This window comes from Pan troglodytes, chromosome 14, assembly GCF_028858775.2.
Source record: "Pan troglodytes isolate AG18354 chromosome 14, NHGRI_mPanTro3-v2.0_pri, whole genome shotgun sequence".
NCBI classification, from domain to species: domain Eukaryota; kingdom Metazoa; phylum Chordata; class Mammalia; order Primates; family Hominidae; genus Pan; species Pan troglodytes.
In genome coordinates, this window is record NC_072412.2 from 5,370,104 (window position 1) to 5,442,192 (window position 72,089).

The 72,089-nt window shown below is 43.8% G+C and overlaps 1 protein-coding gene across 1 annotated transcript; it reads right to left on the minus strand.

Annotated features, from left to right (window-relative positions):
- Positions 1-6,170: 6,170 nt before the first annotated feature.
- On the minus strand, positions 6,171-36,625 carry LOC129137927 (putative ankyrin repeat domain-containing protein 20A12). Its single transcript, XM_063792649.1, has 8 exons — positions 36,614-36,625; positions 36,345-36,425; positions 29,053-29,427; positions 27,347-27,496; positions 16,117-16,398; positions 15,236-15,449; positions 13,672-13,892; positions 6,171-9,039 (listed from the first exon to the last, which is right to left on the minus strand). The coding sequence occupies exons 1-6, from the start codon at positions 36,623-36,625 to the stop codon at positions 15,387-15,389; spliced, it is 963 nt and encodes a 320-aa protein (XP_063648719.1). The 3' UTR covers positions 6,171-9,039; positions 13,672-13,892; positions 15,236-15,386.
- Positions 36,626-72,089: the final 35,464 nt, after the last annotated feature.

Below are 72,089 nucleotides of genomic sequence, written 5' to 3' on the forward strand. Positions count from 1 at the left end.
CCCCAAATTTCATGTCTTTCTCACATTGCAAAATGTAATGATGCCTTCCCTAGAGTCTCTCAAATCTTAACTCATTCCAGCATTTACTCAAATGCACAAAGCCCAGAGTCTTATCTGAGACAAGTCTACAGTCCCTCCTGCCCATGAGCCAGTGAATTATAAAGCAAGTTTACTACTTCCAAGGTACAATGATTGTACAGGCAGTGGGTGACTCATAGGATACATAAGTGTCCAAAACCCAGCAGGCCAGTCACTTAATGCTACAGCTCCAAAATCACCATTTTTGAATCCTTGTCCCATATCCATGGCACAGGGCTGTGAGGGCTGAGCTCCCAAGGCCTTTGGCAGATCTGCACTTGTGGCTTGGAAGGGTTCAGCCTCCGTGGCTGTCTCTCATGGACAGGGCTGTTGTTGTGTGCCCATAGCTTTTCCACACTGAGGGTGCAAGCTGTTTGTGGGTCTATGAATCTGGGGTTTAGAGAATGATGCCTCCCTGTGTGGGGGCTTCAACCCTGTAGGTCCCTTCTTTGCTCCTCTAGTACAGGTTCCCCATGAAGCTCTGCCTCTTGGAAAAGCTTCTTCCTGAACATCCAGGATTTTCTGTACATCTTCTGGAGTCTAGATGGGAGTTCCCAAGCCTCTAATCTCTTTCTCTGTGCACCTACTGGCTTAACACTATATGGAAACCATCAAGACTTTGAGTCACCTCTGAAGCAATGACCCAAGCTGTGCCTGTGCATCTTTCAGCCATGGCTGGTGCTGGAGCTGCACGGATGCCGGCAGCAGTGTCCTGCGGTTGAGCACAGCAGCAGGGCCATGGGACTGGCCTAGGAAACCATTCTTTTCTCCTAGGCCCCAGGGCCTGTGACAGCAAGGGCTGCTGCAGACATCTCTAAAATGCTTTCAAGGCCGGTTTCCCACTGTCTTGGCTTTTTGCACTGGGTTCCTTTTTATACAAATACCCTAAGCCTTGTTGAATTTTCCCCCTCAAAATCGGCTTTTCTTTTTGACCACTTAGCCAGGCTCCAAATTTTCCAAACTTTAGATCTCCACTTGAAGTTCCAACTTGAAGTCACTTCTTAGGTCACCCATAAGAACACAGGCTGTTCAATGCAGGCAGGACACCTCTTGTGCTATGCTGCCTAGATGTTCATTTCACCAGATACATCCTAAATCATCACCCCCAAGTTCATAGTTTCACAGATCTCCAGGGCAGGGTCCCCATGCAGCCAGCTTCTTTGCTAAGGCCAATCAAATGTAATCTTGGCTCCTGTTCATAGGAAATTCCTCATTTTCTTCTGAGAACTTTTAGGTCTGGACTTCAGTGTTTACACTTTTGTCAGCCTTCCTATCACAAGTATTTAACAATTCTCTATAGTGGTCCAATATTTTCCTCATCTTGCTGTCTTCTAAGCTTTCCCAACTCTTCTGACCTCTGTCTTTTACCCACTTCTGAACCTGGTTCTACATTGTCAGCTATCTTTATCACAGCCTGGCAATGTGGTAAAACAGAAAAGTCCATTTTCAGGGGGAAAGTTCATGAAGGCTTCAGATATTTGCATGAAAAGAAGCTGAGTGCTGGTTGCCAAGACAAAGGGGAAAGGGCCTTGAAGGCATTTCATGGCTCCACTTCATAGTACTAATTTTCTGCATGATCATAAAGAAAAGAGGTTTAATTGACTCACGGTCCAGCAGGCTGTAAAGGAAGCACAGCGGCTTCTGCTTCTGGGAGGATCAGATCAGGAAGCCTTCCAATCATACCAGAAGGCCAAGGGGCAATGAGATGTTTCAAATGGCAGGGGTAGAAGAAAGACTGAGAGAGGAAAGAGGTGCCACCCCCTGTTATATAACCAGATCTCATGAGAACACACTATCATGAAGACAGCATCAAGAAGATGTTGCCTAACCATTGGTGAAGGATCTGCCTCCCACCCCCACCTCCCACTGTTTCCAGGCAGAAGCCTGCTGCAGATGAAGCATTCTTGGGAAACCTCTACTAGGGCAGTGCAGAAGGAAAATATGGACTTGGAGCCCCCATGCAGGGGGCCACCACCCTCCAGACCCCAGATACATAGACCCACGAACAGCTTGCACCCTCCGTGTGGAAACGCTACAGGCACTCAACACTAGTCCAGTCCATGAGAGCAGCCATTGGGGCTCAAACCTGCAAAGCCACAGGTGCGCTTCCCTAGTAGGGATTTTCCATGAGACTCTGCCTCTGCAGCAGGCTACTACCCCTTCCTACTACCCACCACCCTCCCACCACCACCCTCCCACCACCGTACAGCCAGTCTACTCCCTCCCACCCTACCCACCCCTTTTTCCCTTCCACATCCACCCCCACCCATCCATGATTAAATCACTCCCTCCCACTCCCTGTCATAATCTAATCCCTCCAAACCCTTCCAATCTTTGTTTGCTACCCACTACTGAGCCTGCTTCTACTTTTTCAGAAATCTGTATAGCAGGTTGGCTATGTAGCAATAACAAAAATCCCATTTAAGAGGAAACATTCAAGAAGATTTCAGAAATTTGCATATAAAGAAGCCCTGTGCTAATAGCCAAAACAAAGGGAAAAAGGCCTTGAAGGCATTTCACAGCTCCTCTCTGCAGTTCTACTTTTCTGTATTATTGTAAATAAAAGAGGTGTAATTGACTCATGGTTCTGCAAGCTGTGAAGGAAGTATAGTGTCTTCTGTTTCTGGGAGGAATCAGGAAGCCTCCTGATTATATCAGAAAGCCAAGGGACAATGAGATGTCTCCTAAAGCAGGAGCAGGAGGATGAGATCTGTTAAACAACAAGATCTCATGGGAACTCACTCATTATCAGGAGGATAGCATCAAGGTGATGGTTCTTTATCATTCGTGAAGTATCTACCTGCACCATTTTATGACTAAATCTTTTTCTACCTAGATCTTGCCTGTAACATTACAAAATATAATTCCACATGAGTTTTGGTAGGGACATAGACAAAAACCGTATTATTCTGTCCTTGACCCGATGAATCTCATGTCCTTCTCACATTGCAAAATACAAACATGCCTTGCCAGCAGTCTCCCAAAGTCTTAACTCATTTCAGGATTAACTCAAAGTTACAAAGTCCAAAGTCTCATCTGGGTCAAGGCTACAGTCTCTTTTGCCTATGAGTCTCTGAAATAAAAAGCAGGCATTGTGTAAGCTTTCAATATCCAAAAGGAAGACATTTTCCAGAAAGCTTCTTATTTCTCTCTGAGACCTCCTCAGCCTGGCCTTCACTGTCCATGTTTCTGTCAGGATTTTTGTCACAACCATTGAACCAGACTCTAAGATGGTCCAAAAGTTTTCTCATCTGTCTTCTTTTGAGCCCTCAAACTCTTCCAACCTCCATCCATTACCTGGTTCCAAAGCTGCTTCCACATTTCCAGGTATCTTTATAGCAACGCTCCAGTCCTCATTTGCCATTTTCTGTATGATTTATTTTGAAAAAGAGGTTTAATTGGCTCATGGTTCTAAGCACAGTGCTTCTGCTTCTAGGCCTCAGAAATCTTTCAATAATCATGGAAGGCAAAGAAAGAATCAATTGTCTCACATGGCAAGGGGAAAACACGGAGAGTGGGGAGGTGATATAGAGATTTCAGTGACTACATCTCATGAGAAGTCACTCATTATTGTGAGGATGGTACAAGGGGATGGTGCTGAACCATTCATGAGAAATTTGCCTTCATAATTCAATCACCTTATACCAGGATCCACCTTCCACATTAGGAAATATAATTCAACATGAGATTCGGTGGGGACACATATTCAAATTGCATCATCAATCTTTGAATATAAAGACATCCACAGCAGGCTTTATCCAGCCAACTTCTTTGAGACTCTTTATAGAGTTTGAAGTCTAGAGCATGTACACTAAAATATTCATACTTCGAAAAGCAATAAAGTGGTATTATCATTTTCCAAACGTTACAGCAGTAGTTTAGGCATTCACAGTATGATTTAGTTCACGATTGCTACTGTTTCTATTCTATCACCATATTAACTGTTTCCTATACAATTCTGTATTCAGCTGGATTTCAGTTGAGCACAAAACCATCCTTGTACTAGCTCTTTGCTAGTGTTATTATTCTGCTGTAGAAAGTATCCTTGAACTGGAAACCGTCCACGATCGAGTATCGAGTCATTCAATACTATCAATTCCTGGGTGACTTTTTGAAAAAGTAGTATCTCTTGTTGCAAGAAATGCTGCATCTGTGAGTCCATGTCTCTCACTGGAATTGGATGGAAGTGGTGAATTTCAGCCAAAGTGGCCAAAGAAATCCTGTTCCTGTGATTCTGACGTCATCAGCCTCTGCACCTCTGTCTTCCCTTCTGCCACGTGTTGCCTGCTCTCCATGACTTTGGTAAGAGCTTCCTTGTGTATGTGGATGATGTCCAGGATGTTGGTCTGGTGTCCCTGAGACAGCACTAACAGGTCCATGGCTGGGTCCAGGTCCTTCCTGGACTGACCGGCAAAGAGCTCACTGACAGAGTGGAAGGCATCTATACTGAAGTGGATGGCCTGGTCCAGCTCCAAGGCCTGGCTGAGGCTGAAGGAGAACTGTCAGGCTTCTGATGCTCTTTCTCAAAGCCTGCCACCACTCATTGGCTGTGAAGTTGAGCTGAGTGCCCTGTTGTCCATCTTCTTGGTGAAGCACTTGAAGCCGTCAATCTTGCTCTCCCACTCCTAAAAGTTGAGTGTCACACTGGGGGTGGGCTCAGGGCCAGGAAGAATCTGGCACTCACCATCTCATCCTTCTCAGCCTTCCTCTTGCCCTGTCTCCAGGCTATCTCTTCAGTGCTGGTGGGGCACATCAGGAAGTGACAAAAAATGTGGCACTGCACCTGCATCCAGAAGCTGGCTATATGCTTCATCTACAAGATTGGGCCCTTTCTGCACTTGAACATAGATCCACTTCACCATAGATGCCTTCCACACTGTCAGTGAGCTCTTTGCCCATCAGCCCAGGCAGGATCTGGACCCAGTCATGGACCTGTTAGTGCTGTCTCAGGGACACCAGGCCAACATTCTGGACATCATCCACATACACAAGGAAGCTCTTACCAGAGTCCTACTCAAGATGGCCTGTGGTCTGCCTCTTGGCACCTGAGAAGCCCACAGTGCTGTAGAAGCCCCGATGCTTGGACTGGAGCCCCAAAGGTGGCACACACCCCAGTTCTGAGCCTGCTGCTCATTTCCTCTATGTGGCTCCATTTGCAGCACATTTGTTGCACTGAGGCCTGTGCATGCCAGGCAAAGCCAAGCTGGCTCAAAGAGCAACCAGCCACCTCTGCAAGGGTGTGCCAGGAGCCAGTGGACCAGCCACCAACGTCACTCCCTGCCAGTCAGGGTAAATCAGTTATTCTGCCCTGGAGGTGGATCCCCAGTGCCATCTGCTTTTCCTCAGGCCTCCACTCCATCAGCTATCAGGTGGTGGTCACTCAGACTGTGGGAAACTGGCCATCCCTGTTTCCTTGAGTGGGTGAGGTTGGTGACTGCTCCACCTGCTCCTGGCACAACCTTGCAGAGGTGGCTGGTTGCTCTTTGAGCCAGCTTGGCCTTGCCTGGCATGCACAGGCCCCAGGTACTGAGAAGCTGCTCCGAGTAAGTTTGTCTTGGGCCAAATTCTACCTCTGGCCAGGGCCACAGAAGGCCGAGTCCCCTGGGTGGTAATCCTGGCTGCTGCAGGGGGGCCCATTGTGCCCCTCCCCTCCCAGGGCTCAGGATGAGGTCCGACTGGGACAGGATGCTTTAGGTATGGGACTTGTGCCCCAGGAGGGGACCTCTGTCACACACGTTGGGTGAGAATATGTATGGCATGCTGCTGGCTGCCAGGGCTGTTGGGATGCACGTTCACCCTTCCCTTCAGGGACCTCAAAGTGACCAGCTTCCCCTTTATGAATGACTTCCCAAGGCCCAGGAGCCATTTAGGGCTGCAGAGCAGCTGGCTGCATGCTGCCCTGGCTTCTTCCATGTTGTGCTGGTCACTACCTACCAAGGGGGGTCAGATGCAGGCACAATGTAGGACGATTGTCTCTGGACCTGTGTCTTGGTTATCATGGAGCTAGACTGGGCCTGGTGACAGGGCCCTGATGGGGTTGCCCTCTGTGGTCACGGAGGTGAACAGAAAAGATGCAGAATGGAATTGCTGCGAGGATGAATGAGATGACTGTCAGCACATAACAGGCAGCTGGTGAGTGTTCAGCGATTACCCTCAGTAGCTGCCCAGAGGCCAAAACCACCCACCTGATAGTGACTTTTCCCAAGCCAGGAGGAAGAGAAAAGAGCAGGTCCCACTCACCTGAATCTGATCAGTGAGCTGTGTTGAGATGTGCCTCTCATCTAGAAAATGGTCCTTCACGCAGAGCTACTCACAGACACTGATGTGTGTCTCTAACTGCTCCACAACACAGAGGCAATGGGGACTCAGCAACAGTGACATTGTGGGGTGACACAACCCACCACCATGGGAGTCTGCCTCGATCAACAGGGCCCAGAGTCAGTGTCCTCTATCCCCTGAACTGACATGTGTGTATGCAATGTATTTGTGTATGCATGTGTGCCTGTGTGTGTGTGTGTGTGTGTGTATGTGTGTGTTTGTCTTGCTTCTCTGGACAGGCCTAGCTTCTCCACTCATGGGTGCACCCAGGTCCTCATCACTGTCACCTTAGAGCATTAGAGCCTCTATAGGTGCTCCCCAATCTCTGCCCACTCCACCCATGGTGGTCCTGGGGATGCAGACAGAGGAGGGGCACTGCATAATGCTGAGAGGGCTGGCACCCTCTCTAGGTGGAACACAGGTCATTTGTAAAGTTGTAGGTCTGCCAAGCAGTATTGGATTCAACACATCTTCTCACCTTCTCTTTCCAGCCACCCTCCAGGGTGCCCTGACTCACTTTCCCTGCAGATGGAGGCAAGGAGGCTCCACAGACAACCCCCCTGCCTGAGGTCACATAGTGGCCAGCAGGCTAGGTACTGACCAACTGCCCCTGACCAGGTTCCCAGTGATGAGTGATGAGGCCCCTAATGACCACTCCTCCATTGACCAGGTCCCACTGATCAAGTCCCCACTGACCATGTCTTCCTAACCAGGCCCACACTTAATAGGCCTCATGGGCCAGACCCCACTGACCAATTTTCCACTGACCTGGTCCCCATTGACAAGACCGGGTTCCCACTGACAAGACCACAATTTACCAGGTTGCTGCCCACCCGACCCCCCACTGAACAATTCTCCATGAACGAGTACCCAGCTGACCGAGCCCTCTCTGACCAGGCCCTCACTGACCAGGCTCCAAGCCACTAAGGCCCCACACTGACCAGGCCTGTGATATATTGTGTATGCCCCACCAACCAGTTTTTCATTGTTTATGTTCCAACAGATCCGACCCCACTAAAAAAGCCACCACTGACTAGGTCCCCCCACTGACTAGGCTTCCAATGACTAGGTCACCAGGTCCCCACTGATGAGGCCTTTACTGAGGAGGCCGCCACTAACCAGGCCCCTGCCGATCAGGTCCCAAATGACTAGGTCCTGATGACCAGGTCATCTCTGACCATGGTCCACTGACCAGGCCCCGGAGCAACGGGGTTCAAAGTCTCATTACAATGTCCCCCTCAGCTCATAGACCCTCCCTCCCTGCATGTGTGCCCAGAGGTCAGGCCCTGGGTTTTTTTTTGGGACATGGCCTTTCCTCCAAGATACAGGGAGAGACAGTTGGTCTCAGGCTCCAGGTTCCCAGCTCCACACTCACCCCAAAGGCCCTCTGGGCCCGTCTCAAAGGAGAAAGTGAGGTGGCCTGACACTGCCTGGACACACCATCTACCCTATTCCTGAGTGTCAGAGTGTGAAGAAGGGAGGGACATTTGGCAGATAAGGCACGCTGTGCTGTTGGGTCTCTCAGGGCCCTTCCCACAGAGCCCCGATCTAAAGACACAACACAGAGGCTACAGGAAGACTAATCCAGAACCTCTGAGACAGCCAGGGTCCACATGAGGACTCTCCCCAGACAGCCAGAAGGCCCTTTGCTAGTTTCTTGGTACCTCAGTGGATGTGGCAGTGGTTCTTCTGTTGGGGACCAGTGAGTACACACTGGGGAGGGCTCACCTGTGCTTCCTCAGTGGCTCCACCTCTGCTTCTAAAAAAAATTACTCATTCCAGAGCTGGCGCAGAGAAAATACAAGCTGAGCTTAGAACATCTTCTGCCAGAAAGTAAAAAAGTACCGACAGAGTAATGGAGACAAATCAAAGAGACATAAAGTCAGCTTGGAATGTCTACTACTGGCCTAATCTTGGGGAATTGGAGCATCAGAATCATGAGCTTTCCTTCTCCCTTATTTATTGGTTTTATTTCTCCATGTAGAACAAAGAAGAGAATAAGAAAATAATCATCTGGTAACCATCATAGTAATAATTGTTCAAACACAAGTCATCCATGAAATGCTAAATCTAGTGGGTTCTGAGGAGTAACCAGATATTTACAGAGCCTCAAAGTATCTCCATACAAAATACAGTTGAACTACAGAAAGAAAATTGTAACATTAGCATGGACAAAGCTGGCAGGTACTCCTTAACTCTCCTAAGTAATAAAAACTGTAAAATGCAAATAAGCCTTCGATGACCTTTACTAACCTTTACTAAAGTATCAATGATGACTTGGTTGTTTAAACAGCTGACATTTGGGCAATTTGAGTATGTCAAACTCAATAATACTGGTTTTCATTTGCAAGATCCACTTAAAACTTAAGGAGGCCAAAAAACATCATTTAAAATACCCTATAAATTATAATCATACATATGATACAAAAATATCCTACTTCAGTAAATATTGGAATGTTATATATTTTATGAGAAACAATTAAAATGTGTAAATAGCCCAGTAATAAAATTTTATAATCTTTTAAATCATCATACAATTTTTCCTTAAGACTTTATGGTTAAATATTCTCTTCATTAGATGTGGCTTACCCGTGGATTCTAGAGAAGAAAGTAGATGGGAGCAAGTGTCCAATACAGCAACAGCTGGAAAGAAAAATAAAGAATTTTGTTCTTTACCTAAAACACTTCAGTTAACTAAGTGTGAGTTTAAAAACTAAAGACTTGAGAACTTTATCAGAGTTAATAAGAATGAGAAATATGTATGTACATTTACAATACAAAATTACTATTTAATAATTTACACATGGCATTAATTCTAATTGTGTTTAAATATCAGAGCTTTTTCAGTCTTCATTCATGTAATCAACAGCCACATGCTAAGGTACTAGAACCAGCACTGGAATTACAAGATGAATATGGCATGGTCCACCTCTCAACAGTCATAAGCTATAACCTAAAAAACAGACAGGCAGGCAATGTCCATATAAAGTCATAGATATCATGACAGGTATACAGCAGGGCACTACTGGAACACAGAGAAGGGACATCTACCCACTTTTATGTCAATATCATGGGCTTTCTGGTGGAGGAGATAACATAGGTTGATACCTGAAGGACAAGGAAAAGCTTCCCAGATAGAGGAAAGAGGCAAAGGCAAAGAGCCTGAGGTGACGAAGAGCCCTGCAGAGTTCCACTCCATCCAGTTTGGTGCTAGAGCAAAGGGCAGAGTGCAGTAAGTGGTGAGAAACAAGGCTGAGTAACTTGACAAGAATTACATTGACATGGGTGTTTTTATTTCATGGTGAAAAATTTGGAACTTTTCCTGAGAACAAGTGTAAGCCAATGACACAGTAAATTAGAGGAGATTTAAAATGTCACCTGTCAAGTGACTGCTTATGAAGGGTTATTGCTCAGCTAAGTATTTCTGAATGAGTCTTAGGTCTGTTGGCCTTCAATCTCTACTGAAACCCTGAGAACTTGATGATGCATTTGTTTTCTGAGAATCGTTTCAGTGTGCTGGCTGACAGTTCCATGAGGATGGCAAAACTTAAGAAAGTGTAGAGCCAGTGAAAAAGAGATGCACAGACTTCTTGGGAACTGTTTAAGCTTTGGAACATGATGAATTTACGGTGCATAAGTACAGTCTTCTCTGTGAAAGTTTTTGTTTTCACATCTTTCATTAGATGTGTGTAAGAAAAAAATATTGATGTAGTATCTACTAACCCAAGAATGAAAAGGAATGCCATTTGCTATTTACACTTTATTTCTAAAATAAACCTAAATTTAATTAATAAATTTTGTCAACGTACTTCTCTTTGTTTCTCTAATTATTTATTCTACACAGTCCGGCCCCATCTAAAATAAGTAAAAATAATAATAATGTCTAAATTAAACAAGAAACATTATCATGAAAATCATGTATCACTTACAAAATGTGGCCTTTAGTATTTTTAGTGACTAGACATAACTTGAAGTTTGCTTAAATAGAAAAATAATCACATAAATAAAATAAAATTTCTACTCATTTTAAGTTTAGATAACAGAGGATGTATATGTGTAATGCTGTTTAGAGTAATCTGAAAAAAATGCAGTTAATATTGATCTATTGCATATACATGATTTTAGAAAGGTAGTGTTTTATTAGTACAAAGGTTAAACAATGGCCAGGCATGGTGGTTCATACCTGTAATCCCAGCACTTGGGGAGGCCAAAGCAAGCAGATCACAAGGTCAGGAGATCGTGACCATCCTGGCCAACATGGGGAAACCCCATCTCTACTAAAAATACAAAAATTAGCTGGGCGTGGTGATGTGCACCTGTAGTCCCAGCTACTTGGGATACTAAGGCAGGAGAATTGCTTGAAGCCAGGAGGTGGAGGTTGCAGTGAGCCAAGACTGCACCACTGCACTCCAGCCTGGTGACAGAGTGAGACCCTGTCTCACAAAAAAAAAAAAAAAAAAAAAAAAAGATTAAGTAATTAAAGCCGTCTTTTGCAATGAATGCATTTCTTTGAAATTCTTAGAAAACTCTGCCTTTATAAAAGTTTAATCCATTTTTTACTTCAATAAATTTTATCTTAAAAAGAAATTTCTGTTCTCTACTTATAGTAAACTTTTCTTTTTTTTTCTAGTTTGTATTCTAAATTAACGTGGTACCTCTGTAAGTTTCTTCCAAAGGCATATTGAGGGATACCGAGGTTTGCAGTACAATTAAACCCATCACACAGGTTGTGAGCATAGGACCCAAGAAGTAGTTTTTCAACCCTGGCCAACTCTGTCCCTCCCCGTTCTTATTTCCCAGTGTCTATTATTCCCACCTTTATGACAATGTGCACCCAATATGTAGCTCCCACATGAGTGAAAACATGAGATATTTGGTTTCTGTTTCTGCGTTGGTTTGCTTAGGATAGTGGATTCCAGCTGTATTCATGTTGCTGCAAATGACGTGATTTTGTTCTTTTCATGGCTGCATAGTATTCCATGGTATATATGGAATTTTCCAATCTACCTTGGATTTTCAATCTACCTTGGATGTACCTGGATTGACTCCACGTCTTTGCTATTGTGAATAGTGCTGCAATGAACATACATGTGTATACATCTTTTGTTACAATGATTTATTGTCCTTTTGGTATACCCCTAGTATAGTAATGGGGTTGCTGCATCCAACAGTCATTCTTAGTTCTTAATTTCCAAACTGCTCTCCATAGTAGCTGAATTAATTTACATTGCCACAAACGGTTTGTGTTCCCTTTTCTCCACAGCCTCCCCAACATCCTTTTTTAAGTTTTTATTTATTATTTGTTTTTAACAAAAGTCATTGTGACTGGTGTGAAATGGTATCTCATTGATGTTTTGTTTGGCATTTTTCTGATGATTAGCAATGGTAAGCATTTGTTAATGTTTGTTGGCCACTTACGTGTGTTATTTTGAGAACTGTCTGTTCATGTCCTTTGCCCATTTTTAATGGTCTTATATATTTTTCGCTTGTTGATTTGTTTAGGTCTCTTATGGATTCTGGATAATAGGCGTTTGCTATATCCATACTTTGTGAATATTTTCTTCCATTCTTTTAGGCTGTCTGTTTAATCCCGTGATAGTTTCTCATGCTGTGCAGAAGCTATTTAGCTAAATTAGATCACACTTGTCAATTTTTGTTATTCTTGCAATTGCTTTTGAGGACTTAGCCACAAATTAATTGACAAATATGATAGCCAGAAGAGTATTTCCTAGGTTTTCTTCCAGGATTTTTATAGTCATATGATGTACTCTTATGTAAGGAAAGCACAAACCTTTTTTTTGTTCTGTTTTGAGACAGAGTCTGCATCACCAAGGCTATAGTGCAGTGGTATCATCTTGGCTTACTGCAACCTCTGTCTCCTGGGTTCAAGTGATTCTCCTGCCTCAGCCTCCTGAGTATCTGAGATTACACCTGCCTGCCAACACGCCTTGCTAATTTTTGTAATTTTACTAGAGACAGGTTTCATCATGTTGGCCAGGCTGGTCTCAAACTCCTGACGTCAGGTGATTCACCTGCCTCGGCCTCCCCAAATTTTGGGATTACAAGTGTGAGCCACCATGCCTGGCCAAGCACAAAGCTTTTAACATAAAAATGGAAATGAATATTTTAGTCTTTTGTTTAATTCATAAAATGCAATTATTTTGGATTCTACTAAATAATAAACATCCATATGTGGCAAAGTGTTTGGATGCCAATCATTCAGTTGTGATTATGAGTGGGAAGAATTGAGATGGTGCAAATAAACTTTTTTAAATTTTTTTTAATTTTCAAGATGGAGTCTTGCCCTGTCACCCAGGCTGGAGTGCAGTGGTGCAATCTCAGCTCCTGCAACCTCCGTCTCCCAGGTTCGAGCAATTCTCTGCCTCAGCCTTCCTAGTAGCTGGGATTACAGGTGCCCACCACCACACCAGGCTAATATTTTTTTTTTGTACTTTTAGTAGAGATGGGGTTTCACCATCTTGGCCAGGCTGGTCTTGAACTCCTGACCTCGTGATACACCTGCCTCAGCCTCCCAAAGTGCTGGGATTACAGGCATGAGCCACCACACCTGGCTGGTGCAAATAAACTTTAAAAGTGGCATGGGCCGGGTGCGGTGGCTCATGCCTGTAATCCCAGCACTTTGAGAGGTTCAGGCAGGCAGATCGCAAGGTCAGGAGTTCAAGAAGAGCCTGGCCAATATGGTGACACCCTGTCTCTACTAAAAATGCAAACATTAGCTGGGTGTAATGGTGGGTGCTTGTAGTCTCAGCTACTCAGGAGGCTGAGGCAGGAGAATCACTTGAACCCGGGAGGTGGAGGTTGCAGTGAGTGGAGATGACACCAAGACACTCCAGCCTGGGTGACAGAGTGAGACACTGCCTCAAAAAAAAGAAAAAAAAATGTGGTATGAACCACAGCTAAACTACAATCAATTAGAGAGTAAGCCAAAGCATCTCAAAGTATATCATCAGTTATCAGGCAATAACATGCAATTTTTCTATAACCTAACTGAAATGCAGCTTTTAAAGACATTTCAAACGTGTCAATTTAGTCACATTTATTGAATAAAGTTAGCAAATGGATATCTCTTGAAAATGAGAGCTCCAGGGAATTAAAAAATGTAAAGTTCCCATTTCCTTTCTGTGTTAACACAGCTAATTATGATCTTTACTTCACATGCAAAAGTCAACAGAACAACTCAGTATTTCTCCAAATTATAAACAAGAATTACGCTAGAGAAATGAAACCCTAAAGAGAAACGGTCATATAACTAACCTCAGTCAAGTAGTTCTGGCAGTTATTTGATGTCTGAGGTTTGAAGTAGGAATTCTTACGGGCATTTGGGGAATATATTTTCTCTTGAGTCCTATACTAGTAAGATTTTCAACACAAGGTGACTCTCGACCTCGCCTTGTAGGAAGAGTGCTGAGAAAATATTTCACCTGCTCTTTCTCCATAAAGAGCTGATACTGATCATTGCTATTTTCTTATTCGATCTGTAAAGATAGCAAAGACAAATGCTTAATATTTCATTTTTCCTTAAATGATTCTTAATGACTTGCAGTTTTTAAAAACTTACCCTGAGAGTAAACCAAATTACCCACTAAATAGTGTTTTCACACAGAAGATGTGTGTAAGAGCATACCTGTTGTAAGGAATTATAATTTTAAAATCGTTCTAAAGAAGCACCATTGTTTCTAAGGTGATTTCTACTGAACAAGCAGTTCAAACAAAGTAGACAGGGAAGAGAAATGGCTATCAGTGATGTATGGCTCAACAGGTAAAACTTCCTGCCTTCTAAAATGGCTCTACTTGTAAGATTCTGAAGATTCCATTAGAAATACTTGTATTTAAAGGGTAATAGTGTGGGAAAATGAATATGTTGATTTGCTTGATTATAAGAACCACTTCACTAGAAATAATTATATCAAAACATCATGTTGTACTCCTTAATGTAGGTTAAGAAAACTAAAATGAAAGAAAAAAAAATCTAGGAATACTTGTGTTTAGTAAACCAGTTTTAGATTTCACTCTTGTACATTTCACCCATTATCTAGGACCAATTAAACATTTGGCACTGAGGAATAATTCAGAGCAACAACTCCTAGGGGAGAACTAGATTGTCTGGTTGGTGATCAAAAAGAACAAAAGCATCTCTGAAGGCAATTAGCCCCCAACACTGTGACCAAGGCCCTGGAGGTGGGGCATGTTCTTTCTGCCTTCCACACACCGCTTCAGGCTGAACAAGGTGTTATTTTTTAACCGCTTTGTGAATTACACTTCTTTAAATTCCTGTGATATTTATTCCCTATTTCACAAGGGTGCCTTTCTGCAACATCTTGAATATGTTACACAAATAGTCTTTCTTGAGGCACCCTCTGGTGATGATACTAAAGATCACAATCAAAAACAATTGTGCCCAGAGTAGCAGTACCACTTTGCATTTAGGTTGTGATCCACTGAAAAGTAAATTAAACACATTAATATTTCTATTTAGGGAAATTCTGACAAGTAATTTTATAACAAGATCACTTCATTAATTATAAAGCTTCAAAAATACTTAGTGAAAAAAACTAACAGATTAGGTTAATTACATGAGACTTTTCAGGAAAAAAAGCCATACAAAAGCAAAAAAAAAAAAAAAGAGAGGAGAGACAAAATCTATCTTTGACTAACATTTTAAAGGTAAAATTATTTACTAACATTATTTTTCAAAATTACATTGTCAAATTAGCATTCACTTCCTTCTAATCTCCTGAAACCATCTCACTAAAAATTATGCTTTTGAAACAAATTAATGAGCTTAATTCATTTTCTATGAGTGTATGTTTTGACTTACTTAGTTAATTTTTTTGACATGGAACTGTTAGCTTTCAATGCTGCTGCAAAGGCTTCCTTATATTCTTCTAACTCAGTTGTAACCTCTTCATAAGCAGTTTTCATTTTGTAGAATTTACATTCCACATCTTTAAGTGTGAGTTCCTTCTTATTTAGTGAAGCTGTATTATATCCTTGTTTAACTGCTCTAATTGTTTTTTATATTGTGCTTGTTCCTAAAACAGAGGAAAAGAATACACTTTTAAAACAATTATAACCTAATTATTATGTTTGTTGCCTTTCATTTTGAGTCAGTGATTCAAAGAGTATTTTTGAATATGTTAAAAAAGAGGATGAAGTTTAAAATATTTCAGCAATATCAAAACTAATAACTGAATTCAGAATTAAGTCTGATTTGTAAAAATTTGAAATCGTAATTATGCTAGTATTAATGTAATCTGGTCATATAAAAAGTAATAGAATCCATTCATAGTTTTAAAAAGTGATCAATGAACACTGTAGCTTAAGACCAATTCATAATTATCACATAATTTCTAAATCACAATTTTTTCCTATGCCAACTGGTCTTAATCATCAAATGACTCCATAATGAGAATCATTACTCTGAAAGATTGATTTTGTTATAATAATAATAATGGAAATTTAAATATTTAAAAGAAAAAACAGATATCTTTTTTTCTAGAACTCTACAAAGCAGATTGCTACAAGAGAGGCAGAGGAAACTATATATATATATATATATATATATATATATATATACACATATATATATACACATATATATATATACACATATATATATATATAATCTCCAAAATATAATTTGCAGTGAAATAAATGAAAGCACATTACAAGTAAACTTACCTGATTTAAACAACTTACCTGTAAATGGATTTCTTCTAATTTTTCTACTGCCTGCATTACCCTTTCATCTAGCTCTGATTTATATTCTTGTAGTTTACTAAGTTCTACCATACTGTTTTCCATATGTGTCTTAAGATTTAATATTTCTTCTTCCAACATCTTTTGATCCTCCTCAAGTTTTTCACATTCCTGTTGTACTTTTTTCATAGATAATAACTCCTGTTGAAAAACTTGATTCTCTTTAGCCAAATTGACACATTTTGAAGATACAGCTTCCTTCTCCGCCATAAGATCATCAAACTGCATGAATAAAATCGTATAGCTTGATAATGAAGTAGGCTGAGAATAATCTAATACAAAACCAATAGCAAATTTTGAAATGCATTTACTTGCAATAAAATGTTATCTGTAATGCAGCAGATTCTTCAAATGTGAACCCTTAAATTACTCAGAATTTTAAGAACAAAGTTAAAGCTACCATGAGTCATAAAAATATATTCTTTACTATCATCATCTTTGCGACAGAATTTTTGTACTTCATTTTACTTTTAGTTTTCTGATAATTCATTTTTGTTCCTCCTTAAATGGCACAAAGTTATCTCCTAGTAAAAAGTGTCTAACCCCCTTCCTTCATTATCATTCCCCACAGTATGTCAAAAAAAGTTTCAGAGATATCATATTGAGTTATTTAGGCCAAAGTCAATAAATGGGTCTAGGAATAAGACTTTGAAAATGATATTACACTCTATATTAGGCATGGTGGCTCATGCCTGTAATCCTAGCACTTTAAAAAGCTGTGGCAGAAAGATCACTTGAGGCCAGGAATTTGAGATCAGCCAGAGCAACATAGTGAGACCCCCATCTCTAGAAAAAAAAATTTTTTTTAATTACCCGGGCATGGTGGTTCATGCCTGTAGACCCAGCTAGTTGGGATACTGAGGTGAAAGGATGGATTGTACCCAGAGTTCAGGGCTGCAGTGAATTATTATCACTGCACTTCTGCCTGGATGACAGACAAAGACCCTATCTCAAAAAAAACCACAAAATAATGAAATCTATGATTAAGGACTCTGATGCTATAAGCCTTTCCTTAAACTGCAAATGTTTCATGCTAATTTGAATTGCATTTTAAGAAGTAATGATTCTTGGGGTAAAGACCATAGAATACGGCACCCAGAAATAAATCCACATATTTCCAGCCAACTGATTTTGGACGAACATGCCAAGAACATACGCTGGGGAAAGGACAGCCTCTTCAAATGAATGACACTGGGAAAACTAAATATCCATATGGAGAAGAATGATATTAGCTTCCTATGTAACACCATATAACAACATAAACTCAGAATCAATTGAAGACTGAAATATAAGGCCCAAAATTATCAAACTACTCTAAGTAAATATAGGGAAAATGCTTGACGACATTAGTCTGCACAAAGATTTTTATGGGTAAGACATCAGAAGCATAGGCAAACAACAAATCGTAGACAAAAGACACTACATTAAGCTAAAGAGCTTCTGTCCAGCAAACAACTGAGTGAAGAGAAAACCTGTAGAATAGGAGAAAATATTGTCAAGCTATTCACCTAATAAGGGACTAATATACAAAATATACAAAAAAACTCAAACAACTTCACAGTAAAAAAAATCTGAGTTTAAAATTGGGTAAAATATCTAACTATACTTTTTTTTAGAAAAAGAAATACAAATATCCAATAAATAAATTTTAAAATGCTCAGTATCACTAATCCTCAGGGAAATACAAATCAAATCTACAATGTGATATAATCTTGCTTCAATTTGAATAAATTGCTGTCATTGAAAAGACAAAAAAATAACAAATGCTGGTGAGGCTCCAGAGAACAGTAAACTCTTACATGCTGTTGGTGGGAAGTTAAATTAGTGCAGCCACAATAGAGAACAACAGGAGGTTTTCTCAAAAAAACTAATAATGGGACTGCCGAGGGATCCAGCAACCCCACTACCAGATATTCAGGCAATAGAAAAGAAAACAATAGATCAAAAGGATATCTGTCCTCATATGTTTACTGTAGCTCTATCCACAACAGCTTGTGTATGGAATCAACCAACATGTCCATCACCAAATGAATGGACGAAAAACTGTGGCACACAAACACAGTGGAATACTATTCACCGTATAAAGGAATTAAATCCTGTTATTCGTGGCCGCATGGATCAGTCTGACGGATGTTATGTTAAGTGCAGACACAGAAAGATAAATACTGCACATTCTTACTCATGTAAGGGAGCTAAAGGAAAATTGAAGGCTGGGCAATATGGCTGATGCCTGTAATTTCCTAGCTCTTTGTAAGACCAAGGCAAGAGAATCATTTGAGACCAAAAGTTCCAGAGCTCCCTGGGCAACATAGGGAGATATCTCTACAAAGTCAAAAATCAGACATGTGCAATGGTGCATGCCCATAATGCCAGCTGCTTAGGAGGCTGAGGTGTGAGGATCAGATGGGCCCAAGAGTTTGAAGCTGCAGTGAACTATGATCAAACCACTGTCTCCAGTCTGGGTGACTACAGTTGCCCAGAGCCCAGACTACACTAGCAAGACCCTGTCTCTTAACAAAAAAAAAGCTCACAGAAGTAGGGGAGGGGAGGCTGGTTAATGGATACAGAATTACAGTTAGATAAGAGGAGTGAGTTCTGGTGTTCTGTGGCATTTTAGGGTGAATATGGTTAACTATGACTTATTGTATATTTTTAAAAAGCCAGAAAATTTTGAATGTCCACAATTCAAAGAAATGAAAAATGGTTGAAGTAGTAAATGTGCTAGTTAGCTTGATCATTACACACTATAAACGTGTATAAAAATATCACTCTATAGCCCATAATTATGTATATATGTGTCAATTAAAACAAAAGAGAAGCTACATTCATCCCATTTAAAAAACAGAATATGGGCCAGCCTTACTGACTTCCTTCTAATGAGTAGAATGTAGTGAAAGGGATACCATGTGGCTTCCCTATCTCAGACTGTTTTCCCTTGGAACCCAGCCCCAATTGTGAGAGCCATCAGGCCACAAAGAGAGCCTGAAAGTGCCTGTGTCAGTGTTCATGCTGCCTGTCCCAACCAAGTTTACAGCCGATGGGCAGCATCAACCATCAAACAAGTGGGTGACCAAAGCTTCAGAGGATTCCATTTCCCCAACTGATCAGCTGTTCCTAGGGAAGCTGAAGGGAGCAGAGACAAGCTGTCCTGGCCAAGTTTTTCCCAAACCACAGGTTCATGAGCAAAATAAATGTTTTTCTTTCAAGCCACAAGACTCTGGGTAATTGTTAGGAAAATAAGTTTTAAAAAGAGACAACAGGAAACATAACTTATGCAGCAGAAAAGAGTCTCCTTTAAAGCAGGATCTAATAAATGTTGATATTTATTTATTGATGTCAAACATTATTGAGAAGCAGTAGATAACCAGGAGAGAGACATAAGCTGCTGAGGAGGAATTTTCCTAAAACTCCTTCAATTATGAACTCTGATAACAAGGCAAGGGTGTCTTCTTACAATTTCCCCTCAAGTTAGGAAGTAAGACTGGGAAGCAAGAAGATGTATGATTTGAAAAACACCTAGAAATACTGGGTGACATAGGCAAAATCAGACATTTACCTGATTTCAATTAACTAAAATTCTAAAAGAAGAAGTTTTGAGTATTTATTAATCAACCTAGTATTCAATTTTCATTTTCTTTTCTAAATGAGGAAATAAGGAGAATATTATGGAATGATTTTTATTCTTCACAGAAGTAAAATAAGCATAGTGTGTTTTTGAGTGTTAAGACACAAATGCAATTTCTCCTTTACCTTACTCCAAGCTTGTTTGTATGGAGAAGTTAAGACCATCCCATCTCTATGTTATGCCACAATGCTTCTCTATAGCACAAAACTTGGCTCTGAAATTTTGAAAGTCAAAATACTAATCTATTATGTGTCTCTGATAAATTGCCTGAACGTTATCTGATTTTGAAGTGCTGCACTCCTAAGACTTTTTCTTGGAATGAGTTAAACGTTTTATTCCAAGAATCCTCTACTGAGCTAGAAAGCAGAGCTGTGCATCTCTGTTTCAGTAAAGGGAGGTCAATACAGGGAACTGTGGTTTCTGAGAATGCAAGATCTGCACTAAGAAAAGGATTAGCCACAGTGCTACCCAAGAGAACCAGCTACCAAGAGGAAAGAGGGTCTGTAAACTGCAAGATGATGACTTCACTTGATTTCCACTGAGAAAAGCTGGTGGCTCAGACTTAAACTTCTCCTTCCTAGATGGTAAACATCTATGGAAGGTTCTATGAATTATAATGAGTTAGTAAAACATAATGCACTGAATATTAGACTATGTCAGCAGATCCTGTAACCAAAACTTACTGAAAATATAACTATAGTGGGAGGCAATGGAAAAGAGACTAAAGGCTTGAATGGAGAAAAAAAGAAATTAAGTGTGTCTTGTAAGCCTGGCGTCTGATCATGTCTTAGAGGAAGTAAGGTATAAGCTGGCCAGAGACTCCTTTGTGACACAAAAGGTGAAGTTACAGACATTCCACTAAATTTAATTTTTATTATGACATAAGACAACTGGTAATATGCAACATGATTGAAAAAAACTTCTCATTCAATTCGATTGGGCCTTGACATAAGAATAGACATAAACAAGCTAAGAATTGACAATCTAAAAATAAGCCTGCACTTTTACAGTCAATTGATTTTATACAAGCTTAACAAAAGAACAAAATGGGAAAAGAATAGTCTTTTCAACAAATGGTGCTGGGACAACTGGGTATCCATAAGCAAAAAATAAATAAAGTTCGATCAAATATCTTATTTAATAATTAACTCAAAATAAAATAGTTAACTGTAAAAGCTAAAACTATAAAACCCTCAGAAGAAAACACTGGCATAAATCTTCGTGACTGCATTTGCCAGTGTTTTCTTAGCTATGACTCCAAAGGAAAAATGGATTCAATGGACTTCAAAATTGAAAACTGCTGTGCCTCAGAAGACAGTATGAAGAAGTGAAAAGGTAAGACGCCAAGTAGAAGAAAGTATTTGAAAAGCGTGTATCTGATAAGGGACTTACATATATAGGAAATATAAATAACTCTTGCAATTAATAAATAACAAGATAAGCCAATTTTAAAAAATGGGCAAAGATTTTGAATAGATATATCTGCAAAGAAGATATAAAGATGGATAAGCACATTAATAGATGCTTAATGTAATTAGTCATTAGGAAAATGTAAATCAAAACCACATGTGGTATCACTTCACACCACAGGATAAAATCTTTGTTCAAGAAAAAAGAGTATTAGGAAAAATGTAAAGAAATTAAAACCTTTATCTAATGCTGCTGGGAATGTAAAGTGATGCAGCCACTTTGGAAAACAAACTGGCAGCTCCTTAAAGGGTTAAGCATGAAGTTACCATATGACACAGAAATTCCAGTCATAAGTATATGTTCCAGAAAAGTAAAAACATACGCATGCACAAAAACTCATACATAAATGTTTACAGCAGCATTATTAATAGGAGTCAAAAAGTGGAAAGAACCAGAACGTCTGTCACCTTTGGGTGGGAGAGAACCCAAAGGTCCATCACCTGGTGAATGGATAAATGAAATGTTTGATGTATACATACAGTGGAATATTACTCAGCAATAAGAAGAAATTAAGTACAGATACCGTATGAGGAGGAGACAGCAAAATGCCTAGGCAGATATGGAAGGGTCCCCGGAGAATCTCCAACCAGCCCCACAAGTGTTTACACCAGATATTATGTGCAGATAAGGGAACCTGGACTTGTCTTGCCTGGACATGCCCACAGCAGACCGGAGGCCCACATGCAGTGGGGGGATGGGGTGGAGTCACCAGGAATTCACGCCTTATGCAGAGGAGGAGCCTGGCCGCTTCAGCTCATGTGATCCTGGTATTCAATTGTGAGGTGGAAACCTCTTTGCAGGACCCCTCTGTTTGCTGAGAGCTGTCCTTTCACATAATAAATTCTGCCCTCCTCAATGTGTCTGCATGCTTAATTTTTCCTGGTCACGAGAGAAGAACCCAGATGTAGCTGAACTAAGGAGCAAAAACCCGGCATGAATACCTGCTACAGCACAGATGCAGCATGAAAAATTATGCTAAGTGAAATAAGCCAGTCCCAGCAGACCACTTGCTTTTTATTTCAGAGACTTATAGGCAAATGTATACAAAGAAGGTGGGTGGTTCCCTAGGGCTGACGGAGGATGAGAAAACTGGTGAAGATGGCTAAATGATGTGGGGTTTGTTTTTCGGGTGATGAAAATGTTCTAAAATTAATTGTAATAATGACGGCATAACTCTCTGAAAATACTAAAGTCAATGAATTCTATACTTTAAATGAGTGAATTGCATAGCGTGTTCATTATTTCTCAATAAAACTGTTACCCCCCCACCCCAAATTAATTTGGTACTAGAGATCTGGAGATAGGTACTACTTGGTTTCAAATCACTGGCCAGGGTTCAAGGTCTAAGAGAATCAACAACGTGTCCTTTTTATAGAAAAAGAGATTTATATTTTACAAGCTATCCTTTTCATTAGTATCAAGTCTGTAAAATTAAATGAAAAATCTTTCTTTCACTGCTTAAAGCACTGACAGATTTATATAGAGGAATAAGACCTTGTTTTCTTTGGCCCCAATTTCTATCTAAAGGGTCTGGGAAACACACCCTTCAAACTATCAAATCTCATCAGATGGGTTTTATTAACACTTATAATGTGGCTTCCTTTCTAATCTGATTCTGGTGCAGCATCACAGAGAGAAGAAGCTGAAGGAAATCAAAATATTTTACCCCCAAATATATTTTTTGACGTATTTTGAAATGGCTGCTGCAGGGCCAAGAGATTGAAATGGCCCTCATTAAGGTAGCCCAATCTCTCCCCTTCTAGGTCTTCCCAGATCTGGGGAAGATTAACTAAGAGCCTGAGGCATTTAAAGTTTGAAAAGATATATTTATCCTCTATTTTCTCAACATATTTTGGCAGAATTTGGATTTTTCCATTATCAATATTTTCCAAAATGCATGATTTTTAATACCAAAACTGATTTAAAATTACCATACGTTGGAATATAAATTATTCTATTATAAAGATACATGCATTTGCATGTTCACTGCAGCACTATTCACAATAGTAAAGACATGGAATCAACCCAGATAGACATTATCAGTGATAATGGGATAAAGAAAATGTGGTATATATACACCATGGAATACTATGGAGCCATAAAAATGAATGAGATCATGCTCTTTGCAGGGATATGGATGAACCCGAAGCTGATATCTTCAGCAAACTAATGCAGGAAGAAAAAACCAAACACTGCATCTTCTCACTTATAAGTGGGAGCTGAACGATAAGAACACATGGACTCGGGGAGGGGAACAACAAACACTGGGGCCTGTTGGGGTCAGGAGGGAGAGCATCAAGATCAATAACTAATGTACACAGGGCTTAATATCTAGGTGATGGATTGATAGGTGCAGCAAACCATCATGGAACACGTTTACCTATATAAGAAACTTGTTGGCCAGACTGGTCTTGAACTCCTGACCTCATGATCTTCCTGCCTTGGCCTCCCAAAGTGCTGGGATTACAGGTGTGGCCACCATGCATGGTGGCTATTTCTCTTTTTAAATTCTCTCAGGACTCCTAAAATCTCAAAACTTTGACCTAGATTCCCTAATCTACATTTCCAGCTCTGACCATTTTCTTGAGGTCTCTTCCTTCTAGTACACATGTTATACAAAATATTCTCAACCACATACTCATACATTGCTAATTGGTGCAGATTACTTTTGTAGATAGTGAATGTTGTCTATTTTATGTTGGTTCTCATTAATGTTACTTTGAGTATACTGTTATTTTCTAATCTCAAAGGGGGACTATCTCACTGTTATGATAGTAACCAGTATACTTTGTCCTTTTTTTCTTGCTTTCTTCTTTTTTGGACCAGTATACTTTGTCCCTTTTTTGCTTTTCTTTTTTTCTTTTTTTTGAGATGGAGTCACACTGTGTCATCCAGGCTGGAGTGCAGTGGCACCATCTCGGCTTACTGCAACTTCCACCTCCTGGGTTCAAGTGATTCTCCTGCCTCGGCCTCCCAAGTAGCTGGGACTACAGGTGCACACCACCACACCTGGCTAATTTTTGTATTTTCAGTAGAGACAGGGTTTCACCATGTTGGCCAGGCTGTTTTTGAACTGCTGACCTCAGGTAATCCACGCACCTCAGCCTCCCAAAGTGTTGGGATTACAGACGTGAGCCACGGCACCCAGCCCTCTTTTTCTTTTATGATGAAAACTTTCCCATGAGAATCATATTATCAATTGTTTGCCTTTGTTTTCTTTTAAAGAAATTCCTTTTCCATAGAGATATTGCATGATGAAAGTCTTCTTCTAAAGTTTCTTTTGGGGGACACTGAACTATGTCATTGGGAAGCTTCAGTAAGTAGAGATCTCCCTTCTTCTCACTCAAGATTCTTCATCTCAAAATGGTGTCCACCAAATGTCTTAATCCAGGTAGTCGCTTGTTTAGAAATTCATGAAATAAGAACCTTCTCGAGAAGTTGGAGGCTATTGATTGAGATGGTTTAACGCTGCCCCTTATTATATGTTTTACTCCCAAGGTAGACATCAAAGTGGCTAATAACTCTATGACTGATGTCTAACTCACTTCTATGGGAATCTATACAAAACGTTTTATTTATGAGACAGAGTCTCCCTCTGTTACCCAGCCTGGAGTGCAGTGGCTTGATCACTGTTCACTACAGCCTCAATATTCCAAGCTCAAACGACCCTCCTACCACGGCCTCCCAATGTAGCTGGGACTACAGGTGTGCACCACCATGCCTCAGATAAGTGTTTAATTTTTTTTTTTTTTTTGAGACAGGATCTCACTATATTGCTCTGGCTGGTCTCAAACTCATGGGCTCAAACGATCCTCCTGCTTCAGCCTTCCAAAACCAGGTGTTTAACTGGGGACTAACATGAAACACTTAGAAGACTACGTGGAACATAGTGAGCTACATAAAATATTTGCTATTAGCATAATAATTTTATTGTATATCTTAACAAAATTGTGTATTTTAGGCAGGTGGCATGCCAATGGAAGTACTCTCCTATAGCTGCACTGAATCATTCTTACCACTGAGAGTTGCAGCAAATGGGGGACATAATTTATAACTTACTTTTCTCTCTGTATGACTCATTAGGCAATGACTATGTATGTACTACAATGTAAACAGCACCTCCTGGATTGAATAGTACATAACTGACATGACCAGCAGAGACAGGCTAAAGACACTGAGCTGAAAACCCTGGACTCTATTGCTAAATCAAGGCTCCTGAATCCGTTCCCTCTGAGCAACTGTTGCTGTGGTGCTGCCTTCACAAGCACTCTGCTGAGCACTCAGATTGAGGTGCTCTGCTATCTGTCATCGGACAAGCTGCACCCAGAACTGTTCAGCTGACAAACTGGTAGCAGTCCAGAAATACAGTTCTGCTGCATAGTGAAAAAAGGCCAATTTAGATTCTTTTTCATAGAGAGAAAAACATAAATATGTGATTTAACAAGTCTCCTGTATTAAACTAATTGGTTTAGATTTGATATATAATTGCTAAAAACACACTTAGAATATAAACCTTACTGTGTCAAGGTCTCAAAGAAGAAATAATTGGTATGGTATAAAGTATTGAATTGTATGCTACAAACTTCTAAGCTAAAATATTTTCAATGTATGCAAGGATAGGTGGCATACATATTATATATTATTCCCCCATTAAGCAAATTTATAATGAGAGAAAATTATCTTTCATAAAAAAAAGCCATGTAAAATTAAGAACTAAGTTTTTCTGCACAGACTAGACAATGATTGCTAACACATAAGGTCAATGAGAGAACAGTCAGAGAAAGCTTCATGAAAACAATAAATTGTCTGCCACGTCTGAGTGAATGAGGCTAGATGAACAGAAACTGAGAAGGTAGAAAGAATAGCATGAGCAAGACAAGTGCTGAAATCTGCCCAATTAACTCTGAGGATAAAGTCCAATGGCAGAGAAATAAAAACCCGTGTCCACATAATAACCTGTAAGTGAATGTTCACAGCAGCATTTTTCATAAAAGCTAAAAAGTGGAAACTAACCTAAAGGTCCATCAACTGATGAAAGAATGGAAAATCAGTGTAGCCATGGAATAGAATATCATTTAACTATAAGAAGAAATAAACTACCAAGGTGTGCTAAAACATTATGCTAAGTGAATTCTGAAAACATTATGCTAAGTGAAAAAGCCAGTCACAATGGACTACGTATTGTATAACTCTATGTATATGAAATAAGCAGAACAGGCAAACATATGGAGACAAAAGTAGATAGATGGTGGTCGCCTACAACAGAGGTAGGTGGAGGGACATGGAGGAAGGCTGCAGTCATGCCTAGGAGATGTGGGGTTGCTTTTCAGGGTGATGAAAATGCTGTGAATATACTAATAGATACTGAGTTGTACATTTTAAATGGTCGAACTCTCTGAAATGTGAATGATATCTCAGTGAAACTGTTTTTAAAATCCAAAGGCAGGATCAAGATAATTTTCTCAACTCTCAATTTTTGATGTACATGTTATCTCAAATTTAAATATTTCCACACTTTTATAGTATATTTTAAATAAAAGATAAATAAAGAAAATGCCTAACTTTTCAAATAGTTTGTAAATTAACCTAAAACATGCACTTTTAAAAGAATAGTATAATGGCCTTTCTGTACAAGTTAACCTAGAATCTGTGAAATAAATAGACACAGATTCTGTGTCCACTCACAAAAGTGAAGAAATAAGACAATTTTCTGGAACATTCCATGAAACATTCTTCTCTGATTTAATCTGGCCTGCCTCATCAGAGCAATACAAAAATTACTTAAAAATACTGTTTTAACAGGACAAAAGTCAGTTTTCTATGAGGAATGATGTATAATTCTCAACTTTTCCAAGGGTACATATTGTAAGAGAAAAGGTATGCAATGGTTTTTCAAAATGGTAGAATGAAAGTCACTATATTAAAAAAAAGTACATTATAGAGATAGTAAAATGGAAATAATTCATTGTAATGAAAATAAAAAATCAAGCTTCTGCCATAATTAGTATCCTAAAACATGTTATGTAATTCAACTAGCTACAGAATAACAGTTGACATGCTAAGTTCCATACATACTTGACTTTCCACTTGAAATAATTTCTTCTTTGGGACCTGTGTCTCATCCAAATTAATGTGGTAATGTGATATACCTTCCAGTGGAGACTCTAACATAGTTAATTTTTTTAGGCTGTCAGCCGCTTCTTGTTGAAGTTGTCTCACAACCACCTGAGAAAATATTTTTGTTACTGATTTTATAAATTGCCTTATTATTAAATTATGTTAATAATATTTAACTCTAACATACCTACTTTGAAAATTATCACCACACATATCAATTCACCTTCTTTTAATCACATGTACACATTTGTATTTATTACTGAATTCAGTGAGGGATGCACAATATGTTCTCTTCCTGCCAAGTTGGTATTCTCTTACTTACATAACAGATTCATCCCACCATTCAATCATCTTAGAAGCTCAACTCAACCTCAAAGTTCCTGACATATTCAATCACCTGTTCAAATCCTTCCAGCAGATTCCTATCTCAGAATAAAAGTAAAATTCCAAAGACCTTTGAGGTCCTAGGTAAACAGGTCTCTACCTCCCTCTCTGACTTCAAAGCTCCTACAACTCCCTCCTGTAATTACTCCATTCCCACTGTACGTGAAGCCTGCCACCCCTCAGCCTGAAAATAGGGATCTAATTCCTTACTCATAAATCAAAGGCAGCTACAAGTATCTTTGTACTGAACAAAATTATATTCCAATGATAGTCATTGAGCCTTGAAATAAAAATTAGGAGCTAATTATTAATATAAATATTCAAAGTAAACTATAAATACCAGTGGGAAGACTAAACCAAATATAGTTTTGCTAAATAGTACCACATGTATCCTAAATTATGATTTTATAACAAGTAGGTGCCTTTAAAACATTACATAGTCATAAAAATATGTAATTTGACATGTTTTCAGATTTGTTAAATTAATATGATTAATAACAAAGATATACCAACTAAAATACATAAAAAGCTACTTAAAGCAAGGTATTACAAGACACAGCAATACACTTCAGTTCATCTGGGAAATCTAGAATTAAGTGTCAAAGAAAATCAATTAAATTTTAATTTGAAAATACTCATTTCAGGTGTAAACATTTCCATTTATACTTACATTATGGTCTTAACATGTGGCAACATAAAGTCATTAAAATTATTATTTCAGCAGTACAGAACTATCTACCTTAAAATATGACTCTGTGCCTAATAAAATTTCATAGGTGACACAATGTCTTTTCTCAAAGTAAATCATCTCTCACCTCTACCTTTTATTTCCTAGAAATGAGGCACGTTTCTAAGCTGGTATAGTAAACACGGTTTTCCTTCTTTTTTTTTATTAAAACAGATTTTTTGAAATATAATTTACATACTATAGAATGTATCTGTTTTAACTTAAAGTTAAAAGATTTTTTAGTCCATTTACTGAGTTGTGCAGCCATCTCTACAATCCAACTTTACAGCATTTCCATCACTGCAAGATCCCTCACGCCCATTAGCAGTCACTACCAGCTTCCAGCCCCAGCCCTTTGCAAACATTAGTCTACTTTTTTTCCCTATACGTTTATCTTTTCTGGATGCTTCATGTAAATGGAATTATACAGTATGGTAAACACACTTTTTATCCATTGATTTTTATATTCAACTAAGTTCAACATGTATTCAGAACCAAATGTTTAAATTTTCTTTCTAAAAGTTTGAAAATATTTATCTTCCTTGATACTTACTACTCTTTCTGCTTTCTCTCTCTCATATTGAAAGAGACTTTCTTTTAAATGATCACATTCATTCGTTACCTTCTTACTTTTCTCTTCTAGCATGAGGTCTTTCTTTCCACTCTCAATAAAGCCTCTTTGGATATTACTTACTATCTCTTTATGATCCTCTTTCTGATGAACATCATCTAGTTGCTGTTCAATGCACGGATTTTCATGTTGGAGTTGACATATCCACTCTTCTACACAGCTCCACTTTCCAGTGGAATTATTCACTTTAGCTTCTGCATTTTCATATGTCTCTTTCATTTCCTTTATTTGCTGCTGTGTTTGGCTTAGGTCGTTTGGAGAGTTTCTAAAGCCAATGACTTTTTTCTGAGAGTATCTCTTTTCTTACGGAACTTATCTTTTAAGGTATTGAATTTAATTTGCGTTTTAGAAAGTTGTTCAGTAAGAAACTCATTCTTAACTTCTTCTTCGGAAATATCAGAACTCATTTTTACTTGTACGGAAACATCTTGTGTTCACTCTAATGCAAGTTTTAGGTTTCTTTCTGTTTTCACACTTTCACTGTGTTTACTTATAGCAGCAGTCAGTCTAGACTGATGATTCAATTTCAGCTTCCAGTCTTTTGTTGCTTTCTTCTTCCTTCAACAGTTCAGAATTGAGCCTCGTATTCTCAGCTTTGAGATCATTAAGCTCTTGTTGATACCGGAATGCTGTTTTTGTTATCAATTCCTCATTGAGTTTTATATACTTTTCAAGGGCAGCATTTGTTTTTTAACAATTTTAATGTCCTTAAGATATTTATTTTCTTTTTCCAGGTTGTCATTTTTCATTGTGCATATTTCCTGTCTGAGTATAGCAATATCTGTCTTCAAAATGCAATTTTCATCCATCAGATCTTTCATTTCTTCGTGATTATGAAAATCCTAAATAAAACAAAAGAAAGTTTTAGCTAGTACTCAATAAAATAACATATCATGATTACCTCTGAAGTTAAAGAATAACCTGCACATCCATATACTAAAAAGGTTACTGTAAGTGGATATCCAACTGGAGGAAAAGTTGAAGCAAAACTTTGAACCTTATAGAGCATAAGTTCCAAAAAGTTCAGAAATTTATTTAAAGTCAATGAATTTATAAAAGTAAACACACACACACACACACACGCACACCAGAGAATTTTTAAGAATTTCAGAATTGGAAAAGCCTTTCCCTGAATTACGACAAACTCAAAAGCACAAATTAAAGCATTAACAAATTTGACTAAATTAAAATATATCAAAAAATTGCATTTACACTTTGATATCTAACCCATACACCACCCTATAGTAAGAACCTTACTTCACACGTATTTGGACAGATAAAATTTCCCAGAGTTACTACAGTTCTGTTTCACTGATAACATTCTATTTCAATTTGACTCTTTTAACACTTTTATAGTCAGTTGTAAGAATTACATTTACTAAATCATAAATCTAGACATTATACGAGTCACTCCTATATACATTCATTGATGAACTCATCTAGTTACCACAATTTTGAAAAAGAAATGTTAAAAATATAAGCAAGCTACAGGATTTTCCCCAGGACTTCTGACGCTACTTCTAGTTCTCTGACAGATCACAGTTACTTCTGTGGTGTAAATGTATCAATACGAAAGAAAACTTTTATTTCAAAACACCAATGGTAAATAAGATAAAATTTATAGAGCTCTTCTTAGAATATCATGAGATTATTTGTGATTGCAATAATTTGTTTCCTCTTTATAGTATTAGGTACAGTAATCAATATGAAATAGCAGGAAGTACAAGGAACAATTTTACTGGGAAAAAAATCTTTATCAATAGGTTATCACTAAGTATATATTATGGCATATTATTGTTTTCAAAAGCTCTTTGTAATAAAATAATATCCTATGTGGATGCCAAGATTTATAATAAATATTAATAATTGTACCTGTAAGTGTCATCATTCATTTTTTGAAAATGAGATAACATTTCTGGTTTGTTTTATACCAAAATATTATATATTACATCAAGAGGATATTATAAGTAACATTGATAAAATAATGTTTAAAATATAGAATTTTTACCAAAGATTGATTTATCTGATTTGGAGTATTTCTTGTAGTCTTCAGTTTCATCTCTAGTGATTGAACAGTTGGTTCAAGTTGTTTTGCTTCAACTTCTTTCTTATATTGTTTCTCTTTCCTTTCTAATTCTTCTCTATTTTTTTGTACAGCATATTAACATTTGTTTTTTCTTCACTTTCTTGTCTTAAGATGTATCTGCAGATAAAGACATTTATCTTAAAATTCATTTTGTTAAAAAACAAAGAGATCATCCTGTGATCTACCTCTGCAGATGCTCTTTATCATCCTAATAAAATTTCTATGTTCTGGATTATTTATCCTTTGTAGTTCTCAGATATTTAATTTCTCACTTCAACATCTTCAAACTAATGCATATACTTGAAAAGTAGTAAGGAAAGAATATTCTGCTAAAGTTTTTGTTACTAGTCACTCTAGTATGTATTATAAAAAAGGATACTGGAAATAATTCAGTATAGTTAGAAGTTCAAAATTACCTTTTCAAATCACACAGTCATAATTACTCCCCGATTAGAAAAGATCGTTTACAATCAACTAAATTTTTAAAGTTACTATTTATTGACAAGCGTATAAGTTCACTAGAAATAAATTTTCATCTCTATGAAATATTGTAGGTGTCTCTCCAAATGATTTACAGAGTAAGATGTCTCTCACACAAACTATATCTGCAGATGATTGTCATCTAAAACTAGGCTAAAGAGTCTAACATCTGTTACCCCACACTTTTTATAATTCTTTCTTAATACTTCCAATTCACCTTCTTATTACATATATTTTATATATTTATTAAGCTGTTGTTCATTATGTGTAATATATAATTAATGCCCTTAATAAGTATGTGTATGTTTACACAAGTTATGTTTTCCTGTGAAATCTAGTCCCAGAAGTGGAGTTGTTGAGTTAAAGGGATGTCAGGTTATTTGAAATTTTGATACACAGCACTAAGTTACCCTTCAGAAATAATTTACCAATTTCATATACCAACAGTGTATGAGAATGCCTTTTTCCTCACATTTTCAATGGTAGTAATTACTTTTTCAATATCAGCATGACTTTACAAAATATATCTTATTTTATGTTAATTTGCATTTTTCTGATTACCAGGCAGGGCTAAATATCCCTGGTAAAACGATAAAACTTGTTAATCATAAGGAACATTAGTCCAATTTTGAATTAGTTTATAGCACAATGACAATTATCTGCTGAGAAATGCTGCTATAGGTGGCCAGGCACGGTGGCTCACTCCTGTAAACCCAGCACTTTGGGAGGCCGAGGTGGGCAGAACACCTGAGGTCAGGAGTTCGAGACAAGCCTGGATAACATGGTGAAACCTCATTTCTACTAAAAATACAAAAAATTAGTTGGGCAGGGTGGCACATGTCTGTAATCTCAGCTACTAGGGAGGCTGAGTCAGGAGAATCACTTGAACCCAGTATGCATAGGTTGCAGTGAGGTGAGAACACACCATTGCACTCCGGCTTGGGCAACAAGAGAGAAACTCCATCTCAGAAAAAAAAAAAAAAACTAATAAAAAAACAAACAAAAACACATTGCTATAGGCTTACTTACCTATCATGCTCTTCCTTCAGTTTCTTGGGAAATTGCTGAGGATACGTTTTCCCAACCTTTCTCTTTTTGGTTAATCTGTCAGCAGCAGCAGAAGACGTACTATGACATACATTTTCTGATAGTTGTAGTTTTTCACTTTTGTTTGTATTATTTCCTTCTTTGACCTTTAATAAAAGTAATATGAATAATAATTATTATTTTATTCAATAAAAAAACTTTTTCCCTGATTTTTTCACTTGATTCAGGTTAACTATCACCATTTTAATGATAAAAGTATTTTGTGCTTACTTTAATTTTATCATTATACATAATAATTATAAGATACTTATCATTTTATCATTGAAATTTTTGTCAAGTCTGCTCATTTCTGTTTGAGTGAATGGAATAATTTTCCAAAATTTCAAAAAGGACTCTTCTCCATTTTGTGCTTTTATTCGCATCCACTCTTTGCTATCTGATATAAACGTTTATGCTATCTGACTGGCAGAAACAGAGAAATAAAAAGACACAGGCATGACATATATCTTCTGTCATTGCCACCTGGATTTTACATGAAATAGCCAGATTAAGAGGATGTGACCTTGTAGGCCTTCAGGAAGAGTAAAGAAGTTATCCCTTTTCTGCACTGAGCTATTCTTTTCCCCACTGCCTTTTATCTCTTTTTTTTTTTTTTTTTTTTGGATCCTGGGATATCAAAAAAGTGAAAGTTCTCCCTGAACTATGGGAACCAATGTTTGCCACAACACAAGAAGCAGAGTGAAACTGCTGAGTTTCTAGTGCAGAATTCTGGAAAACGAGATGCTTCCCAGATTTCACATTCAATTACCACAAACATTTATAGGTGGAAAACATACAGTACAGTTATCTACTTTAGCCCCATTATCTACTGAAAATGGGAGTCAAACCAACCAAGACATATGAAATGTTTCATCCAGAGCTCTTGAGGTGGCATTCCCCAGCATTTCACGGCACCAAATAGCGTGATACAATTCCATATTGCTGAATTACATAAATTACCAGATAAATTTATCAAATTAGTCAGATATATTAAAAGTCTAACTTGAGCAAAGCAATTTAACACCTCAGAGGGTGGGAAAAGGCCTCATCTGCTTTTACTTTGAAAGAAGAAAATCTCTAGATTTTTGTCTATCTTTAGAACACCATGTACAGAACTCAACTTTCTACTAAAGAGTCAAAGGCTAAATTTTTAGCCAAGAAATTATGCTTCTTTCTTATTACATGATAAAAATCATACATGCCAAAACTTAACATACTTTATTAAACAACATAATGTAAGGTCTGATTCAACAGAAATATTGGAGTGGTGATTTTTAAAAATATGTGGAAGTATATATTTGTTTTCAAAATATTGGAAATAACCATGATGGAACTATACATTCAAACAGTTTGAGCTAAGCAGATAAACTGGCGTGCATGAAAACACATTAAACAGACTCATTTGGCTGGGAATATTCATTGCAACTCTCAAGGCTAGACGTGTTTTTGTGGCTCATCTCAGTCATTGCTTCCCTCCCATTGTATTCCCATTCTATCATTAAATAAATGTAATTCATCCCTAAATGAATACAGAAAAAAGAATCTAGAATCTAAAGCTTATTTATTTAGCAATTTCTTTATGTTGATCTGGTTCAGAAGGTCACATGGTATATGGCTGAATTAGTTTCCCAGCTCATATGCCACTTGGAAGACTGAGAGTGAGACTTAGGTTGATTAATGAAGAAACATTATGAGAACATTCTCCAGAACCGTTGTTTAGATAGCAGGACTAATCTACTTTGACACATAATTACACATTTAGAAAACCCCGCTGTAACTGTACACATGAGATTTTCTTGAATAGAAAATTTGACTAAATCAAATAATTGATAAAGAGAAAAAAGAAGCAGCAAGTGAACCTCTGTCTTTTTGAAGTTGGACTTTCTCTTTCTCCAAAGCCAGGAACTCTACTTGTAACATGCCTACCTCATTCTTTTTACTATTATTATACTTTAAGTTCTGGTACATGTGCACAATGTGCAGGTTTGTTACATATGTATACATGTGCTATGTTAGTGACCTTGGAATATCTTGCTGTAAGTCTTCTAGCTATATTTTTGATGTTCTCTCACTATGTGGCAAAGAATAACCCGCATTTTATAATTCAAGATTCATGCTTTTGTAGTTATTAACACTGGGATTGTCATACAGCGGCCTCTGGAATAAGCACTGTGTTGGTTTTCTGTTTTTATAAGTATCTGTAGGAGCAGAAATACTGTGACTTTCTATCTGAATCATACGCTTCATTTCTTTGGGGTGGGTAAACCACAAATCAAAAAGACTTTCTGGATCTCTAGACTGAGACCAATGCCTAATGTCTAATTTCCAATTAGTGGTATTTGGGTTTATATATTTTTCCTTTTGCATGTCAAACTCTTAATCATCTTTCATTTCAATCATAATTACTGGGTTCCTTACTTTTTCAGTTTCTATATCATAACAAAAATTTTCATCATCTGTGTTAGAAACAAGCTGTGTGTCTGGTTTGTTATCATTTTTATAGTCTGATTTATTTTAATTTAAATGAAGCTTAGAAGATGACTAGTAAGTGTATTTCAGGGACCTGGAGTGTGAATGGAATAAAAAGACATTTGACATGGGCTTCCTCTGTTCAGGCGCTGCCTGGACTGCCACAGAGCTAGACCCTCCAGATACATTTTTCTCCTCACAATCAGGGACATGATTCATCAGACTAGAGGGCACTCCTTTTTTGCTCATCCCTCTTTAGAGTTACCATGTAGGAGCTCTTCCTCGGGGCAAGCAGTAATTTTGGAGTTTTCAGAACTTTTACCAATATTCAGCTTGAACTTGTTTGTAATGAATTTTAAAGAAAGTCATGAATATATAGATTGAGTCCCTTTATCACTGTTCTTACCCAGTTCTGGTTCTTGAGACTTTTTTGGGGGGGGGGCAGGTGCAAAATGGAAAACAAATTTGCTTATTTTGTTTCTCAGATGTCTTTTCTGTCAGAGTGTATGTTTTAAAATTAGCTTTAATCAAGTATAAACAAAGAAATATTAGAAAATAGTTAAAATTTAACTGTGAAACTTAATCTATGTGTTGCTACTCTTAAATTATGGGATTGTAACTAAAAAGTGAAAAATAATTTGCCTTGGCTTAACATAGGACAGAAACATGAACCAGCAAGCTGAACTCTCAGTGTCTGTTTGGACTAAACTTAATGCATTTGTGTAAAATCTACCAGAAATGAATTCAAAGATGATAGGTAGTATTATAAAAGCTTCCTCTCTTACAAAGACTTTACCTCAGCATACCAGAAAGAGTGAGCCCCTACAGTGCATGTTTATTTCTGAAGATTAACTAGAGCACTAGGCAAACACTAAATTATTAAGAGCTGAACTGAACACCAATAAGAAAGAGAAGCAAAATTTTAAATTCTAATTCAAATGATATACTATGATAGTGTTATGTATCTAGATAGAATTTCTGCTTATATCCACTTCTAATATATTTTAAGTTCCGGTAGTGATAGGGTTTGGATTTTTTAAATTTTAGTAATGTTTACTATGTATTTATGTTGAAATAAAGTTATTGTTCACACCCTGACACCAAAGGTCCCATTCTGCAAGGTAGGATTCTCGTAATAGGCAACTGCATTGACTTTTATGACCCCATTCACTCCCTGAACACAGACACAGAAGTCAACTGGTGACCACAAAACAGAATAAATCTTTAACCTCGGCACTGGTGACCAGAAATATAAAACTGCAACATTTGAAGCACTGGCAATGATGACTCCTTTAATACTACTTTAACTCAGTGGCCATTGTTGTTAAACTGTTCATAATTTCTATTCCTCAGTAATATGACCCAATACTTCATGTTACCTTGTGTATTATGAGTAAGGTTATATAAATAAAACAGCAAGATAATTCTGAAAATTTCTTGCCTCAATTCCAAGGGTAAAGACAGCTATGAGTTACTAGAGATACTAAGAATTACTAGAATAACTAATAGTTACTAGAGATAGTAAGAATATCTTAAGTTTCATAACTGGTTAAGATGTTTTAAAAATTAAATATAAAATTATGATCTATTGGATTCTAAAGGTATAGTCTGAAAGGTCATGTCATTTGGACTATGCTTTGTTAGTAAAGCAAAAAAAAAAAAACCCTAATATTAAACAAGAACTTAAATTTTCATATACCTGTGATTGCTTCTTTTCACTTCTTTCACACTTTTCTTGCTCTTCCTCTAAAGCCACTGGTAAGGTTTGTTCTGTTGACAAATTCATTGATTTAGTTCAAATGAACTAAGAAGAGTTAGATAAAGACTATAATCTTTATAAAAATAAATAGAGAATAACATTTCTTTGTATTTTATATTTTGAGAGTTTGAATGAAACAATGTTTACTGAAATATTTACTTCTGTAAGAAATACTTCTAATTATCCAAAACTTCAACAAACCACTTGGGGAGACACCAGATATCACCAGATTCAAGCCATGCAAAATCTCAGGGTCACTCACAAATTGTTCCACCCAACATAAGTCAACAAAACTGTTGGAAACAAAACAGAAATTTGAAATACAGTCAAAATATACAATGTAATGCTTTACTATACTTTGTAACACTATCTTTTTCACAAGACACTAATTGAGTTGGCAGTTACTAATAATTTGCAAAATTATTGTTCTTTATACCTCAATTAGTGTGCACCCCATTTTTTACATCACAAATGTTTTCCCCTGCTATTCTGAAAAATTTATTTTCATCTTTTAAGACTCAGAAAGTAGGCTGGGCATAATAGCTCACATCTGTAATCCCAGCACTTTGGAAGGCCAAAATGGGAGAATTGCTCAAGGCCAAGAGTTTAAGACCAGCCTGGGAGCCATAGGTAACCTTGACTCTACAAAAAATTAGACAGGTATGGTGATATGTTCCTGTTGTCCCCGCTACTCAAGAAGCTTAGATGAGAAGATCCCTCAAGCCCAGGAGTCTGAGGTTTCAGTGAGTCTCAATCATGCCATTGAACTCCAATCCTGGGTGATAGAGTAAGAACTTGCCTCCAAAAAGAGGGAAAAAAAAAGGCTCAGAATGCTATGTGAAATCTTCCTTGATTCTAGCTATCTTTCTCCACACACACAGGTGTCTGCTTTGTTGGGGTCCCTTAGTACCTTGTCAATTTTTCTAGTGTCACTTTACCACCTGACTTGCACATCATGTCTTTACATGTTGACCCCCTTTGCTGCTAGACGGTAGAGGACAATCTTTTGAATCATCTTTGTATAAACAGTCTTAATTTTGCTAAATAATTACTTATTGAGTTCCTGCTAAGTGTTAGGCACTGGGGAATAAGGAAGGAAAATAGAAGCTGTCAGGGATGGCTTTCCTAAAGATCATCCATGAGCTGAGACTTAGAGAGTGAGGTTAGCCAGATTAAGGGAGGCAGAGGGCAGGAAAGGGTGAGCACATGCCAGGCAGCAACAAGAGAGGAAGAGAAGCCTCCAAGAGAGTATGCATTTCTCTGCAGAAGAGGAATGGTGAGGGGGCCATTACCAGCAGCTCAGTAATTCCAGAGAAAAAGGCAGATGGGGAAAGGGATACAGATGGAGATTTGGGCAGAAATCAGTTTCCTTTTCTTTTCTTTTTTGGGACAAGGTTATACTCTGTCTCCCAAACTGGAGGGCAGTGGCATGATCTCAGCTCACTGCAACCCGGCCTCCCAGGTTCAAGTAATTCTCCTGCCTCAGCCTCCTGAGTAGCTGAGATTACAGGCGCGTGCCACTACCACCTGCTAATTTTTGTATTTTATTAGAGATGGGGTTTCACCTTGTTGGCCAGGCTGGTCTTGAACTTCTGACCTCAAATGATCCACTTGCCTCAGCCTCCCAAAGTGCTGGGATCACAGACATGAGCCACCGTGCCCAACCCAGAAGTCAGTTTCTGAAATCCTTATATAAACCTTTAAGATGCTTGGACATTAGGTATTCAGGAGTGGTTCACGGATCTATTTGCATTAGGGATAATTCACTCTAAATACTGCGAGGAGCATAAAATTCTGAGGCATATAAATCAATGAACAAAGATAAAATATAAGGCAATGTTGCAAAGATGATGCAGGCCTGAGGAGATGTTTTCAGAAATATTTAGGATATAGGTATCAGTGGCCATTATAAGAATGAATTTCTATTGAATAAATAAATGTATATATCTGGGTCCCTGGAGAAATATACTCTGCTCATTACTTTACAAATTTTATCAAATGAGAAGTAAAATAATATACATAAACTCTTTCAGTTACTTGTATTTACTTTACACTTTTTCTATTTCCGTTTTACTGTGCCAAGGAAATGCATTTGGGTTTTGTGGTGGTTGTTGTGGTTGTGGTTGTTTTTGTTTTTTGAGATGGAATTTCACTCTTCCTGCCCAGTCTGAAGTGCAGTGGTGTGATCTCAGCTCATGGCAACCTCTGCCTCCTGGGTTCAAGTGATTCTCCTGCCTCAGCCTCCCAAGTAGCTGGAATTACAGGCATGTGCCACCATGAACAGCTAATTTTGTGTTTTTAGTAGAGATGGGTTTCTCCATGTTGGTCAGGCTGGTCTCAAACTCCCAACCTCAGGTTATCTGCCTGCCTCAGCCTCCCAAAGTGCTGGGATTACAGGCACTAGCCACCGCACCCAGCAACATATGGGGATTTTGTTTTAAAAGTTCTGTTTCCTGGATCTACCAAGCTCATGAGAAAATAGAGCAAACAAGTCATTTGCATAGGTAAGAAACTTTGGATTTATAGCTTGTCCTCACTACTCTAGAAGATTATGCATTCCTTCCCGCCTGAGGACCCGCCTGGCCGTGACTCCCGCCCCTCTCCTCCTCCGAAGAGAGATCGGGGCCACCCCAGGGGTCGTCTGCAGCCACCGGGGATGGGGCTGGGGGTCGGTTCCTGCCCCGGTGCAACCGCCCCTGGGCAGACCGCCTGGCTCGGTCGCAGCCACGGCGACATCTAGCCCCGGTTCTGCGAGGCTGGGCGCGCCAGCCAGCTTGGGAGTCGCCCGGCGCCTGTAGCTGGGCGCCCAGGTGGTGGAGCATGCCCTGGGTGGCCTCTGGATCGCGGGTGCCCCTGGCCTGATAGCCTGCAGACCCTGCCCCGGCCCGGCTCCTCCTCTGTCAGAGCTCCAGATCTCTATCCAGGGGCCCTCTGCAGCCACCGGGGATGGGGCTGAGGGCCGGTTCCCGCCCCTGTGCAGCTGCTGCAGGACAGACCGCCTGGCTTGGCCACAGCCACAGGGACATTTGGCCCTGCTTCCGAGATGTGGGGAGTGTGGGTGGGCTCGGGAGTTGCCTGGAGGCTGCTGCCTGCACGCAGAAGGCGGCTGCAGCTCGGGTGCCCAGGCGGGCTGGAGGTGCATGGCCTGGTCGGCCTTGGGATCGCCAGCGCGCCCAGCCTGAGGGCCCCCAGGCCGTGCCTCCCGACCACTCCTCCACCTGAGGCAGATCGGAGCCGTTTGTATGGGCACTCGGCAGTCACCTCGTGTGGGGTTGAGCGGTGGGTTCTCAGTTCTCACTCCTGTGCAGCTGCTGCCGCAGGGCAGAATACCTGGCTTGGCTGCAGCCACTGGGACACGTGGCCCTGCTTCTGTGATGCTAGGAGCGCGAGCGGGCTCGGGGGTTGCCAGGCAGCTGCTGCCTGCACACAGAGGGCGATGGCAGCTTGGGCGCCCAGATGGCGGAGCATGGTTTGGGTGGCCTCTGGAATGCGTGTGCGCCAGGCCTGAGGGTCACCCTGGTGGGGCCACATACCCCGGTCTTCCTCTGCTGGAGCCTGGAGCAGCTGGAATGGCCACTATTCCGTCACAGGGGATAGAGTTAAGTTTTCTTATCCCACCCATGCACACAAAAAGGTGACTATTCTGTGAGGTAATAAACGTGTTAATTGACTTCATTCATGCCACTCTGCATCCACAAGTAAGGCTTTCATAACAATGACACAGAAAATAAATGTTGCTAAGGAGGTGGAGAAGTTGGAGCCCTCATGATCTGGCTGCTAGGAATAGAAAATGATGCCCTTGCTGCGGAAAACAATTTGGTTGTTCCTCACAGAATGAGCATTGGGTGAAAAATGAAATCAAGATGGAAATGTAAAAAATTTCTTTGAACTGGATGACACAACCTATCAAGACCTCTGGGATACAGCAAAGGCACTGCTAAGAGCAAAGTTTGTAGTCCTAAAAACCTACATCAAAAAGTCTGAAAGAGCACAAACAGACAATCTAAGTTCACATCTCAGGGAACTAGAGAAGCAGGAACAAGCCAGACCCAATCCCAGCAAACACAGGAAATAACAAAGATCAGAGCAGAACTAAATGAAATTGACACAACAACAACAACAACAAATACAAAACATAAATAAAACAAAAAGTTGGCTATTTGAAAAGATAAATAAAATTGATAGACCATTAGCAAGATTAACAAAGGAAAGAAGAGAGAAAATCCAAATAACCTCACTAAGAAATGAAACAGGGGATATTACAACTGACACCACTGAAATATTAAAGATTATTCAAGGGTACTATGAACTTCTTTTGGCACATAAACTACAAAACATGGAAGAGTTGGATAAATTCCTGGAAAAATACAACTCTCCTAGCTTAAATCAGGAAGAATTAGATACCCCAAGCAGACCAATAAAGCAAGCAGCAAGATTGAAATGGTAATTTTAAAATTACCAGCAAAAAAAAGCGGAGGGCCAGACAGATTCACAGCAGAATTCTACCAGACATTCAAAGAATGTCTTCTTTCATTCAAGGAAGAGATGATACCAATCTTTTCATACTATTCCACAAGACAGAGAAAGAAGAAACCCTTCCTTATTCATTCTATGAAGCCAGCATCACCCTAATACCAAAACCATGGAAGGACATAACCAAAAAAGAAAACTACAGACCAATATCCTTGATGAACGCAGATGCCAAAATCCTTAACAAAATACTATCTAACTGAATCCGACAACATATCAAAAAATAATCCACCATGATCAAGTGGGTTTTATACCAATGATATAGGAGTGGTTTCACAGATGCAAGTCAATAAGTGTGATACACCAAATAAACAGAATTAAAAAAATCTAATATGATTATATCAACAGGTGCAGAAAAAACATTTGACAAAATCTAGCATTGCTTTATGATTAAAGCTCTCAGCAAAATAGGCATACAAGGGACATATCTTAATGTAATAAAAGCCATCTATGACAAACCCACAGCCAACATAATACTGAATGGGGAAATGGTGAAAGCATTCCCTTTGAGAACTGGAACAAGACGAGGAGCCTACTCTCACCACTCCTCTTCAACATAGTACTGGAAATCCTAGCCAGAGCAATCAGACAAAAGAAGGAAATAGAGGAAATCCAAATCGGTAAAGAGGAAATCAAACTGTCACTTGTTGCTGATGATATAATCTTTTGCCTAGAAAACCCTACGGACTCCTCTAGAAACCTCCTAGAACTGATAAAAGAATTCAGCAAAGTTTCCAGATACAAGATTAATGGACACAAATCAGTAGCTCTTCCATACATCAACAGCTACCAAGCAGAGAATCACATCAAGAACTCAACCCCTTTTACAATAGCTGCGACAAACAACAACAACAAAAAAACAAAACTTAGGAATATACCTAGCAAAGGAATCAAAGGACCGCTACAATGAAAATTACAAAACACTACTGAAAGAAATCATAGATGGAGCCAAGCACGGTGGCACATGCCTATAATCCGAGCTACTCGGGAAGCTGAGGCAGGAGAATCGCTTGAACCCGGGAGGCAGAAGTTGTAGTGAGCCGAGGTCACACCATTGCACTCCCACCTCAGCGACAAGAGCAAAACTCCCTCTGGAAAAAAAAAAATAAGAAAGAAAAGAAGTCATAGATGACACAAACAAATGGAAATGCATCCCCATGCTCATGGATGGGTAGAACCAATATTGTGAAAATTAACATTCTGTTATAGGCAATCTACAAATTCAATGCAATCCCCATCTGAATGCCACCATCATTCTTCACAGAATTACAAAAACAATTCTAAAATTAATATGGAACCAAAAGAGAGCCATGTAACCAAACCAAGCCTAAGCAAAAAGAACCTGGAGGTATCACACTACTTGATTTCAAACTGTACAATAAGGCCATAGTTACCAAAACACCAATGTACTGGTTTAAAAATAGGAACATAGACTAATGGAACAGAAGAGAGAACCCAGAAATTAACCCAATTACTTACAGCCAACTGATCTTCGACAAAGTAAACAAAAACATAAAGTGGGGAAAGGACCCCCTTTTCAACACATGATGTTGGGATAATTGGCGAGCCACATGTAGGGGAATAAAACTGGATTCTCATCTCTCATCTTATACAAAAATCTACTCAAGATGGATTAAGAACTTAAATCTAATTCCTGAACTATAAAAATTCTAGAAGATAACACTGGATAAACCCTTCTAGACATTGACGTACGCAAGGATTTCATGACCAAGAACCCAAATGCAAATGCAATAAAAACAAAGATAAATAGCTGGGACTTAATTAAACTAAACAGCTTTGGCATGGCAAAGGGAACAGTCAGCAGAGTAAATGGACAACTCAAAGAGTGGGACCCCTGAACCTGACCCTGACCCCTAACCCTGATCCCTAACCCCTGACCCTGACCCCTAACCCCTGACCCTAACCCTAACCCCTAACCCTAACCCTTAACCGTAACCCCTAAGCCTAACCCCTAACCACAACCCTCACCCTCACACTAATCCAACCCTAACCCCTTATCCCTAACCCCTAACCTCTCTTAACCTCTAACTCTAAACGTTGACTCTTAAGTCTTACCTCTGACCCCAACCCCTATCTCCAACCCCTAACCCTAAACTTAACCCCTAACCCCTAACCCTAACACCAACCTTAACCTTAGGCTCGTTACTACGTTTGTACTATGTCAATGTTGATTATTATGATCTCTGTCTTAGGACTGCATGGCAGCAAGGGGATTGCGGATCTTATATTAATATTTTTGTATTGAGGCCGTGCATTAGCATTACAGGTGCTTGTTACATGAGCAATGGGAGTGTCATATTTTGGGTGTCATGTCTGCATTAGGAATGCTGCATTTGTCTTCCGAGGCTGCGGTGTGGATCTCGCACTGCGGCCGCCTCGGCTTGGCTGGGGAGAACCTCGGTTGGCAAGATTCAGAGGGGCTTTTGGTTTCCCTTTTCCACACTGAGCCCTTCTAACTGGTCTCTGACCCTGATTATTCAGGGCTGCAAAAGGGAAGGATTTTATTCACCATCTATGCGGTCCCAAGTTGTCCCAAAGCGAGGCAGTGCCCCAAAGGTCTGTGCTGAGGAGAACGCTGCTCTGCCTTAGCGGTGTCCCCCGGGTCTGTGCTGAGCAGAACGCAGCTCCGCCCTCGCGGTGCCCCCGGCCCGCCTGGGTCTGTGCTGAGGAGAACACTGCTCCACCTTCGCTGTATCTCTGAAGTCTGTGCAGAGGAGAACTCAGCTCCGCCCTGGCGATACTCTCCTTGTCTGTGCTGGGAAGAACGCAGCTCCGCCCTCGCAAAGGCGCACAGCGCCGGAGCAGGAGCAGAGAGGCCCACAGCGCCGGCGCAGGCGCAGAGAGGCCCACAGCGCCGGCGAAAGGCGCAGAGAGGCCCACAGCGCCGACGCAGGCGCAGAGAGGCCCACAGCGCCGGAGCAGGCGCAGAGAGGCAGAAGGCCCATGAGGGGAAGGTGAGACACCTGGGGCAAAGAAGAAAAAAAAATGCGCCGCGAAGCGGTGTCTGGGTCATCCAGGGAGGAAAGTTTTTTCCCATCAGCCCTTGCGCTGGGCCCCAGGGACCCTGGCATCCCTGGTTCACGCCCAGGGTGTGCCTCAGGCGACTAGGGGTACCCCAACTTGGACAGAAGGCCCATGAGTGGAAGTTGAAGTTTGTGGGAGGAGAGGTGAGGCACCAGGGGCAGAAAAAAAAAAAAAAAAGAGGACCGCGTCTCAGAGAAGCGGGGCCTGGGTCCCCCACGGATGAAAGTGCCTTCCCATCAGGCCCTATGCTGGGCCTGGTGGACCCTGGCGACCCTGGTTCGAACCCAGGGTGCGACTCGGGACAGCTTGGGGTACCACAAAGCGAACAAAAGGACCATGAGGGGAAGGTGAGGCACCTGAGGCAGAGAAAAAAATAAACGTTCAGCCGAGAAGCAGTGCCTGGGTCCCCCACGGATGAAAGTGCCATCCCATCAGCCCCTTTGCTGGGCCCTGGGGACCCTGGCGTCCCTGGTTTGACCCTGGGGTATGCCTTGGGACAGTAGGGGTACCCCAAGGTGGGCAGAAAGCCCCTAAGGGGAAGGTGAGGCACCTGGGGCAGAGAAAAAAAGAAAAACTTCGCCGCGGAGAAGCACGGCCTGGGTGCCCCACAGACGAAAGTGTCTTCCCATCAGTCCCTGCACTGGGACCCAGGGACCCCAGTGTCCCTCGTTCGTGCTCAGGCTGTGCCTCGGCCGCTAAGTGCACCCCAAGGGGGGCTTTGGGGACACAAAGCCCGTGAGGGAAAGGTGAGTTTTGAGGGAGGAGAGGTGAGGCACCTGTCACAGAAAAAGAAAAAAAAGAAACCCGCGCCGCGGAGAGGTGGGGCCTGGGTACCCCAAGGATGAAAGTGCCTTCCCATCAGCCCCTGCACTGGGCCCAGGGGAACCTACAGTCCCTGGTTCGAGCTCAGGGAGAGCCTCGGGCCACCAGGGGTACCCCAACGCGGTGGAAAGCCCATGAGAGGAAGGTGAGCTGTGAGGGAGGAGAGGTGAGGCACTTGTGGCAGAAAAGAAAAAGAAACCGTGCCACGGAGAAGTGAGGTCTGGGTCTCCCATGGAAAAAAAGTGCCTTCCCATCAGTCCCTGAGCTGGGACCCGTGGAACCAGGCGACCCTGGTTCTAGGCCTGGGTGCACCTCGGGCCCGCTAGGTGTACCCCAAAGCGGGCAGAAGGCCCATGAGGGGAAGGTGAGGTTTGAGGGAAGAGAGGTGAGGCACCTGCGGCAGAAAAAAAAGAAAAAAACGTGCGGAAGAGGAGCGGGGCCTGGGTCTCCCACAGATGAAAGTGCCTTCTCATCAGCCCCTGCGCTGGGCCCCCTGGACTCTGGCGACCCTAGTTCAAGGACCAGAAGAGACTCTGGCATGCTAGGGTACCCTAAGGAAGCCAGAAAGCCCATGAGGGGAAGGCGAGATTTAAGGGAGGAGAGGTGAGTCACCTGTGGCAGAAAAAAAAAAATATCTATATATATATATATATAGATATATAGATATATATATAGATATATAGATATAGATATATATAGATATATATAGATATATATATAGATATATATAGATATATATAGATATATATATAGATATATATATAGATATATATAGATATATATATAGATATATATAGATATATATAGATATATATATAGATATATATAGATATATATAGATATATATATAGATATATATATAGATATATATAGATATATATAGATATATATATAGATATATAGATATATATATATATAGATATATAGATATATATATATATAGATATATAGATATAGATATATGTATCAGCACCTCGGAGAAGCCGGGCCTGGGTCCCCACTGATGAAAGTGCCTTCCGATCAGCCCCTGCGCTAGCCCCGAGAACCTGGCGACCCTGATTGGAGACCCGGGAGCGCCTCGGGCCTGCTCGTGTTACCCCAAAGCAGGCAGAAGGCCAGTGAGGGGAAGGTGAGGCACCTGGGGCAGAGAAAAAAAACCGCAGCTTTGAGAAGCGGGGCCTGGGTACCCACGGATGAAGGTACCTTCCCATCAGCCCCTGCGTTGGGCCCCGGCGACCCTGGCATCCATGGTTCGAGTCCAGGGAGCGCCTTGGGCCGCTAGCGGTACCCCAAGTCGAGCAGAAAGCCCATGATGGGAAGTTGACATTTGAGGAAGGAGAGGTGAGGAACCTGTGGCAGAAAAAAAAAAAGAAAACAAGCCGCGCCTAGGAGAAGCTGGGCTTGGATTCCCCAAGGATGTAAATGCCTTCCCATCAGTCCCTGCGCTGGGCCCTGTGGACGCTGGATACCCCGGTTTGAGCGCCGGGTGCGCCTCAGGCCCGCTAGGGGTACCACAAGGTGGGCAGAAATCCCATGAGGGGCAGTTGAGGTTAGAGGAAGGAGAGGTGAGGCACCTGTGGCAGAAAAAAAAAACTGCACCACAGAGAAACGGAGCCTGGGTCCCCAACGGACGAAAGTGTCTTCCCATCAGCCCTTGCGCTGGGCCCAGGGGACCCTGGCATTCCTGGTTCGAGATCAGGGTGCGCGTCAGGCCGCTAGGGGTACCCAAAGCGGGCAGAAGGCCCATGAGGGGAAGGTGACGCACGCGGGGCAGAGAAAAAAAAACAACAACCGTGCCGCGGATAAGCGGGGCCTGGGTCCACCACAGAAGAAACTGTCTTCCCATCAGCCCTTGCACTGCGCCCCGGGGACCCTGGTATCGCTGGCTCGAGACCAGCGTGCGCCTCGGCCTGCTAGGGGTACCCCAAGACAGACAGAAGGCCCATGAGGGAAAGGTGAGACACCTGGGGCAGAGAACAAAATAAAAAACTGCGCCGCGCAGAAGTGGGGCCTGGGTCCCCCATGGACGAACGTCCCTACCCATAAGCCCTGCACTGGGCCTGGGAGACACTAGCATCCTGGGCTCAAAACAAGGGTGCGCCTCTGGACGGCTAGGGGTACCTCAAGGCGGGCAGAAAGCCCATGACGGGAAAGTGAGGCACCTGGGGAAAAGAAAAATAAAACGCCACAGAGAAGCAGAGCCTGGGTCCCCAAGGAAGAACAGGACTTCCCATCAGCCACTGCGCTTGGCCCTGTGGAAGCTGGCTTCCATGGTTCGAGCCCAGGGTGTGCCTCGGGCCTCTAGGGGTAGCCCAAAGCGTGCAAAAGGCACAAGAGAGGAAGGTGAGACACTTGGGGAAGAGAAAAAAAAAAAACTCAGCCGCGGAGAAGCGGGGACTGGGTCCCCCACAAGGACGAAAGTGTCTTCCCATCAGGCCTTGCGCTGGGCCTCAGGGACCATGGAGTCCCTGGTTAGAGCCTACAGTGAAACTCGGGCCTCTAGGTGTACCCCAAAGCAGACAGAGGGCCCATGAGGGGAAGGTGAGATTTGAGGAAGGAGAGGTGAGGCATCTATGGCAGGAAAAAAAAAAAACGCGCCACGGAGAAGCAGGGAATGGGTCCCCAACAGACGAAACTGCCTTTCCATCAGGCCCTCAGGGTTTGAGACAGAATGAGGAGTGACTAATGTCTACAGGGTTTTTCTCTGGTCGGGGGTGATAAGACGTTCTACAATGGATTGCGAATTAAAATTGAATGTGCACAACCACAGGTATACTAAAAGGCACTCAATTCATGACTTTTAATGGGGGAATCTTATGTGGTACACTCCCATGGAGATCACGGCAGACATTGTGAGAGAGAAAAAGGTGAGTAACTATCTCAATCGGAGGCAGAAACAGAGAGAATGAAAAGTCCTGTGAATGGAAGGGAGAGGGAAAAGGGAAAATGGTCCTATTTCTAAATGACAGATGTGAAACTGGGGTTCACATCAACAGTGTCACTGCCAGGAAGGAGGGTCATGCTAGCCATGTCACCGGTAGTGTGGCCCGCAGGGACGCCGACGTGCTGGAGCGTCGTGCCAGCATGGGCTCTGGCAGCCACGTGGGCCAGCAGGAGGGTCCCGCTGCACAGCTGTGGGGTGAGGATAGACTGGGTGGTGATATCGCCCATTACAGGGGCCTCTTCTGCTGGCAAGAGTGTGACAGTAGCAAGTAGATGGACAAGCCTGCGTGTGAGGACGGAATGCAGGAGGGGCTCTTGTGCGGCTGGGTGTGGGGCCCAAACCGGAAATGTGGAGAAATGGCCAGGTAACTGTGTCATGTGGGCTAATAGATTGGCAAGGGCTTCGAACTGAAGGACAATAACGGGGAGTAGCTGTCAGGCCCTGGGAGTGTCTGAGTGTAAGTGGAGATGGGTTTGGGGTCACTGAGGGATGCGTGGGAGCCATCCCTGTATAGGTACAGGTCATAGGGAGATAGTCTCGTGAGGCCTGTGAGTGCCTAGGGTTGTCCTGGGTGCCTGGGGCTGACTGTGGCAGAAATCTGGGGAAGGATGGAGAGAAGCTGGGAGACCCAGGAGAGTCCCTGAAGGCAGGGGGTGAAGAGGTGAAAGAAATGGGGGAGGGTTGCAGTAAGGTCCGTGAGTTTGTAGGTGATTCCTGGGTGCGGGAAGCTGACTCCAGGTGAAATCTGGAGATGGTTGGAGAGTAGCTGAGAGAGACAGAAGAGTCCCTGAGGGCTGGGGGTGAGAACATGAGGGAGACAGGGGAGTAAGTCAGTGAAATTCGTGAGTTCGGTGGTGTATCGTGGGTGCCTGGAACTGACTCCAGCTGGAATCTAGCGAAGTTTGGAGAGTAGCTGAAAGAGACACAAGAGTCCCTGTGGGCTGAGGGCAAAGACCTGAGAGAGACCAGGGAGGACCTCAGTGAAGTCTGTGAGTCTGTAGGTGATTCCGAAATGTGGGAGGCTGGCTCCCGCTGAAATCTGGGCGTGGTGGGAGAGTAGCTGGGACAGACAGGAGAGTCCCAGGGGGCTGGGGGTGAAGACATGAGAGAGACTGGGGAGTAACTCAGCGAAACTGCTGAGATTGGTGGTGATACCTGGGTGCCTGGAACTGACTCCCGCTGAAATCTGGGCATGGTTGGAGAGTAGCTGGGAAACACAGGAGAGTCCCTGAGGGCTGGGGGTGAAGACATGAGAGAGACCGGGGAGTACCTCAGGGAAACTGGTGAGTTTGGTGGTGACTCCGGGGTGCCTGGAACTGACTCCAGCTGAAATGTGGGCGTGGTTGGAGAGTAGCTGGGACACACAGGAGAGTCCCTGAGGGCTGGTGAAGACATGAGAGAGACTGGAGAGTAATTGAGTGAAATTGGTGAGTTTGGTGGTGATTCCTGGGTGCCTGAAACTGACTCCCGCTGAAGTGTGGGCGTGGTTGGAGAGTAGCTGGGACACACAGGAGAGTCCCTGAGGGTTGGAGATAAAGACGTGCTAGAGACTGAGGAGTAACTGAGTGAAATTGGGGAGTTTGGTGGTGATTCTGGGGTGCCTGGAACTGACTGCAGCTGAAATCTGGGCGTCGTTGGAGAGTAGCTGGGACAGACGGGAGAGTCCCTAAGGGTTGGAGATAAAGACGTGCTAGAGACTGGGGAGAAACTCAGTGAAAGTGGTGGGCTTGGTGGTGATCCCTGGGTTCCTGGAACTGACCCGCGCTGAAATGTGGGCGTGGTTGGAGAGTAGCTGGGACAGACTGGAGGGTCCGTAAGGGCTGGGGGTGAAGACGTGAGAGAGACTGGCGAGGATCTCACTGAGGTCTGTGAGTTTGTAGGTGTTTCTGGGGTGTGGGGTAGAGACTCCCGCTGAAATCTGGGTGTACTTGGAGAGTAGCTGGGACAGACAGGAGAGTCATGGGTGGCTGGGGGTGAGCTGCTGGATGATGGCGGTAAGAACATATGGTATATTATTGATGAATGAGGTGACTGTGAAGAATCTCCAGAGGAGGACACGGGAGAACACAATGACATGAGTGACTGTCCTGCTTGGTTAGGAAAGGGAAACGTAAAGTTGTGGAATTCTGTTGATGATGGATGTGAGAGTGGTGAAGCCCTGCGGGGTGATGTAGAGTACTTCCACATCCCTGGTGAGGAGCTGCCCATTGGGTCTGAGTTTCTGGGAGGGGAGAGGGAGAAGCTGGGTGAGGCAGGCACGAATCTTGAGGAGTCAGGGCTGGGGGACCGCTCATATTCTCCCGAGACCTGTGAGTATCTGGGGGACTTCTGGGTGCATGGGGCTGACTCCCGCAGGAACCTGGGGATGGCTGGAGAGTAACTGGGAGCCACAGGAGAGTCCCTGAGGCCTGGGGGTGAAGAGATGAAAGACACAGGGGTGGAGCACCGTGAGGCTCGTGAGTTTGTAGGTGATTCCCGGGTGTGGGGGGCTGATTCCAGCTGAAATCTGGGGTTGTTTGGAGAGTAGCTGGGACACACAGGAGATCCCTGGAGAGCTGGGGGTGGGCTGCTGGGTGATGGCAGTAAGAACATGTGGTATATTGTTGATGAACGTGGGGACTCTGAGGAATCCTCAGAGGAGGAAACGGGAGAGCCCAATGGCTTCATTGATTGCCCATCACGGTGAGGACAGGGAAATGGGATCTTGTGGGATTCTGGTGATGACAGAGGTGAGTGTGGTGAACCCCTAGGGGATGGTGAATGGTAGCTCCGGATCCCTGGAGAGGAGCTTCCCCTGAAGCCTGAGTTTCTGAGAGGGGAGAGGGAGAAGCTGGGTGAGGCTCGCATGGACCTTGAGGCGTCTGGGCTGGGGGACCGTTCATAAGAAGAGCCAGGCAAGACCCTACTATTCTTAGGTGCAGACATGATTAGGAAACCTGCAGCTCCCAGGGGCCCCTACTAATTTTCTAACTCGCAGAAGGAAGGAGTGTGTGTGCGTGTGTGTGTGTGTGCGGTCTGAGGTATGTGCCCCTTAAGAAAATGGAAATCAACCAACCAATGAGACAGACAGACAGACAGACAGACAGACAGAGATTCACTTGCCCAAGTGTTCTGTCCTGTCCTCTGAATCCGCTTCCAATTCGCAAGACGCAGTGAGCTCCAGGTTCACGCAGAGTCCGCCAAAGGCTCTGGACGCTGATCCGCTCCGCGAAGATCTGAGTACAGGCCAGCCAGGGTGGATTTAAATAGCCTCGGGCGCACACTAGCAGCGGAAAGGGCGGAGCTTCACTCCTCCTTTCCATCAGTCACCACCAACTTTCCCAGGCTGCACCTCGTAGGAAATTGTTCTCCTGCTTTGATTTCTTGCGCCACCTTTGGGACAATCTAAGAACTTACAAGTTTTCTTGGCCAGATATGTTAGAAATTGTATGCACTGAAACACTGAAAACCAACTAGTGGTTCTGAGGTTCCCACGTTGTGGTTTTGACACCAGCAGCATCCGTGCCACAGTGAAACCCCGGAGATCCACAGATCTGCGTTGTAACAAGACCTGAAGAAATGATCTAATGGCTTTACTACAGTGCATGATTATGTGAGATGTTTTGAGACAGAGTAGTACATTTGTGAATGAAGATTTTTCACTTAGTAGGAACCACTGTGTGTGGAAAAGTGAGAAAATTGCTTTCTGCTGTAGAGTCTGGCATTCATTGTAGACTTAAGCTTATTTTTCTGTGAGCAAATCTTATTCAATAAAATTCTACTCTTTATACTAAAAAACAAAAACAGTGGTGATGTGTGGTCATTATGCTCAGCAAACTAATCCAGGGAAAGAAAACCAAACGCCACATTCTCACTTATAATGAGAGCTGAAAAATGAGATCACATGGACACAGGAAGGGGAACAACACTCACTGGGGCCTTTCGGGAGGCAGAGCGTTAAGAAAAACAGCTACTGCATGCTGGGCTTAATACCTAGGTGATGGGTTGACAGGTGCAGCAAACCACCATGGCACACGTTTACCTTAGTAACAAATCTGCACATCCTGAACATACACCCCAGAACTTAGAAACGAAACGAAACAAAAGAAAACGAAAAAGCAATAGCAAAACGCTAAAGGCAAACTAAAGTTTCAAACTCAGAACGTGACAGACCAATGTTTGGTTCAAATCATGGTTCTCAACCCAGGTGCCATAAGGCCAGGATAAAGAATTTGATTACATATTGTAAATAAGACATGCAGCAAATGACCAGAAAGATTATTCTCAACATATGTGTGTCTTCTAATTCAATGGTGACGCTATCTACCGGGACATAGCTTTAGATTCCAAAGGGCCGAGTCCCGCCAGACAGGCCTCCCACACTAATAACAATGGGAAGCCCCACGTTGTTTTACCTGTGCTTCTCAGCAACTGGCTATAAATCAGGTTGCCACCACTCCCAGATTTAGTTGCATTCATTGGCTGGAAGAGCTCACAGCACGCAGGCAAACACTTACATTTGCCGTTGTATTTTAGCGGACTTTGCAAAAAGTTCAGAAATAAATGCGGGGCCCGGCGTGTGGGGAGGGGTGCACTACCTTCCAGGAAGTGTTATCCACAAGCTCTCTGAACCCAGTCCTTTTGGGTTTTTATGGAGACCTCATTCTATAGGCATGACGGGTTAAACCATAGGCTATTGGTGATCCACTCCACCTGAGGCTCTCAACCCTCCCTGGAAATTGGGGTTGAGGCTTTGCCATTCTCAGTCTGACTAAAAGAATTTACCCAAACGGAATTTTAAAACAGATGAGCATAACTGGAATCTTAATTAGATGATTGGATTATCTGGAGCCACACCTTGATATTCCCAACCCGAGCACCCTCATCCAACGAATGCTCCACCCAACTGGCTCCCAAGTCTCTACGTGGTTCCAGAGCAAAAGAATGTTTATACAACGCATATCTCCACCTTTTCTTCAAAGTCTTTTCCCTTACACGGAAAGACTTCTTAAACTGCCATGCATCCGGATCAGGGGGAGGTATTGTTACACCGCAGATCTGTGGATCTCCGGGGTTTGATTGTGGCAACGATGCTGCTGGTGTCAAAACCACAACGTGGGAACCACAGAACCACTAGTTGGTTTTCAGTGTTTCAGTGCATACAATTCCTAATATATCTGGCCAAGAAATCTTGTAAGATCTTAGATTGTCCCAAAAGTGGCGCATGAAATCAAAGCAGGAGAACAGTTTCCTACGAGGTGTAGCCTGGGAAAGTTGGGGGTGACTGATGGAAAGGAGGAGTGAAGCTCCGCCCTTTCCGCTGCTAGGCTGCGCCCGAGGCTATTTAAACCCACCCTGGCTGGCCTGTACTCAGATCTTCGCGGAGCGGTTCAGCGGCCGGAGCGGTTGGCGGACTCTGCGTTGACTTGGAGCTCACAGCGTCTTGCGACTTGGAAGCGGATTCAGAGGACAGGACAGAACACTTGGGCAAGTGAATCTCTGTCTGTCTGTCTCTCTGTCTGTCTGTCTGTCTCACTGGTTGGTTGATTTCCATTTTCTTAAGGGGCACATACCTCACACCGCACACACACACACACACGCACACACACTCCTTCCTTCTGCGAGTTAGAAAATTAGTAGGGGCCCCTGGGAGCTGCAGGTTTCCTAATCATGTCTGCACCTAAGAACAGTAGGGTCTTGTCCGGCTCTTCTTATGAACGGTCCCCCAGCACGGACTCCCCAAGGTCCATGCGAGCCTCACCCAGCTTCTCCCTCTCCCCTCTCAGAAACTCAGGCTTCAGGCGAAGCTCCTCACCAGGGATCCGGAGCTACCATTCACCATCCCCTAGGGCTTCACCACACTCACCTCTGTCATCACCAGAATCCCACAAGCTCCCATTTCCCTGTCCTCACCGTGATGGGCAATCAATGAAGCCATTGGGCTCTCCCGTGTCCTCCTCTGAGGATTCCTCAGAGTCCCCACGTTCATCAATAATATACCACATGTTCTTACTGCCATCACCCAGCAGCTCACCCCCAGCTCTCGGGTGATCTCCTGTGTCTCCCAGCTACTCTCCAAACAACCCCAGATTTCAGCTGGAGTCAGCCCCCCACACCCGGGAATCACCTACAAACTCACGAGCCTCACGGTGCTCCACCCCTGTGTCTTTCATCTCTTCACCCCCAGGCCTCAGGGACTCTCCTGTGGCTCCCAGTTACTCTCCAGCCATCCCCAGGTTCCTGCGGGAGTCAGCCCCATGCACCCAGGAGTCCCCCAGAGACTCACAGGTCTCGGGAGAATATCAGCGGTCCCCCAGCCCTGACTCCTCAAGATTCATGCCTGCCTCACCCAGCTTCTCCCTCTCCCCTCCCAGAAACTCAGACCCAAGGGGCAGCTCCTCACCAGGGATGTGGAAGTACTCTACATCACCCCGCAGGGCTTCACCACTCTCACATCCATCATCAACAGAATTCCACAACTTTACGTTTCCCTTTCCTAACCAAGCAGGACAGTCACTCATGTCATTGTGTTCTCCCGTGTCCTCCTCTGGAGATTCTTCACAGTCACCTCATTCATCAATAATATACCATATGTTCTTACCGCCATCATCCAGCTGCTCACCCCCAGCCACCCATGACTCTCCTGTCTGTCCCAGCTACTCTCCAACTACGCCCAGATTTCAGCGGGAGTCTCTACCCCACACCCCAGAAACACCTACAAACTCACAGACCTCAGGGAGATCCTCGCCAGTCTCTCTCACGTCTTCACCCCCAGCCCTTACGGACCCTCCAGTCTGTCCCAGCTACTCTCCAACCACGCCCATATTTCAGCGCGGGTCAGTTCCAGGAACCCAGGGATCACCACCAAGCCCACCACTTTCACTGAGTTACTCCCCAGTCTCTAGCACGTCTTTATCTCCAACCCTCAGGGACTCTCCTGTGTGTCCCAGCTACTCTCCAAACACACCCACACTTCAGCGGGAGTCCGTTGCAGGCACCCAGAAATCACCACCAAACTCACCAATTTCACTGCGTTACTCCCCAGTCTCTCTCATGTCCTCACCATCCCTCAGGGACTCTCCCGTCTGTCCCAGCTACTCTCCAACCACGCCCACATTTCAGCTGCAGTCAGCTCCAGGCACCCCGGAATCACCACCAAACTCCCCAATTTCACTCAGTTACTCCTCAGTCTCTAGCACGTCTTTATCTCCAACCCTCAGGGACTCTCCTGTGTGTCCCAGCTACTCTCCAAACACGCCCACACTTCAGCGGGAGTCAGTTCCAGGTACCCAGGAAGCACCAGCAAACTCACCAATTTCACTCACTTACTCTCCAGTCTCTCTCATGTCTTCACTAGCCCTCAGGGACTCTCCTGTCTGTCCCAGCTACTCTCCAACCACGCACACATTTCAGCTGGAGTCAGTCCCAGGCACCCCGGAGTCACCACCAAACTCACCAGTTTCACTGAGGTACTCCCCGGTCTCTCTCATGTCTTCACCCCCAGCCCTCAGGGACTCTCCTGTGTGTCCCAGTTACTCTCCAACCATGCCCAGATTTCAGCGGGAGTCAGTTCCAGGCACCCAGGTATCACCACCAAACTCAGCAGTTTCGCTGAGTTACTCCCCAGTCTCTCTCATGTCTTCACCCCCAGCCCCCTGGGACTCTCCTGTCTGTCCCAGCTACTCTCCCACCACGCCCAGATTTCAGCGGGAGTCAGCCTCCCACACTCCGGAATCACCTACAGACTCGCAGACTTCACTGAGGTCCTCCCTGGTCTCTCTCAGGTCTTTGCCCTCAGCCCACAGGGACTCCTGTGTCTCTTTCAGCTACTCTCAAAACTTCGCTAGATTCCAGCTGGAGTCAGTTCCAGGCACCCACGATACACCACCAAACTCACGAATTTCACTGACTTACTCCCCAGTCTCCCTCATGTTCTCACCCCCAGCCCTCAAGGACTCTTCTGTCTCTCTCAGCTACACTCCGACCATCTCCAGATTTCACCTGGAGTCAGCTTCCCGCACCCAGGAATCACCTACAAACTCACGGACCTTACTGCAACCCTCCCCCATTTCTTTCACCTCTTCACCCCCTGCCTTCAGGGACTCTCCTGGGTCTCCCAGCTTCTCTCCAGCCTTCCCCAGATTTCTGCCACAGTCAGCCCCAGGCACCCAGGACAACCCTAGACACTCACAGGCCTCACGAGACTATCTCCCTATGACCTGTACCTATACAGGGATGGCTCCCACGCATCCCTCAGTGACCCCAAACCCATCTCCACTTACACTCAGACACTCCCAGGGCCTGACAGCTACTCCCCATTATTGTCCTTCAGTTCGAAGCCCTGGCCAATCTACTAGCCCACATGACGCAGTTACCTGGCCATTTCTCCACGGTTCCCGTGAGGGCCCCACACCCAGCCGCACAAGAGCCCCTCCTGCATTCCGTCCTCACACGCAGGCTTGTCCATCTACTTGCTACTGTCACACTCTTGCCAGCAGAAGAGGCCCCTGTAATGGGCGATATCACCACCCAGTCTATCCTCACCCCACAGCTGTGCAGCGGGACCCTCCTGCTGGCCCACGTGGCTGCCAGAGCCCATGCTGGCACGACGCTCCAGCACGTCGGCGTCCCTGCGGGCCACACTACCGGTGACATGGCTAGCATGACCCTCCTTCCTGGCAGTGACACTGTTGATGTGAACCCCAGTTTCACATCTGTCATTTGTAAATAGGACCATTTTCCCTTTTCGCTCTCCCTTCCATTCACAGGGCTTCTCATTCTCTCTCTTTCTGCCTCCGTTTCAGATATTTACTCACCTTTTTCTCTCTCACTATGTCTGCCGTGGTCTCCATGAGAGTGCGCCACAGAAGATTCCCCCATTAAAAGTCATGAATTGAGTGGCTTTTAGTATACCTGTGGTGGTGCACATTCAATTTTAATTCGCAATCCTTTGTGGAACGTCTTATCACCCCCGACCAGAGAAAAACCCTGTAGACATTAGTCACTCCTCATTCTGTCTCAAACCCTCTCCCTGACCCTCAGCCCTAGGTAGCAACTACCTAGTGCGATCAATCCCATATGCATAGATTTCCATATTGTGGACATTTCCTATCAACGGAATTGCACAATAGGTGAGCTGTTATGACTGACACAACACGTAGCACAATATTTTCAAGATTCATCCACATTGTAGGCTTACCCACAGGGGGAAACCACTTTTTGGGGGGTTTTAGGAACACCGGGTGTTTTCTCCTTCCTTTCGTCCTTCTTTCCTTCCTTCCTTCCTTCCTTCCTTCCTCCCTTCCTACCTTCCTTCTTTCTTTCCTTCCTTCCTTCCTTCCTCCTGTTTCTCTCTTACTCCTTCTGCCCTCTCTCTTTCATATGCCTTAGGTGCATCCCACATTCTGCGTTTTTTGGGAGAAATCCTCGACAGGTGCAGGAAAATTGTGTTATTGTAACTATTTACCGCTATCTCTCTTTCACGGCTCTCCATCAGTTGTGAACATCTATTGGTTTATCCCAAGTCACTAAGCATATTTTTGTTAGGTACACCTGTTTTTCCTTATACAGCTGTTTCTGGAGTATAGGGTCGCATACTCATAAACCCACTGTAACTCAGAAACGCATCTAATATTCCAATAATCCCATCATAACGTTGAAAAATCATAAATCAAACCACCGTAAGTCACGGTGTGTCCGTGGATATGGGCGTCATCAATTCCATTGTATTCAGTAATGCTGTACACCATTAACAATGGCAGACTGATTGGGAGTGGATATTGATAGCATTATAAAAGTCAGTTATTAGAGGGATACTTCTTTAACCTGACTGAAGAACTGATCTAATGGCTTTAGTACAGTGCATGATTATGTGAGATGTTTTGAGACAGAGTAGTACATTTGTGAATGAAGTTTTTTCACTTAGTAGGACCATTGTGTTGGAAAAGTGAGAAAATTGCTTTCTGCTGTAGAGTCAGGCATTCATTGTAGACTTAAGCTTATTTTTCTGTGAGCAAATCTTATTCAATAAAATACTACTCTTTATACTAAAATACAAAAACAGTGGTGATGTGTGGTCATTATGCTCAGCAAACTAATCCAGGGAAAGAAAACCAAACGCCACATTCTCACTTATAATGAGAGCTGAAAAATGAGATCACATGTACACAGGAAGGGGAACAATACTCACTGGGGCCTTTCGGGAGGCAGAGCGTTAAGAAAAACAGCTACTGCATGCTGGGCTTAATACCTAGGTGGTGGGTTGACAGGTGCAGCAAACCACCATGGCACACGTTTACCTTAGTAACAAATCTGCACATCCTGCACATATACCCCAGAACTTAGAAACGAAACGAAACAAAAGAAAACGAAAAAGCAATAGCAAAACGCTAAAGGCAAACTAAAGTTTCAAACTCAGAACGTGACAGACCAATGTTTGGTTCAAATCATGGTTCTCAACCCAGGTGCCATAAGGCCAGGATAAAGAATTTGATTACATATTGTAAATAAGACATGCAGCAAATGACCAGAAAGATTATTCTCAACATATGTGTGTCTTCTAATTCAATGGTGACGCTATCTACCGGGACATAGCTTTAGATTCCAAAGGGCCGAGTCCCGCCAGACAGGCCTCCCACACTAATAACAATGGGAAGCCCCACGTTGTTTTACCTGTGCTTCTCAGCAACTGGCTATAAATCAGGTTGCCACCACTCCCAGATTTAGTTGCATTCATTGGCTGGAAGAGCTCACAGCACGCAGGCAAACACTTACGTTTGCCGTTGTATTTTAGCGCACTTTGCAAAAAGTTCAGAAATAAATGCGGGGCCCGGCGTGTGGGGAGGGGTGCACTACCTTCCAGGAAGTGTTATCCACAAGCTCTCTGAACCCAGTCCTTTTGGGTTTTTATGGAGACCTCATTCTATAGGCATGACGGGTTAAACCATAGGCTATTGGTGATCAACTCCACCTGAGGCTCTCAACCCTCCCTGGAAATTGGGGTTGAGGCTTTGCCATTCTCAGTCTGACTAAAAGAATTTACCCAAACGGAATTTTAAAACAGATGAGCATAACTGGAATCTTAATTAGATGATTGGATTATCTGGAGCCACACCTTGATATTCCTAACCCGAGCACCCTCATCCAACGAATGCTACACCCAACTGGCTCCCAAGTCTCTACGTGGTTCCAGAGCAAAAGAATGTTTATACAACGCATATCTCCACCTTTTCTTCAAAGTCTTTTCCCTTCCACGGAAAGACTTCTTAAACTGCCATGCATCCGGATCAGGGGGAGGTATTGTTACACCGCAGATCTGTGGATCTCCGGGGTTTGATTGTGGCAACGATGCTGCTGGTGTCAAAACCACAACGTGGGAACCACAGAACCACTAGTTGGTTTTCAGTGTTTCAGTGCATACAATTCCTAATATATCTGGCCAAGAAAACTTGTAAGTTCTTAGATTGTCCCAAAGGTGGCGCATGAAATCAAAGCAGGAGAACAGTTTCCTACGAGGTGTAGCCTGGGAAAGTTGGGGGTGACTGATGGAAAGGAGGAGTGAAGCTCCGCCCTTTCCGCTGCTAGGCTGCGCCCGAGGCTATTTAAACCCACCCTGGCTGGCCTGTACTCAGATCTTCGCGGAGCGGATCAGCGGCCGGAGCGGTTGGCGGACTCTGCGTTGACTTGGAGCTCACAGCGTCTTGCGACTTGGAAGCGGATTCAGAGGACAGGACAGAACACTTGGGCAAGTGAATCTCTGTCTGTCTGTCTGTCTGTCTCATTGGTTGGTTGATTTCCATTTTCTTAAGGGGCACATACCTCACACCGCACACACACACACACGCACACACACTCCTTCCTTCTGCGAGTTAGAAAATTAGTAGGGGCCCCTGGGAGCTGCAGGTTTCCTAATCATGTCTGCACCTAAGAACAGTAGGGTCTTGTCCGGCTCTTCTTATGAACGGTCCCCCAGCACGGACTCCCCAAGGTCCATGCGAGCCTCACCCAGCTTCTCCCTCTCCCCTCTCAGAAACTCAGGCTTCAGGGGAAGCTCCTCACCAGGGATCCGGAGCTACCATTCACCATCCCCTAAGGCTTCACCACACTCACCTCTGTCATCACCAGAATCCCACAAGCTCCCATTTCCCTGTCCTCACCGTGATGGGCAATCAATGAAGCCATTGGGCTCTCCCGTGTCCTCCTCTGAGGATTCCTCAGAGTCCCCACGTTCATCAATAATATACCACATGTTCTTACTGCCATCACCCAGCAGCTCACCCCCAGCTCTCGGGGGATCTCCTGTGTCTCCCAGCTACTCTCCAAACAACCCCAGATTTCAGCTGGAGTCAGCCCCCCACACCCGGGAATCACCTACAAACTCACGAGCCTCACGGTGCTCCACCCCTGTGTCTTTCATCTCTTCACCCCCAGGCCTCAGGGACTCTCCTGTGGCTCCCAGTTACTCTCCAGCCATCCCCAGGTTCCTGCGGGAGTCAGCCCCATGCACCCAGGAGTCCCCCAGAGACTCACAGGTCTCGGGAGAATATCAGCGGTCCCCCAGCCCTGACTCCTCAAGATTCATGCCTGCCTCACCCAGCTTCTCCCTCTCCCCTCCCAGAAACTCAGACCCAAGGGGCAGCTCCTCACCAGGGATGTGGAAGTACTCTACATCACCCCGCAGGGCTTCACCACTCTCACATCCATCATCAACAGAATTCCACAACTTTACGTTTCCCTTTCCTAACCAAGCAGGACAGTCACTCATGTCATTGTGTTCTCCCGTGTCCTCCTCTGGAGATTCTTCACAGTCACCTCATTCATCAATAATATACCATATGTTCTTACCGCCATCATCCAGCAGCTCACCCCCAGCCACCCATGACTCTCCTGTCTGTCCCAGCTACTCTCCAACTACGCCCAGATTTCAGCGGGAGTCTCTACCCCACACCCCAGAAACACCTACAAACTCACAGACCTCAGTGAGATCCTCGCCAGTCTCTCTCACGTCTTCACCCCCAGCCCTTACGGACCCTCCAGTCTGTCCCAGCTACTCTCCAACCACGCCCACATTTCAGCGCGGGTCAGTTCCAGGAACCCAGGGATCACCACCAAGCCCACCACTTTCACTGAGTTACTCCCCAGTCTCTAGCACGTCTTTATCTCCAACCCTCAGGGACTCGCCTGTCTGTCCCAGCTACTCTCCAAACACGCCCACACTTCAGCGGGAGTCCGTTGCAGGCACCCAGAAATCACCACCAAACTCACCAATTTCACTGCGTTACTCCCCAGTCTCCCTCATGTCTTCACCATCCCTCAGGGACTCTCCCGTCTGTCCCAGCTACTCTCCAACCACGCCCACATTTCAGCTGCAGTCAGCTCCAGGCACCCCGGAATCACCACCAAACTCCCCAATTTCACTCAGTTACTCCTCAGTCTCTAGCACGTCTTTATCTCCAACCCTCAGGGACTCTCCTGTGTGTCCCAGCTACTCTCCAACCACGCTCACACTTCAGCGGGAGTCAGTTCCAGGCACCCAGGAAGCACCACCAAACTCACCAATTTCACTCACTTACTCTCCAGTCTCTCTCAGGTCTTCACCAGCCCTCAGGGACTCTCCTGTCTGTCCCAGCTACTCTCCAACCACGCACACATTTCAGCTGGAGTCAGTCCCAGGCACCCCGGAGTCACCACCAAACTCACCAGTTTCACTGAGGTACTCCCCGGTCTCTCTCATGTCTTCACCCCCAGCCCTCAGGGACTCTCCTGTGTGTCCCAGCTACTCTCCAACCATGCCCAGATTTCAGCGGGAGTCAGTTCCAGGCACCCAGGTATCACCACCAAACTCAGCAGTTTCGCTGAGTTACTCCCCAGTCTCTGTCATGTCTTCACCCCCAGCCCCCTGGGACTCTCCTGTCTGTCCCAGCTACTCTCCCACCACGCCCAGATTTCAGCGGGAGTCAGCCTCCCACACTCCGGAATCACCTACAGACTCACAGACTTCACTGAGGTCCTCCCTGGTCTCTCTCAGGTCTTTGCCCTCAGCCCACAGGGACTCCTGTGTCTCTTTCAGCTACTCTCAAAACTTCGCTAGATTCCAGCTGGAGTCAGTTCCAGGCACCCACGATACACCACCGAACTCACGAATTTCACTGACTTATTCCCCAGTCTCCCTCATGTTCTCACGCCCAGCCCTCAGGGACTCTTCTGTCTCTCTCAGCTACTCTCCAACCATCTCCAGATTTCACCTGGAGTCAGCTTCCCGTACCCAGGTATCACCTACAAACTCACGGACCTTACTACAACCCTCCCCCATTTCTTTCACCTCTTCACCCCCTGCCTTCAGGGACTCTCCTGTGTCTCCCAGCTTCTCTCCAGCCTTCCCCAGATTTCTGCCACAGTCAGCCCCAGGCACCCAGGACAACCCTAGACACTCACAGGCCTCACGAGACTATCTCCCTATGACCTGTACCTATACAGGGATGGCTCCCACGCATCCCTCAGTGACCCCAAACCCATCTCCACTTACACTCAGACACTCCCAGGGCCTGACAGCTACTCCCCGTTATTGTCCTTCAGTTCGAAGCCCTGGCCAATCTACTAGCCCACATGACGCAGTTACCTGGCCATTTCTCCACGGTTCCCGTGAGGGCCCCACACCCAGCCGCACAAGAGCCCCTCCTGCATTCCGTCCTCACACGCAGGCTTGTCCATCTACTTGCTACTGTCACACTCTTGCCAGCAGAAGAGGCCCCTGTAATGGGCGATATCACCACCCAGTCTATCCTCACCCCACAGCTGTGCAGCGGGACCCTCCTGCTGGCCCACGTGGCTGCCAGAGCCCATGCTGGCACGACGCTCCAGCACGTCGGCGTCCCTGCGGGCCACACTACCGGTGACATGGCTGGCATGAACCTCCTTCCTGGCAGTGACACTGTTGATGTGAACCCCAGTTTCACATCTGTCATTTGTAAATAGGACCATTTTCCCTTTTCGCTCTCCCTTCCATTCACAGGGCTTCTCATTCTCTCTCTTTCTGCCTCCGTTTCAGATATTTACTCACCTTTTTCTCTCTCACTATGTCTGCCGTGGTCTCCATGAGAGTGCGCCACAGAAGATTCCCCCATTAAAAGTCATGAATTGAGTGGCTTTTAGTATACCTGTGGTGGTGCACATTCAATTTTAATTCGCAATCCATTGTAGAACGTCTTATCACCCCCGACCAGAGAAAAACCCTGTAGACATTAGTCACTCCTCATTCTGTCTCAAACCCTCTCCCTGACCCTCAGCCCTAGGTAGCAACTACCTAGTGCGATCAATCCCATATTCATAGATTTCCATATTGTGGACATTTCCTATCAACGGAATTGCACAATAGGTGAGCTGTTATGACTGACACAACACGTAGCACAATATTTTCAAGATTCATCCACATTGTAGGCTTACCCACAGGGGGAAACCATTTTTTGGGGGGTTTTAGTAACACCGGGTGTTTTCTCCTTCCTTTCATCATTCTTTCCTTCCTTCCTTCCTTCCTTCCTTCCTTCCTTCCTTCCTACCTTCCTTCTTTCTTTCCTTCCTTCCTTCCTTCCTCCTATTTCTCTCTTACTCCTTCTGCCCTCTCTCTTTCATATGCCTTAGGTGCATCCCACATTCTGCGTTTTTTGGGAGAAATCCTCGACAGGTGCAGGAAAATTGTGTTATTGTAACTATTTACCGCTATCTCTCTTTCACGGCTCTCCATCAGTTGTGAACATCTATTGGTTTATCCCAAGTCACTAAGCATATTTTTATTAGGTACACCTGTTTTTCCTTATACAGCTGTTTCTGGAGTATAGGGTCGCATACTCATAAACCCACTGTAACTCAGAAACGCATCTAATATTCCAATAATCCCATCATAACGTTGAAAAATCATAAATCAAACCACTGTAAGTCACGGTGTGTCCGTGGATATGGGCATCATCAATTCCATTGTATTCAGTAATGCTGTACACCATTAACAATGGCAGACTGATTGGGAGTGGATATTGATAGCATTATAAAAGTCAGTTATTAGAGGGATACTTCTTTAACCTGACTGAAGAACTGATCTAATGGCTTTAGTACAGTGCATGATTATGTGAGATGTTTTGAGACAGAGTAGTACATTTGTGAATGAAGTTTATTCACTTAGTAGGAACCATTGTGTGTGGAAAAGTGAGAAAATTGCTTTCTGCTGTAGAGTCTGGCATTCATTGTAGACTTAAGCTTATTTTTCTGTGAGCAAATCTTATTCAATAAAATACTACTCTTTATACTAGAAAACAAAAACAGTGGTGATGTGTGGTCATTATGCTCAGCAAACTAATCCAGGGAAAGAAAACCAAACGCCACATTCTCACTTATAATGAGAGCTGAAAAATGAGATCACATGGACACAGGAAGGGGAACAACACTCACTGGGGCCTTTCGGGAGGCAGAGCGTTAAGAAAAACAGCTACTGCATGCTGGGCTTAATACCTAGGTGATGGGTTGACAGGTGCAGCAAACCACCATGGCACACGTTTACCTTAGAAACAAATCTGCACATCCTGCACATATACCCCAGAACTTAGAAACGAAACGAAACAAAAGAAAACGAAAAAGCAATAGCAAAACGCTAAAGGCAAACTAAAGTTTCAAACTCAGAACGTGACAGACCAATGTTTGGTTCAAATCATGGTTCTCAACCCAGGTGCCATAAGGCCAGGATAAAGAATTTGATTACATATTGTAAATAAGACATGCAGCAAATGACCAGAAAGATTATTCTCAACATATGTGTGTCTTCTAATTCAATGGTGACGCTATCTACCGGGACATAGCTTTAGATTCCAAAGGGCCGAGTCCCGCCAGACAGGCCTCCCACACTAATAACAATGGGAAGCCCCACGTTGTTTTACCTGTGCTTCTCAGCAACTGGCTATAAATCAGGTTGCCACCACTCCCAGATTTAGTTGCATTCATTGGCTGGAAGAGCTCACAGCACGCAGGCAAACACTTACGTTTGCCGTTGTATTTTAGCGGACTTTGCAAAAAGTTCAGAAATAAATGCGGGGCCCGGCGTGTGGGGAGGGGTGCACTACCTTCCAGGAAGTGTTATCCACAAGCTCTCTGAACCCAGTCCTTTTGGGTTTTTATGGAGACCTCATTCTATAGGCATGACGGGTTAAACCATAGGCTATTGGTGATCAACTCCACCTGAGGCTCTCAACCCTCCCTGGAAATTGGGGTTGAGGCTTTGCCATTCTCAGTCTGACTAAAAGAATTTACCCAAACGGAATTTTAAAACAGATGAGCATAACTGGAATCTTAATTAGATGATTGGATTATCTGAAGCCACACCTTGATATTCCCAACCCGAGCACCCTCATCCAAAGAATGCTCCACCCAACTGGCTCCCAAGTCTCTACGTGGTTCCAGAGCAAAAGAATGTTTATACAACGCATATCTCCACCTTTTCTTCAAAGTCTTTTCCCTTCCACGGAAAGACTTCTTAAACTGCCATGCATCCGGATCAGGGGGAGGTATTGTTACACCGCAGATCTGTGGATCTCCGGGGTTTGATTGTGGCAACGATGCTGCTGGTGTCAAAACCACAACGTGGGAACCACAGAACCACTAGTTGGTTTTCAGTGTTTCAGTGCATACAATTCCTAATATATCTGGCCAAGAAAACTTGTAAGTTCTTAGATTGTCCCAAAGGTGGCGCATGAAATCAAAGCAGGAGAACAGTTTCCTACGAGGTGTAGCCTGGGAAAGTTGGGGGTGACTGATGGAAAGGAGGAGTGAAGCTCCGCCCTTTCCGCTGCTAGGCTGCGCCCGTGGCTATTTAAACCCACCCTGGCTGGCCTGTACTCAGATCTTCGCGGAGCGGATCAGCGGCCGGAGCGGTTGGCGGACTCTGCGTTGACTTGGAGCTCACAGCGTCTTGCGACTTGGAAGCGGATTCAGAGGACAGGACAGAACACTTGGGCAAGTGAAATCTCTGTCTGTCTGTCTGTCTGTCTGTCTGTCTCATTGGTTGGTTGATTTCCATTTTCTTAAGGGGCACATACCTCACACCGCACACACACACACACGCACACACACTCCTTCCTTCTGCGAGTTACAAAATTAGTAGGGGCCCCTGGGAGCTGCAGGTTTCCTAATCATGTCTGCACCTAAGAACAGTAGGGTCTTGTCCGGCTCTTCTTATGAACGGTCCCCCAGCACGGACTCCCCAAAGTCCATGCGAGCCTCACCCAGCTTCTCCCTCTCCCCTCTCAGAAACTCAGGCTTCAGGGGAAGCTCCTCACCAGGGATCCGGAGCTACCATTCACCATCCCCTAGGGCTTCACCACACTCACCTCTGTCATCACCAGAATCCCACAAGCTCCCATTTCCCTGTCCTCACCGTGATGGGCAATCAATGAAGCCATTGGGCTCTCCCGTGTCCTCCTCTGAGGATTCCTCAGAGTCCCCACGTTCATCAATAATATACCACATGTTCTTACTGCCATCACCCAGCAGCTCACCCCCAGCTCTCGGGGGATCTCCTGTGTCTCCCAGCTACTCTCCAAACAACCCCAGATTTCAGCTGGAGTCAGCCCCCCACACCCGGGAATCACCTACAAACTCACGAGCCTCACGGTGCTCCACCCCTGTGTCTTTCATCTCTTCACCCCCAGGCCTCAGGGACTCTCCTGTGGCTCCCAGTTACTCTCCAGCCATCCCCAGGTTCCTGCGGGAGTCAGCCCCATGCACCCAGGAGTCCCCCAGAGACTCACAGGTCTCGGGAGAATATCAGCGGTCCCCCAGCCCTGACTCCTCAAGATTCATGCCTGCCTCACCCAGCTTCTCCCTCTCCCCTCCCAGAAACTCAGACCCAAGGGGCAGCTCCTCACCAGGGATGTGGAAGTACTCTACATCGCCCCGCATGGCTTCACCACTCTCACATCCATCATCAACAGAATTCCACAACTTTACGTTTCCCTTTCCTAACCAAGCAGGACAGTCACTCATGTCATTGTGTTCTCCCGTGTCCTCCTCTGGAGATTCTTCACAGTCACCTCATTCATCAATAATATACCATATGTTCTTACCGCCATCATCCAGCAGCTCACCCCCAGCCACCCATGACTCTCCTGTCTGTCCCAGCTACTCTCCAACTACGCCCAGATTTCAGCGGGAGTCTCTACCCCACACCCCAGAAACACCTACAAACTCACAGACCTCACTGAGATCCTCGCCAGTCTCTCTCACGTCTTCACCCCCAGCCCTTACGGACCCTCCAGTCTGTCCCAGCTACTCTCCAACCACGCCCACATTTCAGCGCGGCTCAGTTCCAGGAACCCAGGGATCACCACCAAGCCCACCACTTTCACTGAGTTCCTCCCCAGTCTCTAGCACGTCTTTATCTCCAACCCTCAGGGACTCGCCTGTCTGTCCCAGCTACTCTCCAAACACGCCCACACTTCAGCGGGAGTCCGTTGCAGGCACCCAGAAATCACCACCAAACTCACCAATTTCACTGCGTTACTCCCCAGTCTCCCTCATGTCTTCACCATCCCTCAGGGACTCTCCCGTCTGTCCCAGCTACTCTCCAACCACGCCCACATTTCAGCTGCAGTCAGCTCCAGGCACCCCGGAATCACCACCAAACTCCCCAATTTCACTCAGTTACTCCTCAGTCTCTAGCACGTCTTTATCTCCAACCCTCAGGGACTCTCCTGTGTGTCCCAGCTACTCTCCAACCACGCCCACACTTCAGCGGGAGTCAGTTCCAGGCACACAGGAAGCACCACCAAACTCACCAATTTCACTCACTTACTCTCCAGTCTCTCTCAGGTCTTCACCAGCCCTCAGGGACTCTCCTGTCTGTCCCAGCTACTCTCCAACCACGCACACATTTCAGCTGGAGTCAGTCCCAGGCACCCCGGAGTCACCACCAAACTCACCAGTTTCACTGAGGTACTCCCCGGTCTCTCTCATGTCTTCACCCCCAGCCCTCAGGGACTCTCCTGTGTGTCCCGGCTACTCTCCAACCATGCCCAGATTTCAGCGGGAGTCAGTTCCAGGCACCCAGGTATCACCACCAAACTCAGCAGTTTCGCTGAGTTACTCCCCAGTCTCTGTCATGTCTTCACCCCCAGCCCCCTGGGACTCTCCTGTCTGTCCCAGCTACTCTCCCACCACGCCCAGATTTCAGCGGGAGTCAGCCTCCCACACTCCGGAATCACCTACAGACTCACAGACTTCACTGAGGTCCTCCCTGGTCTCTCTCAGGTCTTTGCCCTCAGCCCACAGGGACTCCTGTGTCTCTTTCAGCTACTCTCAAAACTTCGCTAGATTCCAGCTGGAGTCAGTTCCAGGCACCCACGATACACCACCGAACTCACGAATTTCACTGACTTACTCCCCAGTCTCCCTCATGTTCTCACCCCCAGCCCTCAAGGACTCTTCTGTCTCTCTCAGCTACACTCCGACCATCTCCAGATTTCACCGGGAGTCAGCTTCCCGCACCCAGGAATCACCTACAAACTCACGGACCTTACTGCAACCCTCCCCCATTTCTTTCACCTCTTCACCCCCTGCCTTCAGGGACTCTCCTGGGTCTCCCAGCTTCTCTCCAGCCTTCCCCAGATTTCTGCCACAGTCAGCCCCAGGCACCCAGGACAACCCTAGACACTCACAGGCCTCACGAGACTATCTCCCTATGACCTGTACCTATACAGGGATGGCTCCCACGCATCCCTCAGTGACCCCAAACCCATCTCCACTTACACTCAGACACTCCCAGGGCCTGACAGCTACTCCCCGTTATTGTCCTTCAGTTCGAAGCCCTGGCCAATCTACTAGCCCACATGACGCAGTTACCTGGCCATTTCTCCACGGTTCCCGTGAGGGCCCCACACCCAGCCGCACAAGAGCCCCTCCTGCATTCCGTCCTCACACGCAGGCTTGTCCATCTACTTGCTACTGTCACACTCTTGCCAGCAGAAGAGGCCCCTGTAATGGGCGATATCACCACCCAGTCTATCCTCACCCCACAGCTGTGCAGCGGGACCCTCCTGCTGGCCCACGTGGCTGCCAGAGCCCATGCTGGCACGACGCTCCAGCACGTCGGCGTCCCTGCGGGCCACACTACCGGTGACATGGCTGGCATGAACCTCCTTCCTGGCAGTGACACTGTTGATGTGAACCCCAGTTTCACATCTGTCATTTGTAAATAGGACCATTTTCCCTTTTCGCTCTCCCTTCCATTCACAGGGCTTCTCATTCTCTCTCTTTCTGCCTCCGTTTCAGATATTTACTCACCTTTTTCTCTCTCACTATGTCTGCCGTGGTCTCCATGAGAGTGCGCCACAGAAGATTCCCCCATTAAAAGTCATGAATTGAGTGGCTTTTAGTATACCTGTGGTGGTGCACATTCAATTTTAATTCGCAATCCATTGTAGAACGTCTTATCACCCCCGACCAGAGAAAAACCCTGTAGACATTAGTCACTCCTCATTCTGTCTCAAACCCTCTCCCTGACCCTCAGCCCTAGGTAGCAACTACCTAGTGCGATCAATCCCATATTCATAGATTTCCATATTGTGGACATTTCCTATCAACGGAATTGCACAATAGGTGAGCTGTTATGACTGACACAACACGTAGCACAATATTTTCAAGATTCATCCACATTGTAGGCTTACCCACAGGGGGAAACCATTTTTTGGGGGGTTTTAGTAACACCGGGTGTTTTCTCCTTCCTTTCGTCCTTCTTTCCTTCCTTCCTTCCTTCCTTCCTTCCTTCCTTCCTTCCTTCCTACCTTACTTCTTTCCTTCATTCCTTCCTTCCTTCCTCCTAATTCTCTCTTACTCCTTCTGCCCTCTCTCTTTCATATGCCTTAGGTGCATCCCACATTCTGCGTTTTTTGGGAGAAATCCTCGACAGGTGCAGGAAAATTGTGTTATTGTAACTATTTACCGCTATCTCTCTTTCACGGCTCTCCATCAGTTGTGAACATCTATTGGTTTATCCCAAGTCACTAAGCATATTTTTATTAGGTACACCTGTTTTTCCTTATACAGCTGTTTCTGGAGTATAGGGTCGCATACTCATAAACCCACTGTAACTCAGAAACGCATCTAATATTCCAATAATCCCATCATAACGTTGAAAAATCATAAATCAAACCACCGTAAGTCACGGTGTGTCCGTGGATATGGGCGTCATCAATTCCATTGTATTCAGTAATGCTGTACACCATTAACAATGGCAGACTGATTGGGAGTGGATATTGATAGCATTATAAAAGTCAGTTATTAGAGGGATACTTCTTTAACCTGACTGAAGAACTGATCTAATGGCTTTAGTACAGTGCATGATTATGTGAGATGTGTTGAGACAGAGTAGTACATTTGTGAATGAAGTTTTTTCACTTAGTAGGAACCATTGTGTGTGGAAAAGTGAGAAAATTGCTTTCTGCTGTAGAGTCTGGCATTCATTGTAGACTTAAGCTTATTTTTCTGTGAGCAAATCTTATTCAATAAAATACTACTCTTTATACTAAAATACAAAAACAGTGGTGATGTGTGGTCATTATGCTCAGCAAACTAATCCAGGGAAAGAAAACCAAACGCCACATTCTCACTTACAATGAGAGCTGAAAAATGAGATCACATGGACACAGGAAGGGGAACAACACTCACTGGGGCCTTTCGGGAGGCAGAGCGTTAAGAAAAACAGCTACTGCATGCTGGGCTTAATACCTAGGTGATGGGTTGACAGGTGCAGCAAACCACCATGGCACACGTTTACCTTAGTAACAAATCTGCACATCCTGCACATATACCCCAGAACTTAGAAACGAAACGAAACAAAAGAAAACGAAAAAGCAATAGCAAAACGCTAAAGGCAAACTAAAGTTTCAAACTCAGAACGTGACAGACCAATGTTTGGTTCAAATCATGGTTCTCAACCCAGGTGCCATAAGGCCAGGATAAAGAATTTGATTACATATTGTAAATAAGACATGCAGCAAATGACCAGAAAGATTATTCTCAACATATGTGTGTCTTCTAATTCAATGGTGACGCTATCTACCGGGACATAGCTTTAGATTCCAAAGGGCCGAGTCCCGCCAGACAGGCCTCCCACACTAATAACAATGGGAAGCCCCACGTTGTTTTACCTGTGCTTCTCAGCAACTGGCTATAAATCAGGTTGCCACCACTCCCAGATTTAGTTGCATTCATTGGCTGGAAGAGCTCACAGCACGCAGGCAAACACTTACATTTGCCGTTGTATTTTAGCGGACTTTGCAAAAAGTTCAGAAATAAATGCGGGGCCCGGCGTGTGGGGAGGGGTGCACTACCTTCCAGGAAGTGTTATCCACAAGCTCTCTGAACCCAGTCCTTTTGGGTTTTTATGGAGACCTCATTCTATAGGCATGACGGGTTAAACCATAGGCTATTGGTGATCAACTCCACCTGAGGCTCTCAACCCTCCCTGGAAATTGGGGTTGAGGCTTTGCCATTCTCAGTCTGACTAAAAGAATTTACCCAAACGGAATTTTAAAACAGATGAGCATAACTGGAATCTTAATTAGATGATTGGATTATCTGGAGCCACACCTTGATATTCCTAACCCGAGCACCCTCATCCAACGAATGCTACACCCAACTGGCTCCCAAGTCTCTACGTGGTTCCAGAGGAAAAGAATGTTTATACAACGCATATCTCCACCTTTGCTTCAAAGTCTTTTCCCTTA

Excerpts from the sequence above, each read along its gene's own strand:
- LOC129137927 (XM_063792649.1), bottom strand. Across the intron at positions 16,399-27,346 it reads TATTTCAAGTGGAAAGTCAA|TTTGATGATCTTATGGCGGA; the intron begins GTATGTATGGAA and ends TTATTCATGCAG. Across the intron at positions 15,450-16,116 it reads TAGAAGAAATCCATTTACAG|GAACAAGCACAATATAAAAA; the intron begins GTAAGTTGTTTA and ends CCTCTGTTTTAG.